The following is a 71826-nucleotide window of genomic DNA, read 5'->3' on the forward strand; positions in this document are numbered from 1 at the left end:
GTTTATGAGTGTGCAAACATGATCACAAAGTAAAGCGACTCAGACAAGGGCTGCAAGCCTCAGAAGGGAAAGAGAGCACTTTGGAGTCGTCAAGAAAGTTCTTGTTGGAGATACTGTGACTTTAACTGGAAATACGAGTTCCAGGAGTATTTGGCTAGGTGAAGAGGAAGAAGGTGTTCTAAGCTAAGGGAATAGCTATGCGGAAGAGAGGATTGGGAAGGTTGTGTGGAATCTGGGGAAGGGGGAGGAATCTGGTCTGATTTGCAGGCCAGGTGGTCTCATTTTTACAAAACAAGAGGGGTTGCACTGGATTTCTAAGGGGATCTTTTTGCCACAAACATCCTCTGTGATTCTTTGAAATAAGGAAGTCAGGAAAAGAAACTGATTGTGGTTTGGGACAAAATAAGATTGAGGTAATGGGGTCATTCAAAATAGAGCACCCAACAGGAAGTTGGAAATGTGACATTAAAGCTTTAGAAAGGGGGTTGAAATGAAGATACAGATTTGAGACTCATCAATATATGAAGATGATGAAGGCCCACAGTGCCAAAGCCACAAGAAAGAGAAAGGGCCAGAGAAGTAGAGGAGAGGGATTGAAGGAGCCATGAGATTAGAACCGGAAAGGACCTCTGATGGCTCTGCATCTTTTCCCCTTTTGCACCTCCCCACTCTGATTTTGCAGCCTTCGGGGATCCCTGTGCGTGTGTAGGCTGTCTTGGAGATCTGAGAAGGCAGGAAGTGAGCTCTCTTTGAGAACATTCTGGTGTGCTCTGGAGCAAACTATAACTCAACTTTAGGAGTTACAGAAACCGTGGTAACTCCATGGTTTATGGTGCGCTCTACTCTCTTCTTCCCCTCACTTGTTTTGAGCCATTCCGATGCTCCTAGATTTGAATTGGCCAATCACCAATGGCAACAGTAATGGAAACAGCCGTTCACCAGACCAATAGAAGGTGTTGTGATTACTCACAGGCACTGTACTGGGTTGTATATTGTCCCCCACTAAATTCATGACTATCCAGAAACTGTGAATGTGACCTTATTTGGAAATACGGTCTTTGCAGATATAATCAAGTTAAGATGAGGTCATACTGGATTAGGGTGGGCTCTAATCCAGTGACTGGTGTCCTTAAGAGAGGGAAATTCTCGGGCTTCCCTGGTGGTGCAGTGGTTAAGAATCCACCTGCCAGTGCAAGGAACACGGGTTTGAGCCCTGGCCTGGGAAGATCCCACATGCTGCAGAGCAACTAAGCCCGTGCACCACAACTACTGAGCCCACGTGCCACAACTACTGAAGCCTGTGTGCCTAGAGCCCATGCTTCGCAACAAGAGAAGCCACCGCAATGAGAAGCCTGCGCACTGCAACAAAGAGTAGCCCCCGCTCGCTGCAACTAGAGAAAGCCCGCATGCAGCAACGAAGACCCAACACAGCCAAAAATTAAAGAAACAAACAAATAAATAAATAAATTTATTTTAAAAAAAAGAGAGAGAGAGGGAAATTCTCGGACAGAGACACACGTACAACAGAGAAGATGGCCATGTGAGATAGGCAGGATTGGAGTCATCCTGCCACAAACCAAGGAATGTCAAGGATTCCCAGCAACCACCAGAAGCTAGAAGAGGCAGGGAAGGATTCTCCCCTAGAGGGGAAGCATGGGAGTGTGGCCCTACCAATGCACTGATTTTGGGCTTCTAGACTCCAGAACTGTGAGAGAATACATTTCTGTTTTCTAAGCCACCCAGTTTGTGGTAATTTGTTATGGTAGTCCTAGGAAACAAATACAGGCACCATGTTCATCATGAAATATTCCTGCATGAAACATTTTTTATTTGGGGTCTCTAATTAGGATGGGGGTCAGGCTGCAAAGGCGTTTTGCTTTTTTGTTTTAATTTGTGATTTTTTTTTTTTTTTTTGCGGTACGCGGGCCTCTCACTGCTGTGGCCTTTCCCGTTGCGGACCACAGGCTCCAGACACGCAGACTCAGCGGCCATGGCTCACGGGCCCAGCCGCTCCCGCGGCATGTGGGATCCTCCCGGACCGGGGCACAAACCCATGTCCCCTGCATCAGCAGGCGGACTCTCAACCACTGCGCCGCCAGGGAAGCCCTTAATTTGTAATTTAAAAATAATTTTTTTTTGGCTGTGCGGCTTGCAGTATCTTAGTTCCCTGATGAGGGATTGAACCTGGGACCCCAGCAGTGGAAGCACAGAGTCCCAACCACTGGACTGCCAGGGAATTCTCAGCACTTTGGATTGTACCAAAGAGCTAGTGTTTATCTTTGACCCAACTTTCTTCTCTTGGGAGAAGATGCTTCAGGCCTTCCATGGCATATACCTCCTCCTTTCCATGTCGCAGCATCCTGTAGAATTCCAAAAAGTTCAAACTTCCTGGATGTTCCATTTTGAATGATCCTTCCACTCTTAATGGCTTCACCTTTACCTTCTCCCTATATTTCTTTCTTTTTGTAAAAATTTTTTTAATTGGGTCATCACCTAGATTTCCCCTCTAACTTTCTGCACTTCTCCCTTTCTCCTTTTCTGCCATGTTCCCATGCCCATTCCACCCCATGTACTGCTCTCAATTTCCTAAAGAATGTGAGGCAACCTAGAGGTTGCCTGACAACCTGACTACCCATCTGCCCTAGGGTACAGCACACCCACACCAGCGGTAACAATTAGGTGGCTGACTGTGGACTTTCAGAAGGGCAGGCAAGAATTATTACCCTCCAAGTAATTTGAGTCTCCCTTGTACCTCATTCCTGCATTTTAGACATCCTCTTCCAGACTGAACGTATCCCAGCATTTTTGCCTTGTAAACTAGATTTTTTTTAAACCCCAAATAATCTGTAAGCAGTGGAGTGTGTTGAGATGGGCTTCTGCATCCTCACCTCTAGATATACACATACACTTTGAGTGAGAGACCCCCTTTCCTGTTGAGCTATCTTTCAGAATAAGTTATTTCCCATCTGGCCTCATACAAGGCAGAGAGGGGTCAGGGCTAATACCTGGGCATGACCACAAATAGCTTTTCTGACTCCCTTTTGCCGCCTTTTGTCTCCTTATTACCCTGCAAAGCTGCCCATTAGAGGGTTTTATGTTGTTTTTTATAAATACTTATTAACTCTTGATCATAGACTTCAATTTCCCAATTTTCCCTTGAACTTAATCTCTCTAATTAGGATTTCAAGTTACAGATTATCTTTCAGGAACTATTCTTAGTATAATTTAGAGTTCAGAAGATCATTAGGGAGACAGAGGTACAAATAAAATAGCCTAAAGGTATTAAAAAAATATGTTCCCATTCTCCTTTGGTGGGGCTGGCAGAATTACAATGAATGGAAATGGTATGATGTTTTTTTTCTCACTTCTCCTCATTTGTTTTGGACCACAGGCTCCATTCTGATTTAGGAGTCTTTCCTGCTCAGTATTTCAGTGATAATTCTCCCCATGGTCTACAGGATCCCTGTTCTCTTTGTTTCTATAGCAACAGTCCTGTGTTGCTTGGCTAGAAGCAATTTTCTGCGGCTGTGGTGAAGCCCCATTTTTTCATTCCTTGCTCCCCAGTTGCCTTGGTAACCAGCCTCTCCCTCTTCTGGTCTCTCAGTGGTAAATTCCACCACCACCCCCCGCCCCTTCTCTCTCTCTTTCTCTCTCTCGTAACAGTCACCTGGTCATGACTTGGACAGTACTTTCCCATCTGTGAGTGAATCTCCTCTGTCATGGTCAGATTGTCATCATGAAATTAGCCTCCCTTTTGCTTTATTTGCATCATTTCTCCGGCCTGCCTTCTTTCTGCTTGTTGTCAAGGTAACCGTACCCTCGGAAAATCTGCAGGCAAAGGCTCTACAGTTAACAACCATCATGTGAGAGTGTCTGCCAATATGTGGCCACACATCTTGATTTTAAAACCAGCCCCAGGCGGGTACCACAAATTGGAGAGAACAAGTCTTTTGATCAAAGCAGGCTGGATTGAGAAAAGGAGGTACAAGGACCCTGGGATACATGTGACTACAAGGTTTAGACTGGGTCTGCAAGAATGGCCATTATGCCAGCGGTGATCCAAGTGATTGAGAAATGTATTTATTGGCAGTCATTCAGGGCAGGCCTATCATATTCTCTAACCGTCCAGGGGTGATTCCTCTGACCCAAGGGTGATATGACCTGTGAGCTAGGCAGAGCCAGGTAGTAATCTCAGGCAGAAAGCAATTAAGACTCTTAAACTGGCTAACAAAGGGTTAGTAGAATAGGTATTTAGGCACTTTCACACATTACTGAAAATTCCTCTGCCCTTAGGCTGCTGCTCTAACCTCTTTAGTAAGGCAGATGGGGTGTTACTATTATAATACAAAATGTTTAACAAATGGTGGTGATTATGTGCCAGGGCGTTGTAGCAGGCACCTTTCAGGCATTACTTCATTTTCTCCTTATGGCAGTCCTGAGAGGTACTTAAGGATGAGAAAACTGAGGCTAAGTGAATTGTGTGAAGTCACTCAGCTGAAAGTGGCAGAGTGGGGATTTGAACCCATGTTCATCTGGTTCCAAAGTTCTTTTTTTTCTTTTCTTTTTTTTTTTTGGCCACACACCACATGCAGGATCTTAGTTCCCCAACCAGGGATCCAACCCGTGCCCCCTGCAGTAGAAGCGCGGAGTCTTAAGCACTGGACCGCCAGGGAAATCTCCCATAGCCCTTTCTTTCTTTTTTTTTTCATAGCCCTTTCTTAAAGGTTGTGTAGTCCCCAGAATTTTGGTCCTCTCTGGACCTAGTTTTTCCCACCCCCACTTTAATCTGAGGGTTGCTACTCTTTTATCCTTTCTGCCTTCCTTATTTTTTCTCTTTGTATGTTGTGGGTTGTTTATTGCTTGTTTTTTTATCTGTTCTCACCCCATCTCTTGCATCCTTTCGCCAAATAGATGAAAAATCTTGTTCTGCCTTATGATTGTGTCTCAGTTTGAGATGTTGGATGAAAACATTAGAGCAGCCGCCCTTGCCTGAGAACTGGGTAGATCTGATCCTGGAGAACACCACACCTCTGAGCTCACTGGCTGTAGCACTAGATATGCAAGCCATTCTCCCCTCTACTAACAATTATTGGGTGTCTGTTCGGTATCAGGTACTGTACTGGAGATACAGTAGTGACCTAGGCAGAATCTGTTCCTTGCCTTTATAGAACTAACAGTCTGGAGAGAAAGTCAGACAATGGACAAGAGATCAATATATAATTTCATATTGTAATTAGCTCTATGAAGAAAAAGAACTGGGTGCCGTGAAAGAGAGAATAATACGGATAGATCTATTTTAGATACGACTGCTATGCCCCATTTAAGAGAGGAGGTAGTTGAGGTTCTCACATCAGCAGCTAGTTGACGGCAGTCACAGCAGGAGCTTCTGAGCGTGGGGACCTGGGTCCCTCACCTCCTTCCTCCCTCCGCACCCTCCCTTCAGAGCCCGAGGTCCGCGCAGGCGCACTGACGGTTGCCATGGGGACAGCTGCTCCTGCGCAAGCGTAGACTTCTTTAAGATGGCGGCGGTGGCGGCTGCACGAGCTGTGTCTGCGGGCCCTGGGCTCCGGGGCCTAAAACGGACACTGCCTCTTGTAGTAATTCTCGGGGCCACGGGCACCGGCAAATCCACGCTGGCGTTACAGCTAGGCCAGCGGCTCGGTGGCGAGATCGTCAGCGCTGACTCCATGCAGGTATGACAGTGCGGCTGTCCCCAGCCTGGTAAAGCGGAGGCCGTGCGTGGGCCTCTGGCTGAGTGGATACCCTGTCGCTTAATGGTAGTGGGTGAACCCCGAGGCTTATGGGGCGGAGGGGGCCGGGAAAGGGCACCCATAATTCCTAGGCGCCCACTATATGCCGGACATCGTGCCAGGTGTTTCACTGCCATCATTTCATTTACTTCTCAGGGTATTGCTGTTTGGTGTAGGTACTGTTATTATCTCCATTTACCGATGAGGGAATTCACCCAGGGAGGTGAAACGACTATCTCTGTGTCACTAAGGGAATACGTGGAGATGGTATTTGAACATATAAGGTTGACCTATAGGTGTCCATTATATACCTTTTGAAGGAAAATTACTCCAGAGCTTTTGCTATTTAGAGTTCCCAGCGACACCAGGCTAAATCATTTACCATCTACGAGTGTCTGCTGAGGGAATGAAGCAGGGTAGGTAGTCAGGAAACCTGGATTCTCTTCCCTCATCTGCCATCGGCCACGTGACCTAAACAGCGTCGGTTTTGGGGGACGTTATTTATCTGAGAAGTGGAGAAAATGCCGCCTACTTCACAGGGCTCTGGTGCTTAATAAGTGAGAACATGAGTGTTAGAAAGAAGAGCAGGGTGGCCTGTCCTGAAAAAGTCCAGGCACTTGGTAAATGCTTTATGATGCTGAGATTTTTAACTTATCGGCTGATGGGAATCAGCAGGCTTTGCCCTCTTCCTTGAGCCGCAGGGAGGCCCAGAAGGAGTGTGTACACATCACACCTGGGAACATTTGTGCTGCGATTGAGGATGGGTGACATTTGGGGTACATCTCCGATGGAGGAATTACAAGTTAAGAGTTTTCACAGTGTAAATGAGATGCTCGGTGAAATGCCCGGTGCTGAACCTAACGCCTGATGGGTATTCAGCAGGAAGGGGCAGGCCTTCTCCCCACTGTACCCCGTAAACTCTGGGCATGGTTTCCACCCTCATTAATTCATGTGGGATGACACGGCCATCAACACACATCAGATGATTAGGATAATTCAACAAACCTTTGTTCACAACCTCTGCTTTGTGCTGGCTCTGAGAGGCGGACTTTCGCTCAAATCCCAGCCTTGCCTTTTCTAAGATATGCAACCTCAGCCTGACCTCTTCATGTCTTTGTTTCTTCTGTAAAAGAGGAAGAATAATATCAATAACATGATATTATTGTGATGGTTAAACGAGATTAAATATGTAAAGCACTTAATACAATATCAGGCACACAGTAAGTGCTAAAAATATGATTAGGTGCTATTTTCTGCAAGGCCCTTTTGGAGAGACAAAACTGCAATCCTGTCTTCAAGGAGTTTTAGTCCAGATAAACATGAAACAAAGCAAGTTAATACGTGTTTGAAGTGAGTTATTGATGATGCTTTGCAAGGGGTGGGGATGGGAAGGGGGAGGAGGGAGACTACCGTGTTAGATCTTATGATGAACCATAGAATTTCTGAGGAGAGAAATCAGTGAAAGCTGATACAGTCATGGAAAGCTCTGTGAAAAGGGACTTGAAGGATAGGTGAGTTTTAGATAGATAAAGAAGAAAAGGCATTGTATCAAAGGAAGGACTGTGAATGAAGATTTAGAAGGTGAAATGAACTTAGTGTGCATGTAGGACAGTGAAAGGAGACTATTTAACAGGTATTGTAGATATTGTGGAATGGGGGATGAGTAACATGATGAAGACAGTGTGTAAGAAGCATTCATTTGTGAGCAGTATGCTGATGAATTGAATTTGGGGGTGGGTGGGAGGGGCATACCAAAAAAAAATCCAAGAATGTAGTAATAATAGATCTTTGGCTTGATACTTCCGAGACTTGGGTAATACGGGCTTCGGTAAGACGGCGTTTCACTGATAATATCTAAGGTCCATTGCAGTCTTAATGTTTTGTAATTTGGGGCTGGTATGTTAGTGGGAATGAATGGAAGAGAAAGATGTAACATTTTGAAGGTAGTATCATGTTACAGTATGAGTTGGTCACTGATTGTGGAAAGAAGAGAGCAGTGCACACAGTGTGTTTCAGGTTTGTGTGCCTGGGAGAGTATGGTGAGCCTGGAAGTCAGGAAGATCTGGCGGGGCACAGTGGAGGTTGCAGCAGGACATCCATGGGGAAAGTCTAGTGGGTGTGTGAAGAATGCAGCAGGTATGATCCCGTGTTAGGACTCTTACACTCAGAGGTTCCCTCTGCCTGGTGGAATGTTTTCCCCTACATAAGCATGTGGCTTGCTTCCTCTCTTTGTTCAGGTCTTTACTTAGATGTCATCTTATTGAGGCCTCTGACAATCCTATTTAAAACAACACAGCACACTGTTGCTCCCTGTTTCTGCCTCTTCCTCATGTACCACACATAGTCCTTGTCAGGAAAGCGTTCTCAATAAAACATCTTAATTTTACAAATGTTTTTAAGTAAATTAGCAGCTTCTGGCAATAAGGATTGGTTATAGCTCTGTAATTGCTGTTATCCGCTATTCAGAAATGCTTCTTTACGCATAGCTGTGTACCATAAGGTTGAGCTTGCTAGAGGTCTTGCTCGATGTGAAATAGGCCACATCAGTTAGACACTTTGTGCCTTATATAGTGCTGATGATATGGTAGATCCTTAACATTTGATGAAACATTTGTTGACCTGTCTTATCAAAATGGCACATCACGATCCATTTAGATTCTTCCTGTTGTTATAAATAACTAGAATATGAAAATTAAATTTCTTTCATCCTTGGGATGCTGTGAGGATTAATTGATGTGTGAAAAACACTTTGAAGATAATTGAGCTTTCTGAACTGGCAATAGGTTGTGTTTAATATTCATAACGTGGATATATTCCTCTCAGACCCGTTGGAAAACTTTGACCTTTAATGTTTACTTTTCAGTTCAAATAATGAAATAAAGTATCTCTGCCCCATTCACTGTGGGTATACGCAGTTCTTCATTTCTCCCCTTGCTTACCATGCCCCTCGTAGGGTAGTGCTACTCTGCTTGCTTTTTAGCCAATGGAAGGAGATAATGCTTTTCAGTGACTTGAGATTGCAGAAAATTTTTGTAAGCATGTGAACAAATGACATTCTTAATGTTGGAGTTAACCAGCTTTTTTTTTTTAATTAATTAATTAATTTATTTTTGGCTGTGTTGGGTCTTTGTTGCTGCACACAGGCTTTCTCTAGTTGCAGAGAGCGGTGGCTACTCTTTGTTGCGGAGCACGGGCTCTAGGCGTACGGACTTCAGTAGTTGCGGTGCTCGGGCTTAGTTGCCCCGCGGCATGTGGGATCTTCCCGGACCAGGGCTTGAACCCATGTCCCCTGCATTGGCAGGCAGTCTTAACCACTGCGCCACCAGGGAAGTCCCTAACCAGCTTCTTAAAAGAACTTTTTCAGCTTTAGTTAAATCCACAGGCAGAATTAAATTTGAATAGCACTGTTTATAAAATGCTTACATATGCTTTTTTATCCTCACAATAACCTTGTAAGGTAGACATTATTATCACTTCACAGTTAAGGAAACAGGTACAAGGTCTTATAGTAAGTAGCAGACCTGGAGTTGGACATAGGTCTCTACTTTCCACGCTCAGTGCCTGCCTTATCTATACACAAAGTTATCCCTTTAAATGAGGCAGGAGCTGTGGGATTCAATTATTAGAGAGTATTTCTTAACTTGTATGACACTGATCCTTCACAGGAGTGTGCTACTTTTTGAACAGGGTATAAAATGTATTTTAGGATTTGTATTGTGGATCTTAGTGTGAATTCATAGTGATATCTCTCAAGTTGAGTGTTGAGCTGAGTGTTGGCCATGTGATGCATTGCTAGGGGGCTGAAACTTACTGCAGCGGAGATATAATTTAATGTCAATAATTCGAAGATACCAAAGGCAGTGTTTAGTGGAACAGAGGGAAACTAGGCCTTGTGGAGAGCCTAGACCGAGCAGTAAACTTCCTTGTTGTGACAGCCACGCAGACTAAGGGGGGACCTAATGGAAAGTGGATAATTAGAAAGGTTTTTCAAGTTTCCAAATTGATCTTTCTAAAAACCAGTATTTGAATTTTAATAATCTCTTTTGGAATGCTGCCCAGAGTTTTGTATTTCAAAATTGTACCAGTGACTCAGAAAGGATTGTAAAACACTGCCTTAAATCTTAAATTCTCTTGCACCTCATACTCCTTTTGTCATCCTTTTGTCCTACCTTAACTGTAGGGTCATCCCAAGGCAATTCCAGCAGGGCACTTCCCATCCAGGGAAAGTGCTTGTTTTTCGTAAACATTGAAGAAGTAAGTGCTCTAAGTATTGAGGTAGCTTCTTTGAGATAAAACCACAATGGAGTGTTAAGGGTAGTGTGTCTAGGGTGATAATACTGTCAGGGAACATAATAGACAATGACTTGCTTTTTTAGCCATGTAGCACCTGACGTCCTGCCTGGCCCCTCACTTCTCATTCTTGTGTCAGTGGTCTGTTGAGTGGGAAGTCAGAACTAATTTTCTGAGGGATTATTTGCTTAGGGACTTGTGCTGGGCTCAACTGTGGATTTTTCATGGTAGGTCTGACAAAAGTGAGAAACATTTTGTGCTTAATTTTCTGAGTTTTCCAAACCCCAGTTTCACAAGTTGTAGAAGCATAAATATTCTCAGCTAGCAGTAAGAGTCTAAATTCAAGGAGGGACAGGTAATACAATCCCTGTTTTCCAGGATGGAAAAACTGAGGTGCAGAAAGATTAAAGAGCAGACTAGAGATCACACTGCAAGACACTTGCACACCTGGGAATTGGATCTGGGTCTTCTAACTCATGTGTAGTGTCTGATATATTGCAGGAAGATGATACTGAAGGTCTTCTTTTCAGTCTGAGTCTTTTTCTTGGCATGTAAATTTAAGGTACAATGCATTGCCTTCAGTGACTGGATGAAACATTGTACTGAGAAATTTGAAGGCACTTGCCAAAAGATGTACAATGGCTGCCTGGAAATACAGACTACCAACTATATGCCAGGAGAAAATAAACAGAGTGTTCTATTTGGGTTTATAGAGAGGAAGTATCTCTAATGCCTTAGTTCTTCAAGTCCTGTGGAGAAGCAGTAGTCATACATAGGAGCACAGTTCCCTTGTGTTTGCCTAAACCTACAAGAGGGGAAGCAAATTATTTTTGGCAGTCTGACTAGTAAGCAAGCTATGTGTCACCTAATAAATGTGGAGTTCTGCATTCTTTGTCTGCTTTGGAACATAATTTAGGAGCAGTGTTTTTTTACCAAAGGACTGTTTGCTAGTGCTCAAGGGAGATCTGGGTTGCATGGGGGAGAGATATGAAAGTAGAGATGGGATAGTGGATCACAGTGGCTTACTAGGACATGAAAATGAAAGCTAGAAAAATCTGTTAACTAGGAGAAATGAGGGCTATCCAGAGGCTACTTTCCACAACTTACAGAGGCAGTGTTTTACAGGACTGAGCTTGAGAGTAGGCCAGAGGAAATCTCAAAATTTTTGACTCATCTAAAAATATATATATTAATTTCTAGGTCCCTGTGTTCAGATCCGTTGTGAGTGAATTTGGTTTTCCTTTGGCTACAGTATTAAGCTTGGGTGGGTTGTACATATATATTCAGTTTTTTTGCAGCTGTGGGAAGAACTTTAGAGTCAAACCTCCCATGTTATGTAAGGAAAGAGAAGTGACTACTGGCTAAATGGGAAACCATAGGAGAGCACAAATGGGACTTGCAGTTTCAGATTTGTGAGGATGAGGTGCTGCCCTGATGTTTCAGTGCCTGGGGCAGGGTGTTGAAACAGCTCCACTTCAAGAAGGAATGTATGTTTGAGGGGTGTTAAGTTACTTGGGTATATAGGAATTCACCTATGTGCTCTGCATATACTCTAGTATGGCTTAACTGAACTGGTTGTGGTTTCCTGTATAGTTTGTTGGATTCTTTAGATAAGTTTGAATCAGACCAGGGTCCTGTTTGTCTCTTTGCTTACCTTTGGGGCCCTATTTCTGAGCTGGAACTTTACCGCTGCTCCTTCCTCATTGTGTCAGCCAGAGTTCAAGCTCTTACCACTGTACCATGAATAATAATAATACTGAAAATAATAACAATAATAAAATATATGTCAGGCAGTGTTCTAGAAGTTTGCCATATATTGTCTCATTTAATATCCTCACCACAACCTTATTAGGTAGGCCCTATTATTATCTCACCCCTACCAAAAATTACTTTCTTGAACCCTCATCTCGGTCTCTATCTGGGGTAATTTTGCCCGCCCCCCCCCCCCCCTGGCGGGGGACACTTGGCAATCTCTGGAGACGTTTTTGGTTGTAACAAATGGAAAGGTGGGTTCCTGGCGTCTAGTGGGTAGAGGCCAGGAATGCTGCAGAACATCCTACTATGCATAAAACAGCTCCTCCCAACAGAGAATTATCTGGCCCAAAATATCAATATATTGTACTGAGGTTGAGAAACCCTGTTCTACATTACTGTTAGTTTTTAAATTTTGAAGTAATTATAAGATTTACACAAGAGTTTCAAAGATAGTACAGAGAGTTCTTGTATATTCTTCACCCAGCTTCTTCTAAAATTAACATATCATCATGGCACATTTATCAACACCAAGAGATTGACACAGGCACAATACTGTTAACTAAACTGGAGACTTCATTTGGATTTTACCAGTTTTTCTACTGATGTCTCTTTTCTGTTTCAGGATCCAATGTAGGATACCATATTACATTTAGTCCTCATGTCTGCTTGTCTCCAATCTGTGACAGATTTCTTGGTCTTTCCTTGTCTTTCATGATTTTGCTACTTTTTGAAGTGTACTGGTCAGCTGTTTTGTGGATTGTCTCTCAGTTTGGGTTTGTCTGATGGTTTCACATGATTATGAATTTTGAGAAGGCATACCACAGAGGTGAAGTACCTTTCTCATTGCATCGTATCAGGGTATAATGTCAGCATGATTTAACATCAACTAGTGACGTTAACCTTGATCATTTGGTTTAGGTTGTGTCTGCCAGCTTCCTCTACTGTAAAGTTAAATCTTTTTCTTTTCATTTTTTAAAATTTATTTATTTATTTTTGGCTGTATCGTGTGACATGTGGGATCTTAGTTCCCTGACCAGGGATTGAACCTGCGCCCCATGCAGTGGAAGCTCGGAGTCTTAACCACTGGACCGCTGGGGAAATCCCTATTTTTCCTTTCTATACTCTCTTTGTTGGAAATGAGTTGCTAAGTCCATCCCACATTGAACGGGAGGGGATTTAAGCTCCACATCCTGAAGGGAGGACTATCAAAGAATTTGTGGGCATATGTTAAAAGCACCACAGTAATTAATATTTTAGGGGAGTTGCTTGAGGCAATGCAGATATCTTGTTTTTCCTTAAAGTTTCACCTCCTAATTTTAACATTTATCAATGAATCTTTCCTGCTATAATTATTGTGGTAATTTCCTTCATTCCTCCTACTTCTGTTTTATTTTAAATTATGTGTATGTTTGGGGGTCTTTATTTATTTATTTGGCTGTGTTGGGTCTTTTTTTAAAAATAAATTTATTTATTATCTTTTTATTTTTGGCTGTGTTGGGTCTTCATTGCTGCACGCGGGCTTTCTTTAGTTGTGGCGAGCGGGGGGCTACTCTTCGTTGCGGTGCGTGGGCTTCTTATTGAGGTGGCTTCTCTTGTTGCAGAGCATGGGCTCTAGGTGTGAGGGCTTCAGTAGTTGTAGCACGCGGGCTCAGTAGTTGTGGCTTGCGGACTCTAGAATGCAGGCTCAGTAGTTGTGGCACACAGGCTTAGTTGCTCCGCAGCATGTGGGATCTTCCCGGACCAGGGCTCAAACCTGTGTCCCCTGCATTGGCAGGCAGATTCTTAACCACTGTGCCACCAGGGAAGTCCCTGCATTGGGTCTTCATTGCTGCACGCGGGCTTTTCTCTAGTTGCGGTGAGTGGGGGCTACTCTTCGTTGCAGTGTGCAGGCTTCTCATTACGGTGGCTTCTCTTGTTGCAGAGCACAGACACTAGGCTCACGGGCTTCAGTAGTTGCGGCACGAGGGCTCAGTAGTTGTGGTTCACGTCCTCTAGAGCACAGGCTCAGTAGTTGTGGCGCATGGGCTTAGTTGCTCCATGGCATGTGGGATCTTCCCGGACCAGGGATCAAACCTGTGTCCCTTGCATTGGCAGGTGGATTCTTAAGCACTGCGCCACCAGGGAAGTCCTCCTACTTTTATTGAAATTCTTTTGCAGAGATTTGTCCTCTCTCTCCTATTTACTTACATCAGTAGGGATATTTATTTTATTTCTTGGGTTATAATCCAGTACTAAGTTATTTATTTTATTGTTCAAATTATTTCAACTTGGTTATTGGGTGCTCTTTCATGTTGACTCTTGTGTCCTTTGGCATGCCCCATATTTGTTTGTTTAGCACTTCCTTTCTGGCATTACAAGATGCTTTCAACTTACATTTGTCCTGCTCCAGTCCTAGAATCATCCATTTCTCCAAGGAGCCCTGGTTCCTTTTTATTTTTATTTTTTAAATTTACTTATTTATTTTTGGCTGTGTTTGATCTTTGTTGCTGCGTGCGGGCTTTCTCTAGTTGCGGCGAGCGGGCGCTACTCTTCATTGCAATGCACGGGCTTCTCGTTGCGGTGGCTTCTCTTGTTACGGAGCACAGGCCCTAAGCACACAGGCTTCAGTAGTTGTGTCACACGGGCTTCAGTAGTTGTGGATCGCGGGCTCCAGAGCGCAGGCTCAGTAGTTGTGGCGCACGGGCTTAGTTGCTCCGCGGCATGTGGGATCTTCCAGGACCAGGGCTTGAACCTGTGTCCCCTGCATTGGCAGGCGGATTCTTAACCACTGCGCCACCAAGGAAGCCCTGGAAGGCAGATTCTTAACCACTGTGCCACCAGGGAAGTCCCCCTGGCTCCTTTTTTTGGTGAATGGTATTTAGATACCAAGAGCTGGGTGCTAAATGTGCTTGTTGCTAGGAAACATATGTATATATACTAATTCATGTATACACAAATATCTATATTTCTGTATCTATCTGTATGTATATTAAAATAAACATGAATTTATACTGATATCTCTGACTCTGCTCCACTACAGGGTTTATATTAATCTTCCCTTCTTGCTTATTTGTGACTTCTTTCTCAGAGTAAGGAAACTGGCTCTCCTTGTCTACAAATATTTTATTTGTACAACCTGTAAAGTAGTTTAAGTAGTTAATACTGTGAGAACAAATTTACCAACTACAGTATGATGTTTGTGTTCAGTTCTTTTTGTTCATTTTAGCCATATAGTATCTAGTCATAACATTGTTTTACAAAGTTACTTAGGTCAGCTCCTCCCCACCCCCCCTCCAGTGAGGTTATGTCATACATTTGTAATATAATTAGATTCAGTTATTGCAGTCTGCATTCTGTCCTGGTTCTTCAGACATTCTGGCTATTATTTTTTTTAATTTGCATACAGTAGAGTGCATTCATTGTTGTGCACAGTTCTGTGGGTTTTTACAAATGGAGAGAGTCAGATATGCACCATCACAGTACCATACTGAACACTTCCATCACTCTAAAAATTGCCTTATGTGGCCTCTTTGTAGTCAACTCCTCTACCTACACCAGTTTTTGGCAACCACTGATCTGTTTTCTGTCCCTATAGTTTTGCCTTTTCCAGAAGGTCACATACATTTAGTCACTCAACATGCAGCTTTTGGGATCTGACTTTTTTCACTTAGCAAAATACATTTAAATTCTTCAGTGTTGTTGCATGAGTCCATTTCTCTTTGTTGTCGAGTATTATTCCATTGTACGTAATATGTTCATTGACCTGTGAAAGGCCATCTGAGTGTCAAGTTTTTAGTAGTTGTAAAGAAAGCTATTATAAACATAGCTAGTGGTTTAACTTTACAGGACTGGTTTAACTTTATAGGAAACTACTAAACTATTTACCAAAATGACTGTACCATTTTGCATTCCTACCAGCAGTGAATGAGAATTTCTGTTTCTTTGTATTCTTTCCAGCATTTGGTTTTTTTTTGTTTGTTTGTTTGTTTTTTGCGGTACGCGGGCCTCTCACTGTTGCGGCCTCTCCCGTTGCGGAGCACAGGCTCTGGACGCGCAGGCTCAGCGGCCATGGCTCACGGGCCCAGCCGCTCCGCGGCATGTGGGATCTTCCCGGACCAGGGCACGAACCCGTGTCCCCTGCATCAGCAGGCGGACCCACAACCACTGCGCCACCGGGGAAGCCCTGGTATTGTTGTTTTTAATTTTAGCAGTTCTAATAGGTGTGTACTGGTATCTATGGTGGTTAATTTGCATTCCCCTAAAGGTTAATGGTGTTGAGCATCTTTTCACATGCTTATTTACTATCTGTATATCTTTGGTGAAGTGTCTGTCAGATCTTTTTTGGGGGGGGCTGTCTTATTGTTGAATTTTAAGAGTTTTTTTTCATATATTCTGTATACAAATCCTTTATATAGACATGTTATTTGCAAATATTTTCTTCTAATCTGTATCTTATTTTTCCATTCTCTTCACAGTGTCTTTTTTTTTTTTTTTTTGCGGTACGCGGGCCTCTCACTGTTGTGGCCTCTCCCGTTGCAGAGCACAGGCTCCAGACGTGCAGGCTCAGTGGCCATGGCTCACAGGCCCAGCCGCTCCGCGGCATGTGGGATCTTCCCGGACTGGGGCACGAACCCATGTCCCCTGCATCAGCAGGTGGACCCTCAACCACTGCGCCACCAGGGAAGCCCTATATATGAGTTTTATAGCTTTTCATTTTACATTTAGGCCTGTGATCTGTTTTGAGTGAATTTTCGTAAAAGGTGTAAGATACGTATGAATGTCCAGTTGTACCAGCTCTGATTTTGAAAGACTGTCCTTTCTCCGTTGAACTGCCTTTGCACCTTTGTCAAAGACCAGTTGACTGTATTTGTGTGGGTCTACTTCTGGTGCCTCTCATATGTTGCATTGATCTGTGTGTCTGTTCTTTTGTCAGTATTGCATTGTCTTTAGTTACTGTAGCTTTATAATAAGTCTTGAAATTTGATAGTGTAAGCTGTCCGACTTTCTACATTATTGTTTTTAATCTCTGTGTAGTATTCCATTTTATAGGTGTATCATAATTTACTTAACCAGGTTTCTGCTGAAGGACATTTAGTAGGTTTAGTTTTTTGGGTTTTTTTGTTTTTTCTTTTTGCTTTAATAAATGATGCTGAGATGAACATCTTTGCACAAACATCTCTGCATTTGTGTGATTCTCTCTTCAGGGTAAATTTCTGGAATGGGATTGCTGGATGAGAGGATGTACATGTTACTTTCTTATTCTTCCAGTTTTCTAAGAGCTTTATTAGAGTATATACTTTTTTTTAACAGATTTTTTTGTTTGTTTGATGTGGACAATTTTTAAAGTCTTTATTGAATTTGTTACAATATAGCTTCTGTTTTATGTTTTGGTTTTCTGGCCTTGAGGCATGTGGGATCTTAGCTCCCTGACCAGGGATCAAACCCGCACCCCCTGCACTGGAAGGCAAAGTCTTAACTACTGGACTGCCAGGGAAGTCCCAAGAGTATATGCTTACTTTATATTATTTTTCTTATTGAGGTTAAATTCACATAACATTAACCATTTTAAAATGAAGAATTCAGGGACTTCCCTGGACAGGGGGCACAGGTTCGATCCCTGGTCGGGGAACTAAGATCCCAAATGCTGTGCGGTGTAGCCAAAAGAAAAACTAGAAAAGAACGATTCATTGGCACTTAGTACATTCACAGTGTTGTACAACAACTACTACCTCTATCTAGTTCCAAAACGTTTCCATCACCACAAAAGAAAACCCTGTACTCATTAAGCCACTATTTTGAGTTTCCCCTCCCCCCCAGCCCCTGACAGCCACAAGTCTGCTTTTAGTTTCTATAGATTTTACCTGTTCTGGATATTTCATAGAAATGGGATCATACAATATGTGACCTTTTATGGCTGTCTTCTTTCACTTACATTGGTTGTAGCGTGTATTGGTGCTTCATTCCATGCTTGAATAATATTCCATTGTATGTATTGATCACAGTTTGTCCATCTGTTGATGGACATTAGCACCTTTAGGCTGTTGTGAATAGTGCTGCTATGGACATATGTGTAATGTATTTGAGTATGTGTTTTAAATTATTTTGGGTATATACCTAGGAGTGGAATTGCTGCATCATATGGTAATTCTGTGTTTAACTTTTTGAGAAATTGCCAAACTGGTTTACACAATGGCTACATCATTTTACATTCCCACCATCAATGTATGAGGACACCAGTTTCTCCACATCTTCTCCAACACTTATTTACCTTAAAAAAAAAAAAAAGTTATAGCTATCCTAGTGGGTGTGAAAGTGGTATCTCATTGTGGTTTGGATTTACATTTCCCTAGTGACTAATGGGCATCTTTTCATGTGTTTGTTGGCTGTTTATGTATCTTCTTTGGAGAAATGTCTATTCAGGTCCTTTGTTTGTTTTGTTTAAATTGGGTCCCTTCTCTTTTTGTTTGAGCTGCACACATTACATTTTGATACATATTGCCAGACTGCTTTCAAAAAAGTTTGTACCGGTAGTATGTCTATTTCCCTGTACCCTTGCAATTCTGTGTGTTATCAATCTTTTCATTGTTGTCAGTCTGGTAGACAAGAAATGGATTTTATTTAAATTTCATTTCTGAGGTAAATTGTCTCTTTAAGGGTGCATTGGCCATTTGTGTTTTTCTTTTTTGAATTTCCTGTTCAATACCTATTATGCCTACTTCTGTATAATGTTTTTCATTTTTGTGTTTATCAATTTGTAAGAGCATTTTGTGTATTATGAGTTTTAACCCTTTGTCCAATCTCATGAGTTGGAAATATTTTTTCAGTTGGTCATTTGTCTTTTGACTTTTATGAATTTTTTTTGCCATATTAAGGTTTTTATTTTTTTAACATCTTTATTGGAGTATAATTGCTTTACAGTGGTGTGTTAGTTTCTGCTGTATAACAAAGTGAATCAGCTATACATATACATATATCCCCATATCTCCTCCCTCTTGTGTCTCCCTCCCACCCTCCCTATCCCACCCCTCTAGGTGGACACAAAGAACCGAGCTGATATCCGTGTGCTATGTGGCTGCTTCCCACTAGCTATCTGTTTTACATTTGGTAGTGTATATATGTCCATGCCACTCTCTCACTTTGTCCCAGCTTACCCTTTCCCCTCCCCATGTCCTCAAGTCCATTCTCTACATATGCATCTTTATTCCTGTCCTGCCCCTAGGTTCTTCCAAAAAAAAAAAAAAGGTTTTTAATTTGTATATTCTTATACACTTTTTAGGAGTACAAGTTAGTTTTAGTATTCTTTTAGAAAGAGTTGACATCTGAAGTTTATAATCCATTGAACTGTTGGAATTTACAGATGTGAATAAAAGGTATTGTTGATTCTCTAGTGTGAATGAAGATATATCCTGGGCCTCCTTGCCTTCACTGTGCATGTTGCTCTCCCCTTGGATTCTCCTACACATTTGTGCAGGTAGATGCAGATTAAGCATGGGATCCTGCATTGTCCAGGCTTACTTAGGTCTGGATACCTTTGGTTAGCTACCCAGTTTCCTAGCTCTCTCTCTCTCTGTTTTTGTTTGTTTGTTTTTTTTTTTTTAATGTCTTTCTGCCTAGTACGATACTTGTAACAATGGTTTTTACCTTCAGCTGCACATTGGAATCACCTAGAGAGCATTAAAAAAATACTGATGCCTAGGCTTATAGTATTCAATAAATACCTGTTGATTCGGATTAGGTGATTTGCCTAACTCTTCAGGTGCCAGTATTCTCTCCTAATTTATAGTCAGTCTTTAAGGTTTTCATTTAGCCCACTTATTTAGCCTGGTAGGCAGTTTTATTTACTGGGAAAACTGGGTTTTAGTCCCAGCTTTGCTACTAACTCACTGTATATATAACTTTGGAAAGTTACTACCCCTCTCTGGGCTTTTTTTTTTTTTTTTTTTTTGGCTGTTCGTTGCTGCGCACGGGCTTTCTCTAAGTTGTGGAGAGCGAGGGCTACTCTTCGTTGCAGTGTGCAGGCTTCTCATTGTAGTGGCTTCTCACGTTGTGAAGCACGGGCTGTAGGTGCATGGGCTTATGTAGTTGTGGCACATGGGATCAGTAGTTGTGGCTTACAGGCTCTAGAGCACAGGCTCAGTAGTTGTGGTGCATGGGCTTAGTTGCTCCGTGGCATGTGGGATCTTCCCAGACGAGGGCTCGAACCCGTGTCCCCTGCGTTGGCAGACGGATTCTCAACCGCTGAGCCACCAGGGAAGCCCCTCCTCTCTGGGCTTTAATTTCCTCTTTGGATATGTTAGGGAGGGGAAACTGATTGGATTAGATCAGGGATCGGCAGACTCATTGAAGTCCAGATAGTAAATATTTTAGGCTTTGTGGGCCATACAGTGTCTGTCTGTCTCAGTGTCTAAAGCTCCTTTCAGCTCTGGTATTTTTTGTTTCTCTCCTTTCGAACCCTAGTCAGGGAACTTATCTCAAAGAGCCAAGGAAAATGTTTTTTAACCACCAGCAATTAAATATAGGTAATATCAAGCATTTGTGTACTGCTTACCATCTGCCTGGCACAGTTCCAAACATTTTACATGTATTAACTCTAATCCTCAGAATGACCCATTGAGGAGTAGAGATGCTGTTATTATCCCCATTTTACAGAGGCAAACTTGAGGCAAAGGAAAATTAGATACTTAAATAACCTGACAGATGAAGGCTAACTGGGCTGTAGAGCCAGATTTGAACCTGGATTTTCTGGTTCTATTATGCTATACTCCTCTCCCTAACTTAGACATATACCTCCAAATAATGGAGCATCTCAGCTGTTATACTCTATCATAGCTATCCTAAGAGAAAATATCACTCAAACCATCAAAAGTGGGCCAATCTTGAGGCTGTAAAGATGGCCACAAAATAGAAACTTTATCATTAACTTTGTTTTTTTCTCAAAGTAGCCCTTTTGTTTCTGTCTCAGCATTATAGTCACATGGCATTGTCTGTGTGCATATTTCTAGCTTTCTGTCACACTTACACTGAACCCCTTCAAGGTTCTCAAGAGTATGGTAGCTGTATTCTCCTCAGCTTCTTGAATTTAATTCCACCTCAGTAGGAATTCATTACTTCAAGCAAGCGAACAGACCAGAGTCAAATGACGATAAAACTTCTACTGATAAGAGGCAGCAGAAACAGCTTGGGTTATAGGCAGAGCATCTAGGCTTTAGTCCTGCCTCCACTACCATCAACTATATGGCCAGGGGAGCTCTCTGAGCCTCAGTATTCTCAACATAAAATTTAGATGATAAGACTGGATACGTTATCTCTGAATTTCCTAACATCCATGCTTCATCAGTGTTTGCAGGTGGACTTTTTTTTTTAACGTTTTGCTTTTTCTTTTTTTAAATTTTATATTTATTTTTGGTTGCGTCGGGTCTTAGTTGTGGCACGCGGGATCTTTTCGTTGCAGCACGCGGTCTCTTCGTTGGCAGTGCTCGGGCTTCTCTCTAGTAGTGGCTTGCAGGTTTTCTCTCTCTAGTTGTGGCACACAGGCTCCAGGGCGCATGGGCCCTGTAGTTGTGGTGCGTGGGCTTAGTTTGCCCGCGGTATGTGGGATGTTAGGGAACTAAGGAGTGAACCTCTGTCCCCTGCATTGGAAGGTGGATTCTTTCCCTCTGGACCACCAGAGAAGCCCCCTGCAGGTGGACTTCTAAGCAGCCACAGCATAGACTCCGCATTGCAAAGTTTCTCATTTTAACTTACAAGTATGTGCTCATTTTGCATTCTCTGTTCTTATCTGTCTGTATTTATTCAGACGTACAAATGTTTCAAATTCTTGTTGCCACCAAGTAATTGATGCTCTGGAAGAATACATCACAAACATTATGTATGCACTTTTTTTTTGGCTGTGCTGTGAGGCTTGTGGGATCTCAGTTCCTTGAGCAGGAATTGAACCCAGGTCACTTCAGTGAAAGCCCAGAATCCTAACCACTAGGCCACCAGGGAACTCGCTGTGTGCACTTCTTTTTTCTTATTTATTTATTTTATTTTATTTTATTTTTGGCTGCGTTGGCTCTTTGTTGCCATGCGTGGGCTTTCTCTAGTTGCGGCGAGCAGGGGCTACTGTTCGTTGCAGTATGCAGGCTTCTCATTGCGGTGGCTTCTCTTTGTTGCAGAGCACGGGCTCTAGGCGCGCGGGCTTCAGTAGTTGTGGCACGTGCGCTCAGTAGTTGTGGCTCACGGGCTCTAGAGCGCAGGCTCAGTAGTTGTGGTGCATGGGCTTAGTTGCTCCGTGGCATGTGGGATCTTCCTGGACCAGGGATCGAACCTGTATCCCCTGTGTCCGCATTGGCAGGTGGACCACTGTGCCACCAGGGAAGCCCTGTGTGCACTTCTTAATTTGATAAGCATAGCTTTATGTGATTCTAATCCCTTTTCCTTTGAAGAGAGATAGCCATAAGAAAATAAAAGTCATGATTGGCACTATAAATTCCAAACCACTCCTTTTACCAGATTGACTGAACAGGTCAAGGTACTGGTTCTCCTGCTTCCTGGGCATCTTAATCTGGCTGTTTATTCAACATGTCTGCAGTTGAATCTCTGCTAAACAAAGCTAAAAGGAGTAGTTGCCTGCCATGATGTTCCTGCAGCTAATCCATTGTTTCCAATGTAGTGAAGTGTAAATTTTTTAAAAAGGTATCCTTTTATTAAAGAAAAGTTAGACAAGAGACTGACTTTTTCTCTGCTCTTCAACAACTCTTCAGTTGAATAACCAAATTCAAATTCCTTTAATCAAAAAGGAAAATCAACTTTCTGGCTAGTGTCAACATCTTTAAAAAAAAAAAAGTTTTCCTTTTATCCTCCTATGCCAAAACTTTTCCTGAAGCTTGGGCTATTAGAACTAGAAGGGATGTTAGGTATGAGGAACTTGAGGTTCCAGAAATGAAAACTGACTTTCCAAAGTCACAAAGCTGATCTGTACAGAGCAGAGATTAGCAACATAGTGGGAAAAGAACACTGATTGTGAAGTTAGAAGACATGGATTCAAAGTTTGTCACTGCCACTAACTAGCTATGTGACTTCAGGCAGGTTACCTAATGTGTCTACGTTTCTATCTCCTCACTGGTGAAATGAGGCAACATAATTTCATAGGGTGTGAAACTCTTAGCATAAGATCTGGCACTCTGTACCTCTGGCACAGAGTACTAATTTAGTATATTCCATGTATTAGACACTGTACCAGGTGCTGAGACTAGAGATAAAATACAGATAAAATACAGTCTTCCCTCAGAACTTGGGGAGATCAAAATACTTCACATGTACAAGAAGTTCTGTGATAGAGGTAAATACAGGGTATTGTGGAAACATGGAGGACAAGCATGGATGGAGGAGGATTGGGGAGAGATCTCAAGGCAGGCTTTCATTAGAGGTGGTGCTAAAGAGTTTGGGGCTGCATGAAGCCATATTTTCATTTTAGAAAGATCACCGGCTGCAGTGTGGACTAAATTGGAACAGTTATACGCAAAAGGAAGGAAGATCAATGAGGAAGCTGATGGAACAGTTCAGCTGTGAAATCATGAAGCCTTCAATTGATGTAATGGCAGTGGGAAATGTAATGGTGATAAGCTTTGAGATAATTTTAGGAACTTGTGTCAATAGAAGTTGAGACAGATTGGAAATGTGAGGGGAGAGAGACAGAGATACTAGGATCACTTAAAGATTTTCGGTTTGATTATCGAGGTGGTTCACTCAAGTATGGGTTAGAAGATAAGGAGGTCAGTTTGGACATAGCAGGTTTCAGGTGCCTGTTTGGGGTGATGATGATGATGATGATGATGATAGCTACCTAACATTTATTGCTGCTTCCTATAGGGCAGGCCTATTCCATATGCTTTGCTGTATCATTTATTTAATTTTTACAATAATCCTTTGAGGTAGATTTAAGATTATTCTTACTTTATAAATAAGGATTATGAGGCACAGAGAGGTCACTGTCTTGCCCAAGGTTACATAGCTAGTAAGTTGTGAAGCCAGGATTTAAACCGTGGCAAGCAGACTCTAGAGTCCATACTGTTAACCGCTTCATCACTATATTATATACCTCTCATAGGTGATGGAAATGTCCACTAGGCAGTTAAATGTACAGTTCTAGCATCATGAGAGAGAACTAGATTGCAGATAGGATTTCGGGAGTTATCAGCACAAAAAATGGTTGTAGAAGCCATGGGGGTCACCCAGAGAAAGTTTGTAGTACAGAAATGGCAGGTAGATGACATAAAGACTGCCATTTTTCCATATTATTCCCATGACAGACATTGCTAATAGATCAGTGGCTGGCCTCAGTAAAGTAAACTGAGGAAGGTCCAGTGAGATAGGAAGAAAACCTGGAGAAGATGGTGCCATTTGAAGTCCCAAAGGAGAATGATTTATTTTGAATTTTATTTTATTGATTTATTTGGCTGCATTGGGTCTTAGTTGTGGCACGCGGGATCTTCATTGCGGCATGCAGGATCTTTCGTTGCGACGCATGGGCTTCTCTCTAGTTGTGGCTCTGGCTCAGTAGTCGCAGCGCATGGGCTGAGTTGCCTCGTGGCATGTGGGATCTTAGTTCCCTGACCAGGAATCGAACCCGCATCCCCTGTATTGGAATGAGGATTCTTAACCACTGGACTACCAGAGAAGTCCCCAAAGGAGAATGATTTATGAAGGAGAGCTCAGGAGTATCAGATTGTTGTATTTCCATTACATGTTTTGAGAGCTTAGCAGAAGAATGTTATACTTGACAGTCAGGGTTCGTTAGTGATCTCAGTGAGGGAGATATCCATGGAGCAGTGGTGGGCAGCCAGCAGAGAAGGTGGATGGATAGTTATATTGATGCATAATCCAAGATTGTGGTTTTCAAGGCAGGTGTAATCCCTAGAGGCAAGAAAGGGATTGAAGGGCTTCAGCATCTTATTTGGATTAGGAAGTAAATGAAGTCAAAAGGGGGAAGATGACTTGAGAGGATGGAACCAAACTAGTGGGGGGTAGCTTTTCCTTTTGCTTGTAGACAGCTGTGTTGGTGCATCATAGCCAGCCAGCACTTTGACAGAGCTCCAGGATCTGCCCAGTGTCTCTGCTGGTTAGCACACTCATTAGGGCCATCCTACAGCATGCCAACCCCAAAAGGTTGGAGCTTCAAGGAGTGGGACCTTTGGCTGTACAGATTTTTGGGGTGTTTCTCCGAGGTGAAATTTCTTTGGATCAGGGTTTCTCAACTTTGAGACTCTTGACATTTGGGGCTGGATAATTCTTTGTTGTGGGGGCAGGGGGTTGTCTTGTGTATCGTAGGATGTTTAGCAGCATCCCTGGCCTCTACCCACTAGACGCCAGTAGCATCCCCACCCCCAAATTGTGACAACAAAAATGTTTCTAGGCGTTGCCAAGCATCCCCTGATGGACTAATTCACTTCCGGCTTACAAACAACCACAGCTCTAGATTCTGCTGGTTTTCCTCTAGGTCTCTGTTGTAGATTTCCCTCACCTTCATTAGCTCCTCTGGGCACTTGAGCTCTGTTGGTTTGGAGAGTTTGGGTTATTCGGCCTTGTAGCCTTTTTTCAGAATTTTTTCAGTCTGAAAATAAACTCTCAACAGAGGTGAGACAAAGAGGCATTATTTCCCGATAGTACCCAGTTAAATACCTAGAACATTAAATGTTTAATGATCATAATATTTAGAGAAGATTGTAAGTCAATCTTTAATCTCTCTCTTATAAACTTTATATCACTTATCTCCTTATAGTATATTTGTGTCTCTAGCTAGCTGGACTCCTTGAGGACAAGGACCCTTTCTAAGTCTTTGCACTCCTAATGTCTTGCAGAGTACCTGGCACACAGTAGACTCTCAGTAAATGTTTGCTGAGATAAGCCAGTTTTGTTGATAATTGGCTAAGTAGGTTAAACCTGCAATTTCTCTGCGTATTTCAGTTATCAAGTCTTACAAAGAGGCCAGGGTTCCCTTAGTATTGTCGAAATCTGATTTGTGCAGAGAAGCATTTTATCTAGTCATTTCTATGTACACAGATCACAGGTGTCCTCTGGGAGAATGGGAAATGGAACAGAGTGAAGTGCTGCCTTTAAAAGATAACACAGATCCTTTTAGTTCTTCTAGCACCTAGAGCTGACTATGCTATAGGTAGAGTCACACTGAAACTATAATTAAAGATGGAAAATAGACAAAATGTCAGGCAGTCAGCTACAAACCTGTTCTCGTGCAATGATGCTTTCTAGACAGGTAATAAAATTATAAGCCCAGTTGTGGCATTTACAATAAGAATATGGACCAAATGTGACATTTATAAAGCTGATTGGTTTCTAGGTTTGTTTAGATATTTATCCTTAATGCAAATATATAAAATATTGCTCTGTTTTTGCTTTTTGGCCTAGCAGTATGATTTTAATTGATAAATAATGTGCACGATAAAACACATAATTCATAACTGCACAGTTCAATAAATTATCAAAAAGTGAAAATACCTGTGTAACCACAACTCAGTTCAAGAAATAGAGCACTACCAGCCCTCTCAATAATTTTGAAAAATACCGTATGATTCAGCAATTCTACTTCTGGGTATATATTCAAAAGAATTGAAAAATTCAACAAATCTTTGACATTTTAATTTTATTTTGCTAATTTTCACTGGTTTCTCATTGTATCTAAAACCTATCATCAAGTCTTTTTAAAGTTATGGGAAAATATACATAATATGTAAAACTTACCATTTTACCAACCATTTCAGTGGCATTAAGCACATTCAGGTTGTTCTGCAACCATTATCATTCTCCATCTCCAGAACTTTTTTCCTCTTCCCAGACTGAAATTCTGTACCCATTATACACTAAGCTACCATTCCTCTCTGCCCCAGCCCCTGGCAACCACCACTCTACTTTCTGTTTCAAAATTTGACTATTCTATGTGTGTCATATAAGTGGAATCATAATATTTGTCCTTTTGTGACTGGCTTACTTCACTTAGCATAATGTCTTTGGGGTTCATCCATGTCATAGCAAATTCATCCGTGTCAGAATTTCCTTGCTTTTTAAGGCTGAATAATCTTCCATTGTAAGTATAGAACACATTTGTTTATCCATTTATCTCTGATGGACACTTGGGTTGCTTCTACCTTTTGGCTGTTGTGAAAAATGCTGCTATAAACATGGGTGTATATATATATCTGTTCAACTCCCTGCTTTCAGTTCTCATGAGTACATACTGAGAAGCGGAATTGCTGAATCATATGGTAATTCTACTTTTCATTTTTTGAGGAACCGCCGTACTGTTTTCCATAGCTGCATCATTTTACATTCCCACCAACAGTGCACAGGAATTCCAATTTCTCTACATCCTCACCAACATCTGTTATTTTCTGTTTTGTTTTGTTTTTTTAATAATAGCCATCCTAATGGGTGTGAAGTGCTTCCAAAAATTTTTAAAGACTCCTTTTGTTTTGGAAATTTCCCAATATATAAAAAAATAGAGCGAATAGTAGTTGAACTCCCATATATCTGTCACCTAGCCTCAATAATTATGAACACTTGTCTAATCTTGTTCCAATTATAATCTGTCCTTCCTCCCCCACTATTGGAACGCAGACCCCAGTCATCATAAACTTAAAACGAGTTAATTTTTAAATTGAAGTATAGTTGATTTATAATATATAAACTTTCTTTTTTTTTCTGTTAAAGCAAAATAAAGCATAAAACAATGTTATAATATAAGTAGTGTATTGTGAATTTTACTTGCATCATAGCTGTGTATTTGATTCAGTGATCCATACCTCTTGTGTCGTTATTAACAAGTATTTTCTCAGCATCATTCTTGCTCTTGTACAGTGCAGGTATAGATATACTTTACATATGCCTTCATCTACCCTTGCCTTCTTGCTTGTTAACAATACACAGTTACTATGATCACAAGCTGCCTCGTCATTTGTAAACACAACTATAACAGCATATCAGTACCTGTCAAAAGAAGTCATTATATTGGAAAAGAGTGAAGCAACATCATTATAGACATAGCCTTGAATTACCTCTAATATTTTTTAATTGAGGTATAAATGTTGACATACAACATTATATTAGTTTCAGGTGTACAACAAAATGATTTGACATCTGTATATATTGTGAAATGATCACCATGATAAGTATAGTTAACATCCATCACCGCTCATAGTTACAGAATTATTTTTTCCTTGGGATGAAATTTCACATTTACTCTTAGCAACTTTCAAATATGCAATAGCGGTATTATTAACCATGCTGTACATTATAGCCTTGTGACTTATTTATTTTATAACTGGAAGTTTGTGCTTTCTGACTGCCTTCATCTGTTTTGCCCACCCCATGTCCCCACCTCTGGCAACCACTAATCCTTTACCTATGCAGCTCCTATTTCTTTTTTCCTTTTTAAAATTTATTTTTTTAAAGATTTTTTTGATGTGGACCATTTTTAAAGTCTTTATTGAATTTGTTACAATATAGCTTCTGTTTTACGTTTTGGTTTTCTGGCCTTGAGGCATGTGGGATCTTAGCTCCCCAACCCAGGGATCAAACCCACTCCCCCTGCATTGGAAGGTGAAGTCTTAACCACTGGACTGCCAGGGAAGTCCCCTGATTTCTTTTTTTAAAAAAGACATCATATACTTTCATTTGTATGTACTTCAAAATACTGTATACCTCAAAGTTAAGGACTCTTTTTTTAACATAACCATAAAAGCATATTATACCTAAAAGTTAACAATAATTCTTTTATCATCAGATACCTAGTTTGTATCACCTATATCTTGATGCTCAGTTTCTTTTAATCTGATGGTACAGGAAACAAAGGGTTAACAGGTCACTCAGAGATGACAGTTTACATTGTTAACCAAGATTCAGTTACAAGTTTTAGTTTGTTCACTCTACCAGCAAGAACTCTGTTTTTTTTAAACCGTTAATGCTCTTCTTCCTGATATTCATTGACATTTGTATATATACCATAAACAGTACATTAGGCTACTTCCTTCAGCAAATAAGGTGAGCTTAGTTCTAGGGTTACCTTCTGTTTGATTTATTATTATTCTTTTAATAAATTTATTTACTTATTTTTGGCTGTGTTGGGTCTTCGTTGCTGCTCGAGTTGCGAGCAGAGGGCTACTCTTTGTTGCGGTGCTCGGGCTTCTCATTGTGGTACTTCTCTTCGTTGCAGAGCGTGGGCTCTAGGTGCGCGGGCTTTAGTAGTTGTGGCATGTGGGCTCAGTAGTTGTGACTCACGGGCTCTAGAGCGCAGGCTCCGTAGTTATGGCACACGGGCTTTGTTGCTCCGCGGCATGTGGGATCTTCCTGGACCAGGGCTCGAAGCCATGTCCCCTGCATTGACAGGCAGATTCTTAACCACTGCACCACCAGGGAAGTCCCCTCTGTTTGATTTATGTTTATGTGTTTATCTGTTAAAACTGGCCATTTTAAGGGGCTCTAGAAGATACACCTAAAGGCAGAACACAGGATGAAAATATATCTTAAAATTTATCTACGTATCTGATAGAATGTGCTGGTAGAGATGTTTACATTTTGGCTTTTTTGGAGGTGGGGGCTGGTAATTATACATTTGCAACTATACATTTTCTTAACGTTTATCTCAGTGTTAAAAATGAGAATCTATTTACAGAGGTCAGAAGTCCTCTTTTGGCAAAATCAAGTTGTTGCTTGATTCTTTAACATTGGGTCATTTGGAATCTAAGCTTCAATAGAGCCAACTGAAGGCTGTGGGAAAAGAAGGAGAGGCACACACAATTATTAATTCTTTTTCCCTCCTTTAGTTTTCTTAATTTGCACAGAAGACCACAGTATACAGTGTACCCTACTGTATACTGTGGTCTAATGTTTGAAGGAAGTCTTGTTCAAGATACAGGGAAAAGAACACCCTATGGTTTAAGATTCCATCAGTGTTCAGGTGTAAGAATGCAGTTCTCTTGTCAGGCACAGATAGATGAGTTAGTTAAAGGCAAAGCTAGTTCTTTCTCTATGGCTCTATTTATATATTTTCTGTGTGTTGTTTTCTTTTGTTTTTTGGTTTTGTTTTTTTTTTTAAGAGGGCTGTTTTGTTGATTTATTTATTTCAAAGAAAGTTGTACTATAAGGTTTCTTTTGTTTCTTTTTTAAAAATTTTTATTGCAGTATAGATTTACAATGTGTTTCAGGTGTACAGCAAACTGAATCAGTTATACATATACATATATCCACCTTTTTTTTAGATTCTTGTGTGCTGTCTTACTAATTAACAATTTTCTTTTTGCTTGAAGATAGCTTATATCCTTGTTGAGTAAGTAACCTCAGTAGCTAGGAGCACAGAGGCCTCAGAGTGATAGTGACACTAAAATTATTTCCCATTCTTCTTGTGTTGTTGTGATAGTATTGATGGTAGTAATATGGGTAGTAATATAGTGACCCTTATATAGTATTTACCATCTGCCAGGCAAAAACTAAGTTCTTTACATGTATTAACTTACACAACATTTAATTTACACAACAACCATATGAGATAGATATTATTCTCCTCATTTTACTGATGAGGTATTAAGGCACGCAGAGGTTAGTAACTGACTCCTCCAAGTACAAATAACTAGTAAGTGGCAGAGCTAGGAATTGATCTGAGGCAGCCTGGCACCAGGGTCCTTCCTCCTAACCATTATACTGTACTGTACTTATTTGACACCCATACAAGTAAAGGGAAATGTGAGATAAAAATGTTCTTAACGTCTCTGTGGGCTCTGTGGAACTTATTATTTGTTCATTCAGTGCTCCCTGTAGAATCAGTGATTACAGAGAGAACATTTAATCTCAAAGCATTCATCCCTATTTTCAAACTAGTATTTTCAGATCTGTTCTCCATCTGAGACCTTGCATTTAGAAAAAGTACACTTGAACTTTTTAGTTTAATTGGCAGATCAAGAGCTTACAGACAGGATATTGCCTTTGAGTATTTAGACTGTATTTGCTGACCTCCTGAAGCAGTAATTTGGCACACTGTTCTACTACAGTTCAGCAGTATTAGGGGTTCTGACTTCAAAGTGTGTATGTGTGTGTTTTATATATATATCTTTGTAGATAGGCCACTTCTCCACAAATGGAGCCAATCTTTTACAAATTCTAAAAACCTTTCAGAGCATTTAAATCCAAAAAATATGTAAGCATTTGAAGTAGAACTATGAGCAATGCAAAATGTTACCTTTCTGGAGACTTGTGTTAAGTAGTAACAACCTGCCCACTTCTAAATGCTTGAAGTTCAGGCCAAAGAACCTCCAGTTAATCTTGCAGAGTTAGTTCTTATTTGGGCACCGATTTACATATACTTTTTATCTTTAAGTCTGAGTTAATAGCCACTATTTGTTAAGAAAGCCAATGTTCTGTTTTCTCTTGTTTCCTTTGTCTTGGGTTGTGTGGATCTGGCTGTGCTCTGGTTAGAACACATTTCCCCTGGTGCTTTGGGTCAGTCAAGTGTTTGGCTGCAGGGAGGAATAGATCACCATTTCTGCCCATCAAGTGTGCATCTTATGGAGATAGATGACTTTCTCATGCTAATCTTCTTTCCCCTAGGTTTATGAAGGCCTAGACATCATCACCAACAAGGTTTCTGCCCAAGAGCAGAGAATGTGCCGGCACCACATGATCAGCTTTGTGGATCCTCTTGTGACAAATTACACAGTGGTGGACTTCAGGAACAAAGCAACTGCTCTGATATCCTTAGGAAAGACAGCAACTAGGCTTGGTGGCTGCAAGGCAGCCCAAGCCAAGAAAGTTTTCTTCCTCGTGACAATTTCTCCTAAGCAGAGGTACCCAAGGTCAATAGTAGCATCCTCATGAGAACTGTTCGGATTGAAAAGATATAGTGTTCTTGCTACTCTGAGTCTTGTCCTTAGACTACAGCATCAGCATCACTTGGGAGCTTATAGAAGTGCTGAATTTGGGCCTCATTCTAGACCTACCGAATCAGAATCTGCATTTAAATAGAGTCGCAGGTGATTCACATGCATATTAAAATTTGAGAGGTGCTGTTTTAGTGGAGAGAACACTGATTTAGGAGCCAGAAAATCCATGTCCTAGTTTTAGAACTGCCTCGTCTGACCACAAAAATTTAATTGGGTAAGGCGTTTACCCCACTGAGCTTCACTTTCCCACCTTTAAATGGGGATAAGAAATTAATTTATAAATATAATGGAATTATAGTTAGAATTCCAAAGGGATTAGGAAAAAATAGTTCTGGGTAACACCAGGAAATTTTGGAAAAAAGAATAACATAAGGGGTGGGGGGCTGCCCTTATATTTTAATGTCCAAACTGCCTTTAATATCTGGACTGCTACATATTAAAACATATTGAAAATTCATAATAATTATAATAGCATGGAACTTACATAATACTAGACAAATTTATGGCACAGATTAGAAAAGTCAGATACAAATTCAAATGGATGTATATATTTAGCTTACGATCAAGGTGGCATTTCAAAGCAGTGGAGAAGGAATGTAGTAGTTAATAATTATTCCTGGAACAGTTAATTATTTTTGGAAAAAAAATCAGTTCCTTATTATATGGACATAAATTCCAGATGGATTTCAGAGTTAAGTAAATATGTATTTTTTTTAAACGAAACTGAAACAAATGGGATAACATATAATTGAGTAGTTATGTGATTTTAGAGTAGGGAAGGACTTTGTAGATCTAGTCTTTTTTTTTTTTTTTAAGGATTTTTTAATTCAATTTTTCCTTTTTATTGTGTTAAAGTATACATAAAAATTACCATCTTAACCATTTATAAGTGTATAGTTCAGTAGTCTTAAATATATTCACATTGTTTTGCAGCCATCACTACCATCTATCTATGCCATAATAGTGTTTTTTGGGTTTTTTTGAGGAAAATAGCTAGATTTGGATATGTTAGAATTAAGAATTTGTACTGGCAAGAAAGTATTTCAACCATTTCAATTCCTAGGTATCTACCCTAGAGAAGCCTTGCCACAAGTATACCAGGAGATAGGTGGTAGATCTAATTTTAACATTATTGCTCTTAACAGCAAAAACATATAAATACCCAGATTCCTACTTACAGAAGAATGTATAAAATGTGCTTTGTTCATATAAGTACTTTTTCAGCAGTGAAAATGAATAAGTTGCAGTTACATGCATCAGTCAATGGGGAAGAATCTCAGAAACAACATGAAATGCGGGAGATTATAGAAGGATACATACATGGTCATACCATTTATTATAAAAGTTAAAAAGCAAGCAAAGTTAACCAATATGTTGTTTAGGGTTTTATATACATCAGTAATAATGTAAAGAAAAGCAAGGGAATGATGAAAAACAAACAATACACAAAACAATTCAAGACAGTGGTTCCCTCAGAGAGGGGCAGTAAGGGGTTGGGAATTACTACATAGGAAGCTTCAAAAGAATTGATAATGTTCACTTTCTTACATTGGGTTCATGAGTATTTGTTTTATTTTTAGGCTTTATTATTTACATATGCTGCATATGTTCTTTTGTATGTACTGAATATTTTATAATTAAAAATAACCCAGCTCACTAGAAACAAAATTAAAAAACAGACTAGATGCGGCCAAAAAATAAAAAATTTGAAAACAACAACAAAAACAGACTATAAACCAGGGGAAAAATATCTGTAACATTAGTATACTTAACATATGAAGAACTCAAAAAATACTTAAAGAGCATGAGTAGTGATTCACAAAGGAAGAAATATAAATGGTGATAAACATGAAAAAGAGTTTACCATTGCTGTTAATCGAGGCCATGCAAATCAAAATAATGAGATAATATTTTTTTTGCCTATCAAGTGGGCAGAGATTAAAACGCAGATAATAATTCTTGCCCTACCTGCTTTATAAGGCACTTGTGTCAGATGAAGTAATGTATATGAAAGCCCTTTGCACATTCAAACATATCACCAGGCTTCCTTGGTGGCGCAGTGGTTGAGAGTCCGCCTGCCGATGCAGGGGACGCGGGTTCGTGCCCCGGTCTGGGAAGATCCCACATGCCGCGGAGCGGCTAGGCCCGTGAGCCATGGCCGCTGGGCCTGCGCGTCTGGAGCCTGTGCTCCGCAACAGGAGAGGCCACAACAGTGAGAGGCCCACGTACCACAAAAAAAAAAAAAAAAAACAACATATCACCAAATGAACATTGTTGCTGTAAGACAGGTCAGTTGTTCAGAAACGACTGATGGAAAGTGGAGAGCTAATTAAAAGAGTTAAAGGACAGCAGCAACAGGGGATGACTTAATCAGATCACTTAGAGGATTGGAGATTTGTGAATTTAAGTAAGAACCTAGAATCAGAGTGTCAGAACTGAAAGTACCTTAAGAAGTATTTGATCAACCTTCTCGATTTGACAGGTGAGGGTAGTAGACACTGAGGCCCAGAGAGAAAGGTTTTTGCTTAGGATCACAGTTGTTTCATGGCTTGGGCAAACATGTTAAACCTTTTCCCACCAAATAACTCCTATCCCATCTCCCTCCCTCTTTTCCATCTCTCCCTTCTGGTATCTCACCATTTCGCCTTCCCCTTTTATTTTCCTTGCTTCCTTTCCCTTTGTTAGTCAGATTATATATTTGAAGTTTTATTACAATTACTGTGTAATTGTATGTTTCTTATACTTAATTTATAGGGGGGGGATATAGAATTTGTTTCTCTTTTTAAAAAACGAATAGACACGTTTCTTCCTTATGCTCCTTGATTAGTAACATCTTTCTCCCCACCCTACCCCAACCTCTTATAGAGGACTTCTGTCAGAAAAGAGGTCATCTATCTCTACGCCCACAGACTGGCTGGCAAGGGGAAGAAGTGTGTAAATGAGTCTTTATCTGGGTTGAAAGTCTCTTTATCAGTTATTCTCAGAAGGAAAACCCTTCTTAAAGCAGATAATTATCTGTTCAACAGAGATTCTAAAGAGAAAAATTCCAAGTAGCAGTGGTGTAAAAACAGTAATGACTAAATTGAGTGCTTACTCAGTTGAAAAAAATATTTCAGGCATTGTCTTAGGGATTTTATTTGCACTGTCACGTGTAATGCTCATAAGAACTCATGAGGGACTTCTGTGGTGACGCAGTGGTTAAGAATCCACCTGCCAATGCAGGCGACACAGGTTCAAGCCCTGGTCTGGGAAGATCCCACGTGCCTCGGAGCCGTGCGCCACAGCTACTGAGCCTGCGCTCTAGAGCCTGTGAGCCACAACTACTAAAGCCCATGAGCCTACAGCCCGTGCTCCACAACAAGAGAAGCCACTGCAATGAGAAGCCCGTGCACCACAACGAAGAGTAGCCCCCGATCACCACAACTAGAGAAAGCCCACGCGCAGCAATGGAGACCCAACACAGCCAAAAATAAATAAATTAATTAAATTAATTTAAAAAAAAACTCATGAGGATTTTACAGGTGAGAAAACTGAAGCTCAGACAAGTTGAATGACTTGCTGAGTGTTGGAGCTGGTAATTGAAATCTATTTGTCTTCATAGCCTGTGCTTCCCAGTTCATCTGGTAGAGTCTCAAGTGGCTGAAATGTACACTACTGCTACAAAATGGTGAAGACTGAGTCTAAGAACTACGGCTTAGAGAAACCAGTTTGTAATTTGCCTTAGAAGGCAAAGTCACACAGTGGACATCATCTTGGTGGCTTCCTGAGCAGTTGACACTTAATTCTGTGAGAGTCCTTAGGCTTGTGCTTGTTAAGCTAATTTTGAATACTAAGCAAGCTTTGAGTTTTAGCAGCAAGGCCTAGAAAGTTCTCGAATTGGAAGGAATTACCATCATGCATCTGTCTCTGGTTTATGCAAGTCCCTCCAGAACTGATAGGAAATGATTCTGAGAACTCATGAGAAACAGTGAAGACTAGTATCAAAAATATGACGAATGTGGTTTCTTACTAATACCCTACTTCCAAGTGAGTCAGATTTTCTTCTTGATATTAATATTTTGATGTCTTTCTTAACATTCACATTGAAGATATATTTTCCCGAGATAAAATTCCTATTGTCGTGGGAGGAACCAATTATTACATTGAGGCTCTGCTCTGGAAAGTTCTTGTCAATGCTAAGGTATGTTTAGTTCACTTGTACTTCAATGAGGAAATGGGTTCTTCTTTCTTGCCCGCTAATTTTAATGGGAGGAAAGTTGACTTTTGCGTGTTTCTTATACTCAGCAACTGTACCAACTTTCCTACTTAATATTCTGAAGCAAATGCCCCCTCCATATGTGAAGTGTGCTTCTCCCGGCTGGCCTAAGGACAGGGGCTGTGTGTGGGAAAAATGCTCCTCTGTGGATTAATTAGCATCTCCATGTAAGTTAACAGTACGTTAGTCTGATTCAGCATTTCCTGGCTGAAACAATCTATATGTCAGGGAGATATCTGACACTAACCATTCTTACAGAGATGCTATTGCGTAGGGTGGGACTTTGCAAACTATAATGTGCTGGAAGTTCTGGTCCACTCTTTGGTTATACTTGTTGAGAAGACTAGACTCCTGGATGTGTTAATATAGATGTGTTAGCCTGGGTAGCTTGTACTCCCTGAATACTTCCCTAGACACCTAGTCCTCTTTCCTCTTTGTTTACTGTGGCCTCACAGCACTACCATGGTGTATTGGAATTTTCTGTTTATGATCTGTCTCTCACTATATGGCAAGATCTTCTGATTCATCTCTATTCTGTGTTCCTGAACACTTAGTAAAGTGCCTGGCACATACAGTGTTTCAGTGTTTGTTGAATTTTTGAATTAAATTTACTACTAAACCTTCATTCAATAGCCCTGGGAGATGGGCACTGAGAAAGTGATTGACCAGAAAGTTGAGCTTGAAAAGGAGGATGGCCATGCGCTCCACAAACGCCTAAGCCAGGTGGACCCAGAAATGGCTGCCAAGCTGCACCCACATGACAAGCGCAAAGTGGCCAGGTAAGAAAGCCGGGAGCCAGCTGGCGCCAGGCCCCTTCAGCGTTAGAGGGCGGTCAGTTGTTAAGTGTGCCTGGTGAGACAGGTTTGGTAATAGCAGTTAGTGGAGATTGATGTGTTTTACCTCAGCAGGTTAGGAGGTTAGGAGGCCCAGAGTTATTGCCTCAGTCCAACTCCCTCAATAAATAGTTGCACCCTACTTTGTTGTTGTTACATTTAAAATGCATAATACAGTACAGTTTTTCCCTAGGGCCTATGTAATCTTGCTTCATTTTCTATTTGATCTTTGCTTTTATAACAGTTTTCATATACATTTTTTCTGGCATGCAGTCAGCTGACATTGTGATTTAGGTTTCATAATTGATTGTGCAATGCTGAGTTCTGCCCCAGCAGCTTGCCCAGTGGGAGACAGGTTTTATAAACTGTCTTATAGATCAGTTCACCTTTACACATGGAGACTTTCTTGAAGGGAAGAGAGAGATGACCTTATTAGTTCATTAACCATGTTTTGTTAGGTTGCTTTGAAATTGCAGCCTCGTGTGTTAGGGATACTTTTCTTTCTTCCTTCCTTCCTTCTTCCCTCCTTCCCTCCCTCCTTCCCTCTCTCCCTCCCTCCGTCCCTCCTTCCCTTCCTTCCGTCCCTCCCTCCCTCCCTTCCTTCCTAAGATTAGATGGTTTATTTTTTCCTCCGTAAATATGCATCTTCATTGGCTCCATATTCTGTTCACTTCTGACTGCATCTTCATTTTATCAGTCATTTAATCTATTTTTTTCTTCTAGTTTTATTGAGATATAATTGACATACAGCACTGTGTAAGTTTAAGGTGTACAGCATAATGATTTTCCTTATGTATATCATTAAATTATTACCACAATAAGTTCTAGTGTACTTATTACATAGACACAAAATAAAAGAAAAAGATTTTTTCTTGTTATGAGAACTCTCAGGCCTCACTCTTAACTTTCATGTATAGTATACAGCAGTGTTAGTTATATTTATCATGTTGTACATTACATACCTAGTACTTATTTATCTTGTAACTGGGAGTTTGTACCTTTTGACTGCCTTCATCCAGTTCCCCCTTCCCCCACCCCCAGCCTCTGGTAACCACACATCTGATTTCTTTTTCTATGAGTTTGTTTGTTTTGAAGTATAATTGATCTAGAACACTATGTTGATTCCTAGTGCACAACATAGTGATTTGATATTTCTGTACATTACAAAGTGATCACCACTGAGGTGTACTTTTCTGTAGTGCCGGAAGCGATACCTTATCTGGCAGAGTAGGGGACCTACTATATGGATGGTTATACACATTAGATATTTATAGGAACATTTGGTATTGACAGGGGTTATGAAGTATTACACTCAAATGAGCATTCTAGATCGGTGTTTCTTAATCCTTTTCTATTATCCCCCCTGCCCCTGAAGCCTTTTTAGAAATTTTTTTCCTAATTGTGCTTCCCTCCCTCCCCTCAATGAAATTTTAATGCTGAAGAATAAGATTTTGGGAGAGCGCCACACATCATTGTAATATCTAAGGTTTTTTGGCTCCCTTGAGGGCAGTGTCACCCTGTTGATAATACATATTCTAGATAAATAAAGTTTATACTTTCCAGTATCCAGACACTTTATTTTTAAACAGTTAAATAGAAATCTTCCAAAAACTTTTTGGAAAACTCAGGGACACTCTGATGAACATTCATTTTTGTGTCGTTTTATGGTATGAGTCTAGAGCTTGGTTGTTACTATCTGCTCCTTTTATTAATCAGTTCTTATCATTTCTCCTTATTTTGCGACTTCTAAACTAGTAATGAGTTGGGAATGTGTTTTCGTAAGAACAGTAGGTTCTAAGCAAGAGCTCTAGAGTCTCTAAAAGAAGATTGGAGGACTTCTTTCATCTTTCTTTTAGTTTGAGGCGGTATTCTAGCCTCCAGATAAGTAAGATATCTATTACATTTTTCCTTCTTAGGTCCTCTCTGAGTGACCAGTGATAGGGAAAGACGAGGGGTCTCTACTCTTGTGTTAGGGTTTCAGGAAGTAGAATTGGATCAGGAAGGGAAAGATCACTTTCAAGCTGATAAGTTGCAATCACCCAGAGTGGTAGAGTATAGATTTGAGAGTTAAATTACCTAGTGCTGCATAACGTAATAGATGCTGACAGAGTGGATGGTGGCTTAAGAATAAGTGTGTAGTTCTTTCTCCAGTGATCTTTGTGCTAGTAGAGTACTGAATTAGTCAGCAGCATTTTTCATTAATTTTAGACATACTTAAAAAGAAAGTTGATGAGCTGGATATACAGCATACTTTTGTACTGTGGGAAAGGCATTCCAGCGAGACTAGACTTGTTGGCTTATAGCAAAGTGTCCCAGACAAGCTTTTACTGCTTACCTGAAAGTGAATATGTCCTGTTCTCTTTGTGTAGTAGAAACCTGTTGTTTCTGAACCTGTTTAACTGATTTCAGAAAATTTTATATATGTTTAGAATAGTTTTATTTCTTTCTTTACCTAAAGTTTTCTTTAGAACGCTTTTCTGAGTAGCTATAGGTTTGCAGTAACCCCAGACCTTCGTGTGTTCAGGGGCTTATGCAGTGAAAATGACAGTGAGGTATTCTATAATAAATAGCCTCTCCCCTGTTTCACTTGAGAATTAATATTTCCTAATGGTTGTTATGGGTGTGCCCACCCTCCCCTTTCAAATGACTTAGGAGCTTGCAAGTGTTTGAAGAAACAGGAATCTCTCATAGTGAATTTCTTCATCGTCAACATTCCGAGGAAGGTGGTGGTCCCCTTGGAGGCCCTCTGAAGTTCCCTAACCCGTGCATCCTCTGGCTTCATGCTGAACAGACAGGTAAAAGTCCTTTGGTGTCCTAGAGTTAACCTGAGACAGAGCTTATAGTAATACATTACTGTATATAAAATCTTCAGAGTAAATCAACTATACTTCAATAAAAAGTTGTTTTGAAAAAAAATGCTTTAGAACTCTGAGTGGCTCATAATAAGCACTAAACAAGTGTTAGCTATTCATTTTATTATCATGATCATTATTCACTGACTTAGTAAGACACAGTGCCATTATCTTTCTGGAAAGCAGGTAAAGGTAGCCCTGGCATTGGTATAACATGAGTTGAGTATAAGATTAGTATAGGGCTTCCCTGGTGGCGCAGTGGTTGAGAGTCTGCCTGCTGGTGCAGGGGACACGGGTTCGTGCCCCGGTCCAGGAAGATCCCACGTGCCGCGGAGCGGCTGGGCCCGTGAGCCATGGCTGCTGAGCCTGTGCGTCCGGAGCCTGTGCTCCACAACGGGAGAGGCCACAACAGTGAGAGGCCCGCGTACCGAAAAAAAAAAAAAAAAAAGATTAGTATAAGATGAGGATGAGATAAGATGGGATGGGAAAGAGACTGCCATCCAGAGAAAATCCAAAGGAGAAAGAGAAGGAAGTCTCCTGTGGAAGGAGATCTGACTCTCTGGCTAAAGCCTGGATCACTGATTATTTTGGAATCAGTAGGCCTGAGAAGTGGGAATGATGGTTAGCTAGCTAACTGATAGTATTTCTTTTTGGTTTTTTGCTAATGCCCTGTGATAATAGTAACTTCTTTATGCAACAAATATAACAGCAAGCATTCAATGAACTGCCAAGTGTTCTACATAGTACTTGGATTTCAGAGATGAATGTAGACAGTAGCTGCCCTTAAGGAGCTTCCGGTCTAGTTGGGCAACAAATAACGAGGTAGATACTCTGTTGTGATAAACGCTGGGCTAGAAGGTGCTGTGGGGCCACAGAGAAGGGATGATGAGCATTTTCTGGGGACCAATTTGTAAAGGTAACTTATGAGCTAGGTCTAGAAAAATGAGATCGTTAGGGGAACAGGCGGTATAGTTTAGTGATTAAGAACATGTCTCTGAGCCAGACTGTCTGGATTCAAATTCCTGCTCCATCGTCTCTGGCTATGTGAGTTTTAAGGCAAGTTGGTTTACCTTTCTGTGTCCCACTTTTCTCTTCTATAAAATGGGGATGATAATAATAATACATATCTCATAGCTTCGTTGAGGATTAGATGAATTAATAATACATGCGAAGTGCTCAGAATGTGCCTGGCACGTGGTGAGTCCTCAATAAATGCAAACTTTCTAGGAAGGTAGAAAAAAAGGTTATTATCATTGTAAGCCAAGAAATAGCAATGGCAGAGATGTAGAAGAGCATAATTGAAATGGTGGAAATTTGTTAAATTAATCTCAGATTATATTATCTCAAACTTAAATTATAAGGTTATAGAAAAAGGTAATGTTTTAATAATGAACATTTTGTAAATAAAAACATGTGTTACAGTGCAGCATCCAACAGTGGTATCTGATTCATAATAAAGCTGTGTTTGACCACATTGGAATGATTATCATCTCTCACTCTGCTCCTTTGTTTGGCTCAGTAGTTCAAGATATACTTAGGATGGCTTTGGTTTAAAGTTTTTCATTCCTATTTAAGGTGTCATCTGAGAGTTCTTAAATATGAAATAGCATAAAGTTAGAGTAACAAATATAATGGAAAAAAGTAAGAGTAAAACGGGGCTCTCAGCTGCCTCTAAAATAAACAATGGATATACATTCCATACAAGAATAAAATATTTGTTGTTCCTAGTAGCTGTAATTGTGTGCTCTTTACATAAGAAGACATGCCTCATTCTGGCTGTTTTTATTGGAATTGCCGAGTTTTAAGTGTGACTAAATATAATTATGAATTATTGTATAATCTTTGGACTCTGAACCTTTTCTTCCATTTGAACAAATTCTCTTCTTTATGGCAGCCTATGCATTCATCATGTATAGTACACACCTTCGGCAGGCTTGCTGGTTGATGGGTTAATTTGATTCAAGTTCTAGATGAGCGCTTGGATAAGAGGGTGGATAACATGCTCGCCGCTGGGCTCTTGGATGAACTAAGAGATTTTCACAGACGCTATAATGAGAAGAAAATTGTGGAAAACAGGTGAGAATTTGGCTATTACTTTCACCTACTCTCCACCCCTTGCTTACGGTCAAAAGACCGTAAACATATAATACTGGCTTTGGATCTACTTGTTTGCTACCCTTCATCATTGGGAGGAGGTTTGGTGTACTTGTTACAGTTGCAATTTTCTAATCTCAGACATTCCCAGAAGTTAATTTTCAAGGGAAGTAACCTGGGAGCTGGTGGGGGAAGGTGGAGGAAGGATTTCAGAGGGTAGTAACTGCTAAGGATCTCAGTTTCCTCATCTATGAGATGAAATGGCTCAGCTAGATCATCTCCAGTGCCCTGCTAGCTTTCAGATTCAATGGCTCATCTGCTGATGCTCTCCTGTTCCCAGCCAGGACTATCAACATGGTATCTTCCAATCAATTGGCTTCAAGGAATTTCACGAGTACCTGATCACTGAGGGAAAGTGCACACCAGAGACTAGAAACCAGCTCCTAAAGAAAGGTGTGAATTCTCCATCTAACCTAGCCTTGGACATCCTTGGGTGACAGAGTGTCCTGCTGCTATGGCCTGAGAAGGAGCTGAGGCTAAAAGAGACCCAAACGGCCTTCAGCTCAGAATTGAGATTTTCGCCTACCAAGTATCCACCAGTGTGCTGACGTGGCTAGTTTTCTCTAACGCTGGGCTGGATGAGCCTTCCTTTCAGCAGAGTGAGAAGTGGTTAGATAGAGGTTCTTATATCTACCTTGTCTTTCAGGTATTGAGGCTCTGAAACAAGTGACTAAGAGATATGCCCGGAAGCAAAACCGATGGATTAAAAACCGTTTTTTGAGCAGTAAGTGTCCTTGTTTTCCTGATGCCTTGGGTCTGCTTTCGGTGGAACATAGATGTTCTCAGCTCACCCAGAAAGTGAACTTTAGTTTCTGGATCTGTTCTAAGATTTGGGACCTGACCTGGGGGGTTTTGCATAAGTGATTGTCCAGGGGTGTTTTCCTGTGATGCCTCAGAAAACAGTTCTTCCCCAGGAAGAATCTGCCTTAAGCCTTGAACACATGAGTGCTGGCTGCAGACAGGGAAGAACAAAATAGCAATACCTTCTTAGCGGAGTTGGTGCTCAGGGTTGTTTTTAGCTTCAGATTTTGTACCTGAAGAACAGTCAGATTTCCGTAGGGAGGCTTTCCTAATTAAAATGGTTTGGGGGCCAGATAAGTAGTATAAAAAGACAAAACTTTCACCAATTCTCCCAGCATCGCTTCTGTGTTCAGATACATAGTGCTTCAGGCAGCTGCAACTCTAACTTCAGTTGAACAGCACTTTTAAGGAAAAGGGAACGAAATTCTCATTCATTGGACCCTGTACTGAATCCTTAGCACTAAATTTGGTGTCATACATGTTACTGAGCCTTCAAGGTGGGTGGTATTCTTTTCTTTTTGCAGATAAGTAAATAGAGGCTTAGAGAAGTTAAATAACTTGCCAAAATTTCCCTAGCTAATAAGCAGTAGAGTACTGAATGCGGGCCAGACCCTGAAGTCCACGCTCAGCTTTACACCATGCTTCTTATTTCCTTTAGTTATAACTTTAGCTGGACAGCATTAGTATTGGGCCTCGGGTAAGAAATTGTGTGGTTATGAGCTAAAAGGAGATTATTTAAAGGAGATTAAGCATAAGTGAAACCCTAGTTTTATCTTTTGGGCCCTTTTTTAATATGCTTTTGAATCATCCCTGTTTACCTTTTGCCATTGGATTTCTGCTTTCAGTTACAGATACGCACAGCTGAGGTCTCACCCTCCTCTCAGTGCCTCTGAACAGAAACACCTTGGGCCATGTTGTTGACCCTTGGATCTCTCTCTCAGTTCTCACCCTCTGCTAGAGCTCTCCAGTGTAGTTCTCACACCAAGGGGCTTTTTACACTTTCTTCTACTTACCTTGCTTTCTCTGCATGTCCTTTTAGATAGAAGTCTTTGTGTCAGCTGAAACAAAGTTCCCTACTACAAATTTCTAATGCAGCTTCTCTTCTCCACAGGGCTAACAATTAGTCTGTAACAAAAGATGGGTTTTTGGGATAATGATTTGGAACTTCTTCCTGTGGTAAAGCCACAATAACTCCCCCATCTCTGAGTCATGAGGGCTCGATGGCATCGTATGCCCGTTCCTCATTCATGTGTATGCCGGCGCAGTCCTGGTGCTAGGGTGAAAGGCACAGCTGCCCTGTAAATCAGGAGCCATGTGTGATTGGCCAAGGGCTGGTCTGCTGGGGTAAGGTTCTGGCAAGAAGCCAGAGGGACTTCCCCACCCCAGCTTGGCCTTGGACCCACGCCAGAAATAGCAGCTGGGAGCCGAGAACTTGTTGAAAGGTACTTAGACAGGGCACAGAAGCCCAACAAAGGACTTAGAGGGGAAAGGAAAATATAGAGTGGCCTGGAAACAGGTGCAGAGCTTAGCCAAGGCCAGGTGTGCTGTGGGTGCTGCCTGCACCCTCCCAGTCTCACCTTTCCGTGTGGTGGCAGGTGCAGCCCAGTCCAGTTTATGAAGAATCTTATTTGTGGTTGGCACTATCAAAAGGCCAGCACCTGCCAGCCGTTGGCATTCTGAGGACTTTGATGTTTTTGTCCATGGGGCAATGCTCTTTGCCTTTAGGCAACTGACTTAACCTGGATGTGGAAGGCAATTTAGTGTATCCACATACTGGGGAAGCTACCAGCAGAGACTAAACGTAGTTGGCTCAGATGGATGAAATGCTTATAGCTATACTTGCGGCTACCTCCAGTCTTATCTCCCTTCAGAAGTATTCACCAAAGGGTATTTCTTGAATACTCCTCTAGATCTGTTTCTTAGAGACAGGGCTCAACTAGTTCAATTCCAAGGCTTTTTTCTAATTTTCAGATTCAGCAGCTCACTGGTTGATACTCTGCTGTTACCAGCCCATGATTATCAGTATGGTATTAATGAGTTTCGTGAATGCTAGACTGCTGAAGGGATGTATACAAACCTGAGACTAAAGAAAGCTGTGAACTCTTTTGCCACAGAATGACATCACTGTAAGATGATATGGACCTTAGAACAGGCACTCACTTCAAGCTGCTAATTGCCTCCTGTCACGTGCTACCTTTATATTGTAGCCCATACAGTGGTCACTAGAGCTGTTACTCTATATTGTTTTCCTGACTGATCTGGAAGATCCTACACCTGAGACTCTGGATTATACAGCTAGACTTACTGGCTGCAGACCAGTCAACCTTCTGGGTCTTTCTTGGATTGTGTGTAGCTGTTTGGTTCATGTTTCTGGTTAGATTGAATGGCATGGTCAGAATGTTTATTTCTTTGACCCCATATGTTTCCCTTGAGGATTTTGGAGTCCTAGGAGCAGAATAGATTGGGTCTTGGAGGCTGACCTCTCACAGCTTTTCTTTGTCGTCATTAGGACCTGGTCCCAGTGTTCCCCCAGTATATGGCCTAGAAGTGTCTGACGTCTCGAAGTGGGAAGAGTCTGTTCTTGAACCTGCTCTTGAAATTGTGCGAAGTTTCATCCAGGTGACTATTAATCATGGTACTGTCTATTGTCTGGTTTTCACAAAGCTTTCCTTTGCTGACACCTTTGTTGCTATTCTGGGAACCAAGCATTCTTTTCCTTGGAATAGAGCAGAAGGCTGCTTTTAAATCCCCGGAGGCTGCATTTCTACTTTCACTTTCAGAAAGGTTGTTGTTAAAATCTCTTCACAGCCCACCTGCTCTCTGGGATGAGAAAAAGGAATCTTGGGAAAATCTCACTCCTCTTAATATCAGAGTATAATATCCAAATCTCTTTGAATCAAATGCTTCTCCCCCATCCCTGCCTTTTTTTTTTCAGGGCCACAAGCCTGCAGCTACTCCAGTAAAGATGCCAAGCAGTGAAACTGAGAACAAGAGAAGTTATCACATGTGTGACCTCTGTGATCGAATCATCATTGGGGACCGTGAATGGGCAGGTAGAGTCTAGGATAGAGAAATCTGTAAGGGTGGGTCACACTGACTTCATGAAAAATTTAAGGTCTTTGGTAGGTTGAATGCTGGAGTCTGCTTGTTTGTAAAAAAGAAAAAAAAAAAAAATGACCAGATTCCTCTAACAGCCTTTGTTCAAATTTCATGGAGAGGCCTTCTCAAACGGGAGAGTTATCTCTGTATTCTCAATTTCAAAGGAAGATCATATGCCCTCTAGCTTCAGCTAGAGTAGATATTTTACTGAGAGGTCTGCAGTTAACTTGCCAGAGCTCCTTTGACTTTCATGATCCTGCCTGAGTAGTTTCTTGGTCTCATGTTTAGACCTCAGTGGGGGTGAGGTAGGATTGTAAGGGAAGCCAGGCAACTCACCCAAGAGGCCAAAGGAGCAGAAACAGCTGGGAGGGAACAGGAAGTGCAGTTACTCCTCCTGAGTACGTTCTTCAAAAGTGGTGTCTCTCCAGTAACTTTTAAGGTAATACGTTGAAATGGTGTTGGTTGCAAAAACTGTGATGAAAAGCGTTAAGGGAAACTGTGTGAAAGCAAGACGGTTAGACACGCCGAAAGACGGTGGTCAAAGGGTACTGTCTTCTTCATAAGGCGCTCCTGACCAACCCAGGAACAGCCCCGCACCGAGGTTCTAGTTCCCCGTTTCAGAGCCTGGATCTGTCTTTGCCATAGAGTCACATTGCACTCCCCTGTCGGATTTCTGCAGTAATCCAGCAAAGCTCAAAAGGGCCTTAGCCTCTAAGCCTTGAATTTACATTGTATTTAGAAACTTGTTGAAGGCTCACTCCTTTTAGGCACAAGCAGGGCTTGTATTTTACCCAGCGGCTGGAATCCCGTTCAGAGTACTGCTTTGCATGGCATTCTCATAGAAGTGGATTTTTCCCCCCATACCAACCAATAGAACGATTAGTTCTATTAACTGTTAACGCTGGCAAAATGAACTGCATTGTCAGAGACTGGGGATGGCTGTGATTGCCCAAGCAGCAGAAGAAGCCTCAATTATCGTTGGTTCATAATGATGAAAGGGGAAGAGAAAGAGAGTGTCTGATTGTTTTTTCTAAAGGAAACTTAGTGGTTTGATTTGTCGAATGTCCTTCAGGGATTGCCACAGAGAAGCAACATTTGTGAGCCTTTGTGAGCATAGCTTGTGTAAGCCCTTCTATAGTGCCATCTGTCAAGTCCTTGCTCTCCCATCTCCTGCTGCCATGGAGAGTCAGTCCAGAAGGCCACTTTTTGCCGTAGGCTCTAGCTGGAGACAAAACTGACTTTTTCCCTCAAGTAAACTTTTCCTTGACTTCTAACCTCTTCCTTACCTACTTTTGCTTCCAAATCCCTAAAAATGATGTTTTAAGTAAGTATAAAAGAACTTAATCTCGTTGTCTATCTTTATAGGTGTTTCCAGATAAGATTTCCTTGAAAAAGAACAGGATGGTAAAAAGGAGCTTGTGTGAGTTAGTCAGAAGCTGAGAACTGTCTTTAGGGTGAGAGGTCAGAAATTGATATCAGCCAATAGTAGCTTTTCAGCTTTACTGCTTCTGTGGATCCGTGAAAGGGATCATCAGAAAAGAATACTTGCTGTGATCTCTCTGGTGCATTGTGTGCTGGAGAATGCGAGTATCTGGGTTAGTCATTCAGATGGCTTATCTGACCCAGGCATAGGGATGTCACATCAGGAGGGGCAACCTGAGCGAGCTGGTTAAGAAGAGGGTAGGGCGGCTCTGGGTACCGTAGGCCTGAGCCATCTGTCCTGCAATACAGATTAGAATTTGGATTTGTAACTTATTTATTTATTTATGTATTTATGGCTGCATTGGGTCTTCGTTGCTGCGTGCAGGGTTTTCTCTAGTTGCGGCGAGCGGGGGCTCCTCTTCGTTGCGGTGTGCAGGCTTCTCATTGCTTCTTTTGTTGTGGAGTACGGGCTCTAGGCGCACGGGCTTCAGTAGTTGTGGCATGCAGGCTCAGCAGTTGTGGCGCATGGGCTTAGTTGCTCCGCGGCCTGTGGGATCTTCCCGGACCAGGGCTCGAACCCATGTCCCCTGCACCGGCAGGCGGATTCTTAACCACTGGGCCACCAGGGAAGCCCTGGATTTGTAACTTTTGAGATGTGTGAGTTGAAATGTATCTGTAACAGGCAGCCCTATATGGGAAAATTGAGTCTGGAGCCCTATTCTGGAAAATTGACTCGCGTTTTGAGCTACAGGTAATCCGAGGAGCTTACCTGCTGTGTGACCTTGGACACAATGTAAGACCTCTGAAATCCGTCTCCTCCTGTATAAAATGAGCTGAATAATACTGTCCCGCGAGATTGTTGTGTGGATTTAGTGATGTAAAGCCCCCAGCAGGTATACGTGATATGTATAGGTATATACATATACGTGATATGTGATATACATATACATATACGTATACGTATACGTGATATGTGCAGGTATAGTTTGCTAGCTAGCTGGCCATATGACTTATTCTTCTCTTAAAAATGCGAAGCAGCTGTACCAGTACATGTGTTGATCCCGTTATTGTTAAAGAAAAGGATTGTATAGTTAATTTTGTATGCTTCCAGGATTAGTTGTAGAAAATCCTAATTTTTTTTGTTTGTTTTACCTTAGCACACATGAAATCCAAGTCCCACTTGCACCAACTGAAGAAAAGAAGAAGGTTGGACTCAGATGCCATCACTACCATAGAAAGTCAGAGTATTTCCCCAGACCATGATAAAGAGCTTAAAGAAAAGGGATCCCTAGGGCAGAATGATGAAGAGCTGAAATCCAGCGTTTAAGGGACTTGTCCAGTGGCCTTTGCAAAGGTGGCAGGGGTCCAGTTCTTTCATTCAGTGGTGTGGTTTTATTTATTTATTTTTTTATTTCTTTTTTTTTTTTTTTTTTTTTTAGTGGTGTGGTTTTAACCTCTCATGTTCTCTGTCATGGAAACAGCAGGCCTTGTTAGCTCCTGTGTGGCTGATATGTCTGGTCTGGTAATGAGTTTGGGAAGGGCTTTTTTTTTTCTTTTAACCTTAAAGTTTCTATTTTTGAAAGAGGCACAGATTGCACTTTTTTACATTTGATCTTTTTGGTGATGAATACTGGGATTTACTGTATCCCTTAAAAAAAAGTTTTATGTCCTTGACTCTGGCTGGAAATATCTAATTTCCGGACACTTGTATAGATGATTGAGTTATTGTGAGCCACAACTCAAGAGTTCTGGATTTGGGTGAATGGCAGTAAAGGATCAGCCCCAGGGAGATAATTAAGTGAACCAAACCCGTTTTTGGAATTCCATCGAGACGGAGAGAATCAGACTGAAGTGCTTGTGGCATGGAACTTGAAAACTGAAGACACATTTGTTGAGCTCCTCCTGTGTGATAATCACTGCTATCTTTCTATTGAGTTAGGAGGCTATATTTTTATTGAAAGTTAAATAAAGAAAACGTTTGCAAGAACCTCTCTCGTCCTTAAAAAGATGTTTATGTTCATGTCTAACTTACATACAGTATGCTTTGTTTTCAACATGAGAGCTTTTTCTCAAAGTCGATGTTCTTAATATGCTACTATTTGTTTATTTAGCACATGGTTATTGACCACTTACTATATTCCTGGAAAACATCTGGAGAGGATCTTTTTTTTTATTGGAGATTTGTTATCTCCAGTTGAAGCTCTCTTATTGGAGTGACCTGAGCTACCAACAACGTGAGTATACATATATATGAATATAACGTAAGATTAAACATTTTTAAGTTTGCAGTTCAGCAGCGTTTATGTTGTGCAACCAAAACTTTTTCATCACCCCAAACAGAAACTCTGCACCCATTAAGCAGTAACTCCTCACTCAAGCAGTATTTTATTTGTTCTGAATCTACTATATGAGAGGCCCTAGAGTAGGCTAGAGGGATACAGAGATACAATGAAATGTGGTTCTTGCTTTCAGGGAGCTTGTAAATATCTTATATATACACAGACAACAAATTTAGGTAAGAGACTATCAAAGACCGTAAGAGCTGTATAGAATTTCACTTTGGAGGGAAGAGGGGAGGGATCACGGAAGAAGGCGCATTTCTGCGGGACCTGAAAAAGCAGTTCTTTGTGAATGTATGTGAGCTAGCTATGCAAAAGTTTTATTTTTTCACTAGATTTTTTTACATAGTTCAATGTTCAAAAATCAAAATAATATAAAAAGACAAAGACATTCATTGAGAAATCTCGCTCCTACCTCCATCCCTTTCTCCTCCCATAGATAACCACTTATTAGTTTTTTTACATACCTCTCAAGGGTTTTTTTAAGTATGAATAAATATGAACAAATACAAATATATATTCTTATTTCTTCCCCTTACCCCAAAGATAACAAAGAGCACATACTGTCTTTATCCGTTACCTTACCTGTTGACAGTACCTGGGTGTGCATGGGTTTCCCCTGCCTCCTCTGGTAGGTCTCCTGTTTCTGTTCTTTACCACCCTCCCGAGGGTCCCCCAGTTGAGCACAGGCCATAAGCATACTGAACTTCATTCAGATGCCAGGGTTAGGCCAAAACCAGCCTCTGAGGAAATCTTAAGCTATGGCCAGCCCTTTCATTCAGCCAGCAGATATTTTAGAACTTACTATGTGCCAGGTGCTGTGCTGGACTCTGGGAATTCAATGATCAAAAAAGTCCACATTGATCAAATAATTACAGCTGTAGTAAGGGCTATAAAGAAAGGACACTCGCGGTGAGTGCAGGTAAGCCACAGTCCTGCCCCTGCTTGGTGTGTGGGAGTGTGTGTGGGGGTGGGGAGGTGTGTGTCGAGGTGCATGGTGTGACACAGCAGGATGCTGGGCAGGAGTCTGAAGCCAAGACTGCGCGTGGTACCCCGTGATCTGGAAAGCTGGGCTTCTCAACTTGACTTCAGTGGCTTCTCCTCCCCCAGTCTGTGGGATATCCTGGCCCCCTTGAGTTTTATTGAGACTTACCCACGTTAACGGATTTGAATCTCAAGAATAAATGTATTCTTTGGTCAGAGAAGAAATTGTCATCGAATCCACGTCATCTTATTCTTTAGATTAAATGTGTAATTTTCCCAATCAGTTTATTAACCACTTCAGGAGCTAATGGGGTGGGAAGCGGCATCTTCCCACTGGAAGTGGAGGTGAACACTTATTGTGAGCCAAGGGGGACCAAGCAGTTTGTGTACATTAGCTTCTCATACAGCCCTGGGAAAGAGACGCTGTTTCTATACATGTTTACCAATGGGGAAACGGGCTCAGCAGAGGCACCCAGCTAGTAAGTGGCAAAGCCGGAATTGAGGCGAGGCCACAGAATTAAGAGTTCAAGCTGTTGAGCCCTGTGTTAAGGCGGCTGGTTTTAAGGAGGAACATTAGTCTCTGAAATGCTCTTCACACAAGTTGCTAACTATGTTTTAAAGCTTAAAAAAAAGTTTCAGTGGAGAAGCAGGAAAAACTAGTTTTAATAATCCTTCCTTAAAAACCTTTAATCCGTCCATCTGAAATACCTGGAGCAGTAACTTCTCGTTGAACTGACTTACTGCTATCTCTCTGGCAGTTGGAAATCAGGGATTTCTTGAAAAAGAAGAATCAAAGTGCCCAATATTTAACTACATTTAAGGCACTGTGGTTGTGCCTGCTACCCCTGTTCTTAGACTCAGCAGGATGGAATTCCTTTACCAGCAGCAGAGGGCCTGAGGAAGGCAGGACCCTCACTAGGACTCTCCTTGGTGCCCTGGCCTGAGGCACTGCCTTGAGGTAGATGTCCCCTGTCTGCCTGCTGCCCTCTGAATGACTTTGCTGTTGTACGTAGGGAAGGGAGTAGCTCTGTCTAATGATTTTCCTGTATGTAGAGATGAAAGGCTCCTTAGCACCTTCTTGTATGGATGGGGAAACTGAGGCCCAAAACATGGATGTTCCACAGCCGCAGAGCAAGTTGTGACAAAGCCAGAACAAGCCTGAGGTCTCCTCTCTCACTCAGCTGCCCAATCTCATACCAAATCTCATTTGAGAGCAGGAAGGGGCCAGCTTTGGGATTTTGTTCAGCCTGGAGTGAGGATAAGGAATGCCGTTTTGTACCATCTTGCCTCAGATAATCCCTAGACCAGCAGAGCCTTTCGGCGCAGGTACCCAGTCTCCAGTCCATGGCGGTGCTATCTAAATGGCTTTGGCGGTTAATTCCAGCACTCAGCAAGCTATTAGGTCCATCTACCTCTGTCCGTAAAAACCTTTTCCCCTCAGTTTTATTGAGAGATAATTGACAGATAAAGCAGAAATCTTGACTAGACTTTAGACACTTCTTGTAGTTCAGACAATGCTGTTTTAAGTAGGTAGGAAATACTTTGACTCCAGAAAGAGAGGTGGATTCTTAGTCTTTAAAATACTTTGCTTGTTTTTTAGGGCTCAGCAAAAGAACATTTCATCTATAGTCAAGGTACATGGTTTGAGCCTTTGTAATTCTCAGCAATTATTTATGTTCTTAGCCTCAATCCCACATTCTACAAAGAAGATTTTTCTGCTTAAAACACTCAGCACAACATTAAAACAACAACAATAAAAACACACAGAAAAAAAAACACTAGAAAGTAAGCTTTTATGAATGCAGTAACCTGTCTCTATATCCCCAGCATCTAGAAAGGCAAATATTTGTTGAATTAGTTGCGTGAAAGCCTCACAGTTAAGTGGATTTCTGCATAAATAATCTGCTTTAATTGTTAAGTAGCCTTTAACTAAGATGAAGAAATCTTGGGATAGTAGCCACAGGAAGGAATTTCATTATTTGATTATCACCTACTTGGGTGGTTAGGCCTGTTTTCTGAAAAGATGGCTAACGGGTCATTGGTAAAGCTATTTTGAATACGTACAAAGGACGCTGCCTGGTTGTATTAGTTAGGGTAAAAGGCTAAGCTGCTGTAACAAAGAGACTCAACAATACAGTGGCTTAAAGAACAAAGAAGTTTGTTTCCTCCTCACATAACAACTCTGAGGGGAGTTAACATTTCCGAAGTGAGCGGTCCAGGTCAGTGGGGCAGCTCCACTCTAAGCGGTCATTCAGGGACACAGATTCCCTGTATCATGTTGCCTCTCCACCCTCTGGGGGGCATTGTCAACACCTGCCTGGTTAAAGTTGGCTCATCTCTGGTTCCAGCCAGTGGGAAGGAGGCAAAGCGTGGAGGCACGCCAGATGCCTTAAGGCCTGGACCCTGCAGTGGCACACATACTTTTGCTCAGTTAATTTTGGCAAGAACTTAGTTACGTGGCCACACCTAACCTGCAAAGGCCGCTGAGAAATGTAGTCAAGCCAAGAAAGAATGGGAGAACAGATTTTGGTGGTCAACTTGGAGTCTCCACTAAATTAGTCTCATGGAAAGAACACTGGTTTAACTAATTAGCTCTGCTAGCTCGCTAGGGGCAAATCTCTCTATTTCCCCATCTGTGAAATTAGTGAGTTGTATGAGCTGACCTGAAATATTTCAAAAAGTAAAGCTTGACAAAATCTTGGCTGCTGAGATTTTAAGATGAGAATTAAAAATCGTTACAGTGAACATGAGACTGAGTGAGCCTTGGGGCCAATGGCTAATGCTCTAAAGATGGTGGAAAGGAAAGATGGAAGGTATTTTGGTGGTATTGCAGAATACCTGAACTAAGGGCTGTAACCATCTACCTCCAGACTTCTTTTGATGTGGGGGGAAAAAAAAGAAACTGCTATTTGTACCTGCAGCTGAAGGCTTTCCTGTCTAATATGCTGTCTGTGCGGCCCTGGGAAGGTTGTTCAAGCAGCCTGAATTTCCTCGTATATAAAATGGAGTTATTACCTCCATTCCAGGGGACATTGTAAGGATTAAATGACGTCCTTCTGAAAGCAGCATAGTGTTTGGCACTGCAGTGGCTAGTAAGTGGTAGGTATAAATTGGATTTATTTGCTTCATTGGGGAAAAAATTATTAATGTTACTAAAGTGTTGGTTTATAGTGTGGTGTCAGTTCCCAGAAGTTATCAGGGCAAGCTCTGACTCAAAACTGACTGGTTTGGTGGTCCACAGGGCTACTGGCTAAAAATGGGGCTACTGGCTAAAAATGGGGCCTCAGGCTTTATCTGTCATCCAACCAGGCTTCAGCTGTTAGTCGTTACTGTTGGTTTTTTTTTGTTTTTTGTTTTTTTGGCGGTACGCGGGCCTCTCACTGTTGTGGCCTCTCCCGTTGCGGAGCACAGGCTCCGGACGCGCAGGCTCAGCGGCCATGGCTCACGGGCGCAGCCGCTCCGCGGCATGTGGGATCTTCCCGGACCGGGGCACGAACCCGTGTCCCCTGCATCGGCAGGCGGACTCTCAACCACTGCGCCACCAGGGAAGCCCTGTTGTTTTTTTTTTTTTTTTTTTTTGTTTTTTGTTTTTTTTTTGTTTTTTTTAGCCCTGTTGTTTTTTAATGCATATGATTTCTTCATGAGTTAGCTCATTTGCTCAGTCTCATTCACCTGAAATGCCCTTTCCCCTACTCTTCACTTAGTGAACTCCTGCATATCCTTCAAGGCCCAGATCTGATGTCCTCTCCTTAGACAAAGCTTCCTTGGCTCCTTAGGGAGGTTTAGTTTTTCCTTCCTACGTGTTCCCATAGCAGTTTACTACATAATAGTAGCATATGGTACTACGTGCCAGGCATGTTCTAAGTAGTTTACATATAATTCATTTAGTCCTTACATCATCATTGTTGTTATTAGCTCTGTTTTTCGGTTGAAGAAACCGAGTAGAAGAGTTAAGTGATTTTCTGGAGGGCAAGCTGAGGTTTGAAACCAGGTGGGTGGCTCCAAAGTCTGTGTTCTTAGCCACCATATTCTTTTCCCTCCTCATTACTCTGCTACAGCACATATCACCTGTAACTATCTCATGCTCTCGTTGGAGAGTAAGTCCTGCCATGACGTGAGTCCTATCTTAAGGCAAATGTGAGGCACACAGTGGGTACCCAATAGATGCTAAGGCTGGTTTAGACAGGACATGACTCCATGTCTAAATGTAAACATGGCTACTCTTCATTGGGTGTTTTGCTGTGTGTCAGGCATTTTGTGTTAAGTACATGCATACCTTATAATGATTTCTTTAAACGGACAAGGAAATTTATTATTCCCATTTTATAAACAGGCATATATATACAGAGAGCTTAATGATGGTTGGCACAGAGTAGACATGCAAATATTTGCTGAGGACTAGAGAGAAAGTCCTGTGAGGACAGGAATTTTTGTCCACTGTTAACTGCTTTATCCCTGGCACCTACAAGGGGCCTGCTGCTTGAAAGGCACTCGGTAAACATTTCTTTCTTTTTTTTTTTTTTCCAATATTTATTTATTTATGTGTTTATCTGTTTAGGCTACACTGGGTCTCAGTTGCGGCACACGGGATCTTAGTTGGGGCATGCATGCAGGATCTAGTTCCCTGACCAGGGATCGAACCCGGGCCCCCTGCATTGGGAGCACAGAGTCTTACCCACTGGACCACCAGGGAAGTCCCTAAACATTCCTTGAGGGGGGATATGAAGCCAGTTTGGGCTGCCTTAAAACCTGTGCTGTAACCATTAAGCTGTACTTCTCTAAAGGCATTCCTTTAGGGGTTTTCAGATGTACAAATTATTTATATCCCATCTATGTATAAGAAGGAATCAAGACAAGAAAAAGCAAAAAAAGATTCCTGAAGAAGTAACCCTTCTACTAAGATGTTTCTGTTAGGTAAGACTTAACGGTTACAAATGAAACAAGCCAGGTTCAAATGACCTTAAGCAAAAAGGTGATCTTATGATAGGGTTATTGAGGTGCCTCATCAGATTCAAGCACAGGAAAGGATCAAGGCCCCAGGTACAACCAGTACCACCTACCCTGGTGCTGTGGAGTCTCCCTCTCTTGTTTCTGTCACTGCAAACAGGCTTTCTCTTTGGTGGGAGACAGGACTGCCCACAGCACCTAAGCTTTACCTCTTCCAGCTTTTACATCTGAGAGAGATTGTGCTGATGCTTTCTCTGGTTCTAAGTTCAAAAGTGCCGGGATATCTCACACCCATTAGGACGGATTCTATTTAAAAACAAAAAAACCCAAGTGTTGATGAGGATATGGAGAGATTGGACCCTTGTGTTGGTGGGAATGTAAAATGGTACAACTGCTATGGATAACAGTCTGGTGGTTCCTAAAAAACTGAAAAATAGAATTGCCATAGGATCCAGTAATTCCATTTCTGGATATATACCCAAAAGAACTGAAAGCAGGGTCTTGAAGAGATTTTTGTACACCCACTTTCATAGCATTATTCACAGTAGTCCAGAAGGTTGAAATAACCTCCAAGTGTCCATCGACAGGTGAATGGATAAACAAAATGTGGTAGATACATACAGTGGAACATTATTCAGCCTTAAGAAGGAAATTGTGACACATGCTGCAACATGGATAGACCTTGAGGATACTATGTTAGATGAAATAAACCATTCAAAAAAAGAGCAAATACTGGGGCTTCCCTGGTGGCGCAGTGGTTAAGAATCCGCCTGCCAATGCAGGGGACACGGGTTTGAGCCCTGGTCCGGGAAGATCCCACATGCCGCGGAGTAACTAAGCCCGTGCGCCACAACTACTGAACCTGCATTCTAGAGCCCGTGAGCCACAACAAGAGAAGCCACCGCGATGAGAAGCCCGCACACCGCAACGAAGAGTTGCCCCCGCAACTAGAGAAAGCCCGCGCGCAGCAACAAAGACCCAGTGCAGCCAAAAATAAATGTTTTAAAAAATAAAAACAACAACAACAACAACAACAAATACTGAATGTTTCCACTTATATGAAGTATCTAAAGTAGTCAAATTCATAGAGACAGAATGTGGAATGGAGGTTGCCAGGCCTGGAGCAAGGAAATGGGGAGTTGTTTAATGGGTATAGAGTTTCAGTTTTGCAAGATGGAAAAGCTCTAGAGATTGGTTGCACAACAATATGAAGTGCTTAACACTACTGAACTGTTCACTTAAAAATGGTTAAGATCGTATATTTTATGTTACATGTATTTTACCACAATTAAAAAAAAAAAAAAAAAAGAGTCCCAGGAAAGGGATTCATTAGCTTAGCTTGGGTCTGGCGCTTACCCTGAGGCCCATCAACCAGACTAGGATGGAGTCTTGAAAGGATAGGGCAGTTCCCATGGAAACCAAGTGGATGGAATGGAAGTGGAGGAATTTCCAGAGGTAGGGTGTGTGGGTTGCTGGGAGGGAGGGTAACTGGACAGACAAGCAGTGGGTATCCACTGTGGAGTAACTGCCTTCTGGTCAGCAAGACACTTGTTTTTTTGTTTTTTTTTTTTGCAGTACGCGGGCCTCTCACCGCTGTGGCCTCTCCTATTGCGGAGCACAGGCTCCGGACGCGCAGGCCCAGCGGCCATGGCTCACGGGCCCAGCCGCTCCATGGCATGTGGGATCTTCCCGGACCGGGGCACGAACCCGTGTCCCCTGCATTGGCAGGCGGACTCTCAACCACTGCGCCACCAGGGAAGCCCAAGACACTTGCTCTTGTAGCAGCAGGGGTGGTCTTATGCTACGTCCAAACCACTGGGCTAGCACTTGCATTTATCTTCAGCATTAGACATCAGTCGTAGTCACTCCTTACATAGTTATAGCTCAGTATGGTTTTAACAGAGTTACATATCTCATTAGTCTTTGCCAAAAATCTTTGAAGTAGTTTCTACAAATGAAGAAACAGACTGATACTATTTAAGTGACTTAATGTAGGGTTGGTATCAGTTGTTAAGGGACTAAAATCCAATTTGAACTAATTTAGGTATAAAGAAGGATTTATTGGCTCATGGAACCTATGGACGAGTTGAACAACCAAGCCCCTCCTGAAGGGCAGGTCAGGTGCCTCTGGGCATCAGGCACAACTGCCACCAGGGACTCGCACCACCAACACTATCTGCCCCTCCTTTCTCTTCTCTGTATGCTGACTTCACTCTTTCCTCCACACCAACCAGTTGATCGCTGGAAGCTTCCACGCCTCACGTCAGAAGTGGACCCGAGTCCAAAATTTAGAAATCCCAAGGAAGGACTCTGAGTAGAGCTGAATTCTGTTGTCCACCCCCTACCCCAGATTAATCAAGAGAACCAGTCACCCGAGAACTTGGCAACTCACTCTAGAACCATAGGATTAGAATGGGGCTGGGGGAAGAAAACAGTTTTCAGAAAGAAGGAGGGGATGGGATTGATGCTGAGTAGAGCAAACCGTACGTGTCCACAGCAGTGACACAGAGCAAGTAAGTGGCAGATGAGGAGAGAAGCCCAAGTCTTCTGACTGCAGTCCTCAGTGGCACACACACACTAACTGCTGAGTACTTTTCATGCAAAAGGAAGGCCCTGTCTGTGCAAGGCCCCCAGGACAGTGCATCTCACCTGTGAGGCTGGGGTCAGCCTTTGAGTCACCAGATTTGGAGTGATGAGCCATCTGAAAGCAAGACTTGAACGAGAACCATTTAGGCCTGTATCTTTTCGGTCTGAGCTTCCTGGTTATTATCAAGGGGATTGAGGGATAAAGATGATTATATAGATGTTATTTGTGGATTCAAAAATGTCTCTGGGCTTCCCTGGTGGCGCAGTGGTTGAGAGAACGCCTGCCGACGCAGGGGACACGGGTTCGTACCCCGGTCCGGGAGGATCCCACATGCCGCGGAGCGGCTGGGCCCGTGAGCCGTGGCCGCTGAGCCTGCGCTCCGCAACAGGAGAGGCCACAACAGTGAGAGGCCCGCGTACCGCAAAAAAAAAAAAAAAAAGTCTCTGCATCCTACTAGACCTGCATAATGAGGTGAAGTTGCATGACAACCAGTGAGTTCTTAATGGCAGACGGAAGTGCCAGCCCACCTCTTCAGATGCTCACAGAGTCCTCACGTGCTTTTTAGACACTACCTTCTTGATAATGACACTCCTGCCTTTCATTTGTTTTAAATGTCAGCATGTAAAGAGAGCAGGGAATTCAGTGATCATATGGTTCAGTTTTCAAACTTGCTTTCGCTGTGGATACTTTTTTTTCGTTCTCTAAGGAAAACCTCACCGAATTCCAATATATAATATAGATAGGAGCAGAGTGGCTTGGGGTCTTGGTGGGTCACGGGCCTCTGGACCCTCTGATTCAGTCTCCTCCCCTGTGGAACACACTTTGAAGATCACTGATCTAGAGTAGCCATTTTATTTCGCAGATGGAGAAGTTGAAGCTCAGAGAGGCTAAGTGGTCACCCACAACAGCACAAAGAGCAGCCGAGCTGTGATTGGAGCCCTGGTCTCCTGGCTTAGGAGTTGTGTTCTTTCCACTGTGTGATGCTGCTTCTGGCTATTTTGAATAAGCACTCCAAAAGAGTAGTTGTTTTTTTCTTCAGGCTCACAGTAACTTGAACTGGACTGACACAAAGGCAAGTCGAGAACTTTGGGAGCCTAATCCAATAAACAGATAAGAGCTTTATGATGAGGAATGTCTGTTTAAATTGTTCGACAGACTTAATGCTTGCTCTTCACCATTTTAGGTGCTAGAGGTATATCAGTGAACAAGACAGTTCCTGTCTTCAAAGAAGTTCAAGTCTCTCAGGCTATTTCAGTGGGTGTGATAAATGCTATAATAGAGATGTCCAGGGAATACTCATGATTGTACCTGACCCAGTTCAGAGGAGTCTGGGAAGACTTTCTGAGGAAATGACATCTAAGAAAACACCAGAAAAAGTGACAGGAGTGAGTCAGGTAGGGAAGTGTTAGGAGAAAGTCTGGAGAGGTCTGTAGGAACCAGGTCATAGAGGGCCCTGTAAACCATTAACCCCAAGAGAGCAACCTCAGATGTGTTTACTGGAGAAATCACTCTAATAGGCTGGAGACAGCCTGGAGACAATAGAGGCCGGGGGGATGGTTCCAGTATTTACCAGGTAGAATTGACAGGATTTGATGATTGTGAGGAGGAGAAGGAGTCAAGAATTGAGCAGTTGATTGATGGTGGGTCCTTTGGCCAAGATGGAGAGCACTGGAGGAAGAGAATGTCTGAGGATTGGCCTGAGGCATCAGATGAGTTCAGTTGAGGACTTGTTGAGATTGAAGTGTCTGCAGAGAATCCTAATGGGAGGTACAGTAAGGAACTGGATATTCAGGTTGAGCCCGGAGAGAATTGTGGGAGATAGGGATCTCTAAGTCATCAGCACTCATGGTATTTGAAGCTGTGCGAGATGAGGTCACTGGAGCAGGGGGTGTAGTGAGAAGAGAAAAGGTCCAGAACAGAACTTGAGGAACATCGACAATTGCATAAGAGGAGCTTGCGTCGGAAACTGAGGAGTAGTGAGAGGGGAGAAACCAGGAGGCTGGGATCACTGAAAGAGTTTGAGAAGGGAGTGGGCAGCAGGGGAGAACGTGTAGAGAGGCCACATACGACAAGGAATGAGAAAAATTTCAGTGGATTTTAGTGACAACATCAGTGATAACCTTGGCAAGGGAAGTTTCATTGGGTGGTTAGAAAGTGGAAGCCATATCTCAGAAGTTTGAGGAATAAACAGGAGGAGAGAGAGTGGCCATAGTGAGTGTGGTCTGATCTTTAAGTTACCAAAGGACAGAGAGAGCCAGTGGGAGGCTTGGAGTTGATGGTGTTTTCCTTTATTTCCGAGACACTGTCACATGTTTAAATGCTGCTTGGAAGGGCTAGTAGTTCTAAGTACTAGAAAATGGTTTCCTCCTTTTGTGAGAGATTTGGAGGAGCGTCGGTACCAATGTGACAGAGCACCTCCTTGACGCCGTCTACAGCTGGAGGTAGAGTGGCCAACTCGTCCTGTTTAGTCTGGGACTTTCCTGGTGTTGGCACGAAAAAGTGACATGTCCTGGGAAACCCCTCGGTCCGGGCAGACGAGGATGGTTGGTTATCCTGGATACAGACTTCCCTCCGTAAGGCTAAGTAAGAAATATTCTGCAGCTGCAAAGAGGGTGGTTTATCACTTCTCTGAAGATTCAGAGGAGCTGCCTACCTCAGAAAAAGACCTGTCGCAAGGAACAGAAGAAAATGTAGGCAATGCCTGATGGATGTTTCAATAGGCTTCAAAAAGATGTACATAAGTAATGCAGAGCTAGCAATCCAACAAATGAATCATTTGTTGGAAGGATAAGGAAGGATTAGGGGGGAGATTAAAAATGTGGCTGTTGAATTAAAAACTGCATAGAAGCAGTGACGGCCAGGTTGAACACCGTCGGTTGATTTAGTACGGAAAACCAACTTCAGATGGTCTCCCAGAACCCGGAGGACGCCCGATAAAGCTATGAAAAGAAGATAAAATTGGAGATATGGAGGGCGGAACAATGAAAGGTGAATTTTAAGAATTCAAAAATGAATGGACTAGTGATTAATAATGAATAGTAAGTGAAAACACGTTGAGGCCTTACTCTGTGGCAAGCACTTTGTAAACCCTTTTTTACATGTGTGAACTCATTCAGTCCTCAAACGATACGATGGGAGCGGTACTGTTATCCTCCCCATTTTACATATGATAAGTCCAGCAACTTGTGCAAGTTTACACAGGAAGCGCGGGGGCGGGGGTGGGGGGATGGGGTGGGGGTGGGGGTGGGGGACTGGTGAGCCAGGCGGCCGGCTCCAAAGCGTTAGCTGCGGAGTGCCGTGCCTGGTGGTCCCACACTGAAACCAAGTTACTCAGGCCTTCCTTCCGTGTTATGTGGTGTCTCCTATGTACCAGACTCAGTTCTGCTGCTGGGAAAATATCTAGGTCCCTGCTCAAATAGAGCTTTACATTCTAATACGGAGAGAAAGAAAATATACTAGTAAACAAACAAGGGAAGTTCAACAGGTATTAAGTCCTATGAAGAAAAAACTAAAAAACAGGTTAGAGGGTAACTGGAGTTATGTGTGTTGAGGTAGGTGTTACTAGTTTAGATGGGACAGTTGGGGAAGAGCCTCTGAGGTGGTGGTGTCACCTGAGTCGGGAATGATACGGAGTCAGCTGTGCGAAAATGGGGAGGGAAGAGCAAATGCAAAGGCCCTAAGATGGGAATGAATTTGGCTTATTCGAGGACAAGCAAGGTCAGAGGTGTTACAGCAGAGTGAAGGAGGGGGAGATTTATAAGAGATAAAGTCAGGGAGGTAACGGGATGGAGGGGAGGTGCTAAATTAAAATTAGAGTGATGATAAGTAAGGATGTTATCCTAATTGCCACTGGAAGGAGTTGGAGAGGTTTTTTTTTTGGTTTGTTTTGTCTGTTCGATTTTAGCAGTGGAAGAATATAGTCTGATCTGCATGTTAAAAGATAAATCTAGGGCTTCCCTGGTGGCGCAGTGGTTGAGAGTCCGCCTGCCAATGCAGGGGACACGGGTTCGTGCCTCGGTCCGGGAAGATCCCACATGCCGCGGAGTGGCTGGGCCCGTGAGCCATGGCCGCTGAGCCTGCGCGTCCGGAGCCTGTGCTCCGCAACGGGAGAGGCCACAACAGTGAGGCCCGCGTACCGAAAAAAAAAAAAAAAAAAAAGATAAATCTAGCTGCTATGTGGAGAATGGACTGTAAGGATTTGGAATGTGGAAGCAGGAAAAAGATGTTCTGGCCGGAAGCAGGGCCTGGAGTTCAGAAGTTCTAGGTGGGTTAATGGTTAATGTTAGTTGTCTCTCTGCTTTGGGACATCCCCTCCCCAGTTTATCTAATCACATCTACTAATTTACATGGAGGTCTTCCTGTGGAAAAAGGAATCAGAGATTTCCAACCCACTTGGAGATAAGAAATACCCTGCCCCGCTGGGTTCTAGCTGATTAGAGCAGTGCAGGACCCGAGGCTGAGCCAATCAGACCCCTCCTCCCGAGAATTTCAAATCACGACTCAGTCTTTGCTGGGTACACTTGAATGCAGAAACGTAATGTTTGGGCATATACGTAAAATAAATATTTGTTGTGTGAATGGGTGCATGGCAAAAAGATCTGCAGAGAAGGAGAGAAGAAGCAGATGTGCAAAGGAGTCCCAGATGAGGAGGAGAGAGAGGTTCCTACTGGCTTCCCAGTTCCTGGTTTCTGACCCCGCCCAGGCCCCAGGTGCTTCCTTGGGTTTCTGGATACCTCCACTTCCTTATTAAAACCCCAGTTTTGCTTAAATGGATTTCTTTTATGTGCAACTTAAGGACCCCTGTTCCAGGGTATGCACGCTATTATAGCTGCTGTCCAGATGGCCACGCTGCTCTCACCTGTGGCTGGTGGTGCCCTTGTTTCCCACAGCCTCACCAACTTGGGGCTTCGTTACCTATCTTTGTTTTTTTCTAGTTTTATGGGCCTATAATGTTGTCTTAAGGCAACTGAATTTGCAGTTATTTTATTCACCGGTAAGACCATCATTTTCCTGAGATCACTTTATATTCATCTTGTTTATAGTTTAAGCCCTTTCGGAGTAGAATCCAGTGTCACACTTACATGCTTAATTCAATTATTTGGAAAATAAATGTACATTTGGTTTTTGTGGTGTTGTTTTTATCGGTACACATATTTCCCCACATACTCTTTCTTTCCTTTTTATATTCTACAGAAGATAAAATACAAATGAATCCAGTCATCGAGCATCTGTTGACTTCCCACTGGATGTCAGCCCTGGGGATATAAGCTGAGGATGTCAGGGTTTCCCCCCCACCGTCTTCTTTTGCCCACCCTCTGGAAGTTGGGTCCCCTGGCCCTCTTCCCCTCTTGGGCCACAAGCCCTCCCTGAATGATCTCAATGATCTCATCTGCTCTCAGGCCTCAGCTCCCACTTGTTTTGCAGGATGAGCAGGCTTTGGTTTTCTGTTTGTTTTGTGTTTTTAACCATATGTGACTTTCACCCTACGCACTTTGTATTCAGAGTCTGAATGTTCAGTTTGACCCATGGGAAACTGCACTGAGATGTTTTTGTCCCTGTCAGAGACACCTTGGTGCTGTCCCCAGGTACACCTGAGGTAAACTGGCTCATGCACTACACTGCGTCTTCCAATGAGCCAGTGGGATCCCATAGAGCTCACCCAGAAGTGGCTCAACAGAGCTCATCTACTTGGACCTTTGCCCTGTGGGTGAAGGTCACACCCCCTGCAAGGCCCTGGCAGGTGTGAGGCTTCTGTGCCACCAAAGGTGATACTGGGCACCTCTTTGGAAGAGTCAAGTTTGTTTGCCATCTGGACTAAGTCTGCCACCCAGTCCAAAGAGGGGTATGAGGAGGGTGCTAGGACGGGACCTTAGGTGCTCAACGGCTGCATTTAGGAGAGCCTTTTGACCCCATTTCACAGGGTATGAGCTAGAAAAGGAAACCCATGTCTCTGGCCACAGGGGTCTCCCAACAGTTTCAGACCAGAACCTGTGCACACAGGTGTCCAAGCTCTGTCATAGGCTCCAGACCTTCCTCCTGGACACTTCACCTGGGCACTTCAATCTTGATATGTGCAAGAGTGAACATCCCACCCTCCCACCGGTCCCCAAACTGCCCCTTTCTCACTATTCTCAATCCTGATTATAGTGATCTCACTACCAGCCTCATCACCCAAGCCCAAATCCTGTCCATCATCCTCAACCCTTTCTGTGTCCCCCTCCCTTTCCTTCTTGCACAACTACCTGGTCATCGGGTCTTAACCATGTGTATTTGTTTCCTATTGCTTATGTAACAGATAACTACAAATTTAAGGGCTCAAAATAACACAACTTTACTATCTGGCAGTAGTGGAGGTCAGAAATGAGTATTACGGGGGTAGAATCAAGGTGCAGCAGGGCTGGTTCCCTCTGGAGGCTCCAGGGGAAAGTCTGTTCTTGTCTCAGCTTCTAGAGGCTGCCTACATTCCTTGGCTTATAGCTGCATCACTTCAGTCTCTGCCTTCCTTTCCCATTGCCTTCCTCCTACTACTCTGATCTCCTGTCTTCCTCTTTTAAGCACCCTTGTGATTTACATAGGGCCCACCCACATGACCCAAGATAATCTACCCATCTGGGGGTCCTTAAGTTGATCACATTTGTAAAGTCCTTTTTGTCATATAAGGTGACATCCACAGGTTCCTGTCATTAGGCTGTGGCTCTTTCACACCATTCTACCCACTTAACATTCCTGTTCCATCTGTTCTGTCTCTGCTCTTCAGGTCATGTCATCTCTCATGTAGACTCATAATACCACTTCCTAATTGGTCTCTGCCTCTGGTCCTGCCCCCTCCAATCCATTATCGTTGAAATTGCATCTTGTATGCCCCTCTCTCTTGGTTAAGTTTTTATGGACCCCTCTTTACTCTCAGGATAAAGTCTGAGCTCCTAAGATGCTGTACAAGGTCTTCTGTGGTCTCTCCCCTCAGTCCTTCAGCCGAATCGCCCTCCCGCCTTCACAAAGCCACTTTCGATGCCTCCATATACAGAATAGTGTGTGTTATAGAGCTTCTGTGGCCAAGTGTCTCAGGCTTGAATCCCAGCTCTACCACTTGCCATATATGAGTTTTGGGGCCAATAACTTAACCACTCTGTGCCTTAGTTTCATCTTTTAAAAAATCTGGTTGTTGTGATGATTAAATTAATATTTTAAATGTACTTCTTATTAAAACAGTGCTTGGCACACAGTAGTCTTTCCTTCCATCATTCTACGTTCTTTCAGACCCACTGATGCTGTCTGCAATGCTCTCCCGACACTCCTATGTCCCTGGAAATTCTTACTCATCCATTCAAGGCTCAGTTCAGTATCATCTCCTCTGCACAGGCCTTCCTGCTGTCTCCTCCCACCACATGCCAGCACTCTGGAAACTCTGCAGACCTGGACTAGAGACCCTATCATATTGTTTTTACAATTATTTGATGATGTGTGTAGGAGGAAAACATCTTGAAATATAAATCTTTGTGCTTTTCTTTTCCACACGTCCTTGTATGTGACCTTCCGCCTAGTCCCTCAGAGTCATTCACATTGCCTTCAAGAAGCAGTATTTTTAGCAAAAAAAAAAAAAAAAAAAAAAAAAGCAATATTTTTATAGCAAGAGTACAATACAAAGAGAAAGGGGAGAAAATACCTATGCTTAGGTTTTCAACTTCCAAACTAGGCTTCAATGTGGACAGTGTGAGTAATACTGAAAGCCAAGTGGTGGGCTTTATGGAAACCCAAATAGGGGGTCCTAAAGGAAGCACGGTGTAAAGTTTATACCTTTATAACCCACCCGCTCTTCAGTCCCCAGTGGTGGACGGGTAAGAGCATAGAAGGATGCCTAGGGAAGGCTGGTTAGGGGTCACTCAGGTGGAGAATGGGGACAGGAGTTGATCTTGGAGATCAGGGTGGTCTGAGATGGAAGCAAAGATGTGGAGAGGAGCAGAGTCAGTGTCGAGACTGCCCGGCAGCTGGGCGAGGTTGTGCTATGACAGCCAAGCCAACATCAGTAACCATTCATGGCCCCTGCATCAGCTCTGCCACCACCCGTGCCGAGGAGCCACGATCACTTCCGGTGGAGTCCTTCTCTTGTCAGCTACCTGCTGTTGCCCTTGAATCACCCAGCAGGAGTGATGCCCACCCATGCCATGCCCCAAGTGAGCCATTTCCTGTGGATACCCACTTTCCACAACAGCTCAGGGACATTATAAGCCTCATAAAACAAAAGGTGGGATCCTGACGCTGAGTATCAGTGGTGTGGGAAAGTCTGCAGCACCTGAACTTGGGCAGAACTGGACATTGAAGCTGACCTGTTTCACACGATGACACCCCACGCCACACTGAGGAAGGAGCCCCTGGGAAGGAGCAAGCACTGAGTTGGATTCATCTCTGTATCCCTAACGTATGGGTGGTGCTTGGTAGACATTTATGTTGAAAGAACGAATGAAAATCACAGCCTAGTGAGGAAGACAGATACACAAACACATAATTATAATACAACCCAAGTTCCGAGATAAAGGACCGTGGAAGAGGAAGAGGGTCCAGAGACGTAGAGATTTCCCGAGGCAACACCAGGATTAGTGCACAAGTTTTTTAAACTCTACTCCAGAGCACCCCTGGGGCAGGTAGATGCTCTGGGGAACAGCTGTCCAGCCCGTGCTGCTGTCTCCGGGCACTAGGACTGGGTGCCTGGCTGCGCCCTCAGCCACAGCTGATGGGCTCTTCGTGCAGAGCCCAGGGAGGGTTCTCCCTCCCCTGATTTTGCTGTTGGGATTCAGAGATGCCAGTCCATTTCTGCTGCTCACCTGCCCTGAGAACCAAGAGCGGGTCACATTGGGCCATGTGTTTAGGACAGTGAGGCCCAGGGAGGGAGAGAAGCCTGCTGTCTGCTCCATGGTTTTAATCAGAATCCTCATTCCCTTGAGGTCTGATTGCCCCCTACCCTTGGGTTCCGTGTGACACCGCAGAAGACTTGTATTAAATTCCTCTTTTACTCAACTTGCTGGAGCGGTTTTTGTTTTGTGCAATCGAGAGTCTTGGCTAACGTTAACCTCACTGATGTCACCATCACACTCTCAGCAAACACTTCCACAACTCCAACCCTGCCCCAGACTTTGTTCTGAGAGCTTTACATGTAATAGCTTGTTAAATCCTCAACATTCCCCCGAGGTAGGTACAACTATCATCCCTCATTTTCAGATGAGGAAACTGAGGTACAGAGAGGGTAAGTAACTTGCCGTTGTCACACAGCTACGAGGTGATGGAGCTGGGATTCACATCTAGACAGAGCCCATGCCCGACGTTGCAGTTTTATCATATTTTCTTGAGCTGAAGTTTGTACTTTTATACGTCTTTAACCCATTCTCCCGGAAGAAAGTAGTTCTCAATGCCAAACACCACGAGGAGCCCTGAGTGAGTCCTGACAGGAGGCTGGGGGGCCCGCTCTGTCCGCCCTCCCCCAACCCCGGGTCCTGCCTCTTGCTTTGCCGGGACTGGCAGAGGAAGCGCGGGAAGGAGCTGCTGGGCCGGGCGCAGAGCTTGGCGGCAAAGCTGCTTGTGCGCGGGGTGGGGGGGGGGGGGCAGAGCCACGCCCTGGCACCTGGCAGGCAGCCCGGCCCCGCCGTTGAGAAAATACCTGGAACAAAGGAGTCCTCCCGCCTCCACTGGCCGCCTCTCCTGTGCCTGCAGCGCCTCAGCTGAGGAATCTGACCTCCGGGCCAGGCCAGGTCGGGTCCTTACACGGCCTCAGGAGGCCACGGGGAGGCCTGGATGCACAGCCTGGAACGCCTGCCTGACTGTCTGGGATGGGCGTCCCAGAGGGAGGCCTTCATCTCACCGCATTCCCAGCCAGGGGCTCTGCTGGGCTGCTGGATCTCCTGTTACTGCCATCCCCCGCCCCCCTCAAGGGTCTTCACAGGGCAGGTGGCTTCACGGCTCTAGGGCCTGGCATTCCTCCCAGCCAGGAGGTCCGTCTCAACAGCCATGGCTGCTCAGACCGGACAGACGTGAGTCTGTGGTAAAGAACCAATGGCCCTGCAGAGGAATTTGGACATGCCACCAGGCATCTGGGAGAGTAAGTCTGGACTAGGGGCCCAGGAGAGTGAAAAGTGGAAAAGACTCTGGACCCCCGAGGGCAGTGGTATGGTTCGTGTTAGACATATCTTTTTTTTTTTTTTTTTTGCGGTACGCGGGCCTCTCACTGTTGTGGCCTCTCCCGTTGCGGAGCACAGGCTCCAGACGCGCAGGCTCAGCGGCCATGGCTCACGGGCCCAGCAGCTCCGCAGCATGTGGGATCTTCCCGGATCAGGGCACGAACCCGTGTCCCCTGCATCGGCAGGCGGACTCTCAACCACTGCGCCACCAGGGAAGCCCCTGTGTTAGACATATCTTGAGCAACGCACTAGAAGCTCCTCAAAGGGGAGGTGCAGCCTCCTGAGGGGGTGGCCAGCCTGTTCCTTCTCCTTCCTTCCTTCCTTCTTGTGAGCAAAACTTCGGGAGCACAAATCTGGGCAAGAGACCACCACACTGCAGCTCTTTCATTCAAACAGGGCCCAGCCCAGAGCCCCAGGCCCAGCTCCCAGCCCTGGCCGACATCAAGGCATACCCCACCACCGTGCTCTAGTGACCCCTGACATCAGGGCCACTGCCAGCCTGTGTGGTGCTTAATGATGATTCAGAAAAGGAAATTCTTTACTCCAGGTGGACACAGCCTTCCTCCAGGGCCCCCAGCTGTGCTAAGCGGAGCAGGGCATGGAGCTGGCCTTCAACCCCCGTTTGCTTCTCATTTATGTGAGCGTGCGCAAATCCAAGCTGTGTTGTCTTATGCAGGGGCAACAATGCCTGGGAGGATAATCCCCGAACCATGACCCTGGGCCCCTGATTCCCAGGCCAAACCCTGTTCCCCTGACCTGGATATTCCCTGGGCTGGACAAAAGGAGGCCATTTCAGAGGTGGTCCCTCTTCACTGGCCCAAACCAACTCCAGACAGCAGGGCAAGGACTCAGGAGGGGTCTCTTAGAAAAAGCTCCCAACACCGTTGGGAGGAGACTTCTTCCCAGGCAGCACTCCCTGGCCCCGGAGTAGCCCCTGAGTGAGGAGCTCCCAGCTCTGTTGGTAGCCTCGAGGCTCTTCTGGGGGCAGAACGCTACCCAGGAGATGCTCGGACCTGCAATGTGTCAGTCTGTGTGGAAGATCAGGCACGGGTGGCATGGAGCCCGCCCACTCAGGCCTGGCTTTCTGGCCCCTGGGCTCACTGCTCAGTGCCCAGACCAGGGAACCCGTAGGCTCGGGGCCTGCAAGCGTGTTTCTGCTCATTTCAGTCCCCATCATTCACCACAGGGCCCAGGGCATGGCACCCTGTACCCACGACAGGGCCAGCTCGAGGTGAGTCCTGCACAAATGAATGAGTGAAAGAATCATCCAGAGGAACAGGCCCCTCCTGGGGCAGGTGTGGCTGCCCGGGCCCGGGGTGCCAGGACCCCGCCCCTTGCTGCCGCGGGACTCCCTGAGCCTCACCTCCTTTTCTGCAGAACGGGCCTAAATGATGCCCGTCTCCCTTGGCTGCTGGAGAACTTCCTATTAATAATAAAAACAGCAACAGCAACAATAATATAGCCACCACTTCTCGAGAACTTCCTCTGTGTTAGTGCTTTGCATGAATCCTCACACCAGCGCTGTGAGCGAGGCGCTCCCCCCGTTTTACAAAGAGCTGGGTAATGACTTAGTGAGGATGAGCCTTGTTCAGGAGATGCAGCTGGATCCCTTCTGTGTGTAGGGCAGTGTGGGTTGTGCATGGGGCCACGGGTGTCTGTGGAGTTCACAGCTAGGGGAGGAGCCCTGATCACAGTCCAGAATCCATGCCCACACCGTCTCCCCTCCAGGGGCTGAGTGTCACCTGAGTCTAGGGACAAGGTCATAGCTGCTGGGAGGCTGGAGTCCTGGGCTCTGGTCCCACTTCTGCTTCTGATCGGCTGTGCCACCTGGGTCGGTCACTATACCTCCCTGGCCTTGGTTTATCCTATTGTAGAGTGAGAAACAGAGGTCAGATCCCTGATCACCAAGATCTCTCACCACAAAGAAAGGCCAAGAGGAAGTTCAGGCAAACTTGGAGCCCGAGTCTGAATGCCTGGCTTCTCTCTGCTCCCTGGTGGACATTAGCAGCCTAGCACCCGGGGGAAGTGGCCGCCAGAAAACAGTAACTCCCAAAGACTTGGGCATTAGCTATGTGTCCTCCACCAAGGATCCTATCCCTTGGAGCCCCAGTCCCCATCTGTTAAATGGGGATAATAACAGTACCAACATCATCAGGATGTTGTGAGGATTAAGTATAACAGTGAATATAAAACACTTGCTACTGGGTCACACACAGGGTGTGCCCAATACCTGCCCATCATTATCATTACCCCTTCTTCTCCTCCACCTCCACGTCCTACCAGTCACCAAGGCCTGCTGGTTCTGGTTCCTCTTGTATCCCTTGTACATCTTAGACCAGGCCTCATGATCTGGATTTCTCCAAAAGCCTCAACCCTGCTCCATCTGCCAATGCCCCATCTTGGACGGCTGTCCAAGTCCCTCAGACAAGCCCTCTGGGACCCCGCCTGCCTCTGCAGCCTCAGTCACCCTGCACCTTTCTGCTCCCCGTATTCTGACCACACCCGGCTCCCAGCATCCCTTCACTTAGGTGAGTCCATTGAAAGGTTACTTCAACTGTCTTTGCTTCCCCCTTCCCCACCTCTGCTGTAGCCCCAAACCCTCTCTAGGTCTCAGTTTCCTTATCTGCCAAACTGAACTGTTGTGAGGATGCAAAGAGGTAGTATACAGAAGTACGTGGCCCACAGTGGCCACCAGACAGAAGCCAGGTGCCTACAGTTGGGAAGGAGGGTTCCAACATCAGTGCAGTGGGGAGTCACATTTGTGGGCAGGGAGGGGACAGAGGCATGCAATGCGGTGAGAGCTCCAAGACCCCACCACGGCCCTCAACCCCAGCAGGGGCACCATCTGAGCAGGTGAGCACAGACTCGGCTTCTAGGTAAAGCACAGAGCTTGGTTGGCCCCTCAGTGTGATCCTGCTGGCCCCATCCCACTGGAGGACCAAATGGAGAACTGTCCCTCTGGCTCAGTGGCCCCAGGCAGCAGCACTGGGATTGAAGCGCTGACATCCCTGAGCCTGACTTAAGAGGAGGGAGGCACCTGACACGAGGCAGATCCCTTCCGACCCTCTATCAGGCCTGGGGCCAGAGCAGTAGACCAGAGTCCTAGAGCCTGTACGCAAAGTAGGGGCACCAGTGATGGGAAGGCCCTCAGTGGTCCTCCAGGCCACGTGGGGAAACTGAGGTTTCGATTAGGGAAAAGAAGTTCCTTAGGGTCATATGGAACATTAATTAATTCAACACATTTTTATTCTATTTAATATTTTGGTTAAGTAATATATTCACAACATCCAAGAAACCACATATAGAATGATATACTTTACAAGGGCTTTCTGCTACCTCTATCTGCGTTCATTCACTTACCTCAGCCATGCCCTAAAAGTAATCCACTTTATTAGTTTCTTATGTATCCTTTTCAGGTGAATAAATACAACCAAATAGGAATATGCATTCTTATTCATTCACACCCCTGTTTTACTCAAAGGAGGGCATACCATGCTCTGTATCTTACCTTTTTCACTTGAAAAGGTGCTTTGTAGTTTAATTAGTCCATAGAGAGCTTTCTTCTATGAGCTTTCTAGTACATGATGGGATGTAGCAGAGTTTATTAGCTAGTTCCTTCCTTAATTACACTTGGGTTGTTTCCAGACTTTTGCTATCACAAACAATACTGCAGTGAATAAACTTGCCT

The 71826-nt window shown here is 43.3% G+C and overlaps 1 protein-coding gene across 2 annotated transcripts; it reads left to right on the top strand.

Annotated features, from left to right (window-relative positions):
* Nucleotides 1-5504: 5504 nt before the first annotated feature.
* TRIT1 (tRNA isopentenyltransferase 1) lies at nt 5505-49102 on the top strand. Of its 2 annotated transcripts, XM_004322058.3 has the most exons (11): nt 5505-5693; nt 31368-31508; nt 35781-35879; nt 36588-36733; nt 39440-39582; nt 41604-41715; nt 42074-42186; nt 42440-42517; nt 45104-45213; nt 45530-45647; nt 48273-49102. In XM_004322058.3, the coding sequence occupies exons 1-11, from the start codon at nt 5520-5522 to the stop codon at nt 48440-48442; spliced, it is 1404 nt and encodes a 467-aa protein (XP_004322106.1). In that variant the 5' UTR covers nt 5505-5519; the 3' UTR covers nt 48443-49102. The 2 variants fall into 2 exon arrangements, with proteins under 2 accessions (XP_004322106.1, XP_019793619.1); XM_019938060.2 differs by lacking the exons at nt 35781-35879; nt 36588-36733 and having other exon boundaries at nt 31368-31603.
* The last annotated feature ends 22724 nt before the right edge of the window (nt 49103-71826 follow it).

Source organism: Tursiops truncatus, chromosome 1 (genome assembly GCF_011762595.2).
Source record: "Tursiops truncatus isolate mTurTru1 chromosome 1, mTurTru1.mat.Y, whole genome shotgun sequence".
NCBI lineage: Eukaryota > Metazoa > Chordata > Mammalia > Artiodactyla > Delphinidae > Tursiops > Tursiops truncatus.

Coding starts and splice junctions, on each gene's coding strand:
- TRIT1 (XM_004322058.3), top strand. CDS start 5,520: ATGGCGGCGGTGGCGGCTGCACGAGCTGTGTCTGCGGGCCCTGGGCTC. Junction 31,509..35,780: donor GGAACAAAGCAACTGCTCTG/ATATCCTTAGGA, acceptor CTTAACATTCAC/ATTGAAGATATATTTTCCCG. Junction 35,880..36,587: donor AAGTTCTTGTCAATGCTAAG/GTATGTTTAGTT, acceptor TTCATTCAATAG/CCCTGGGAGATGGGCACTGA.